General features: G+C 40.7%; 2 protein-coding genes across 2 annotated transcripts in view; one reads left to right on the top strand and one right to left on the bottom strand.

The window, feature by feature from the left end:
- Nucleotides 1-20,811, top strand: part of LOC308668350 (lipase member M-like) — a 29,087-nt gene extending 8,276 nt beyond the window's left edge. The window contains exons 5-11 of the mRNA XM_081328208.1: nucleotides 1-81; nucleotides 874-983; nucleotides 5,589-5,725; nucleotides 16,388-16,537; nucleotides 16,638-16,709; nucleotides 18,665-18,730; nucleotides 19,621-20,811. The exon at nucleotides 1-81 is cut by the window's left edge and continues 118 nt beyond it. Of these exons, the coding sequence (XP_081184334.1) occupies nucleotides 1-81; nucleotides 874-983; nucleotides 5,589-5,725; nucleotides 16,388-16,537; nucleotides 16,638-16,709; nucleotides 18,665-18,730; nucleotides 19,621-19,854 (850 nt within the window). The 3' untranslated portion in view covers nucleotides 19,855-20,811. The remainder of the gene's footprint in view (nucleotides 82-873; nucleotides 984-5,588; nucleotides 5,726-16,387; nucleotides 16,538-16,637; nucleotides 16,710-18,664; nucleotides 18,731-19,620) is intronic.
- A 22,643-nt stretch (nucleotides 20,812-43,454) lies between these two features.
- LOC308668595 (lipase member M-like) lies at nucleotides 43,455-66,255 on the bottom strand (the record flags this gene model as incomplete). The annotated part of the gene is made up of 3 exons (XM_081328605.1): nucleotides 43,455-43,972; nucleotides 65,751-65,868; nucleotides 66,250-66,255. 3 exons carry the CDS (start codon nucleotides 66,253-66,255, stop codon nucleotides 43,812-43,814), a joined length of 285 nt encoding a protein of 94 aa, XP_081184731.1. The 3' UTR covers nucleotides 43,455-43,811.
- Nucleotides 66,256-72,089: the final 5,834 nt, after the last annotated feature.

Raw genomic sequence — 72,089 nt, 5'->3', positions numbered from 1 at the left:
GTTGGCAAATAACCGAGGAAGCAGATGGTGTAAAAGACACCAGCACTTTTCACATAAAGAAGAAGAATTCTGGAATTTCAGGTAAGTTAAAAACATTTGGTGCTGGGGAGGGGGGAGAGTGATGAAACTTCACTTAATATGGGCATGAAATATGACAGAAGTTCAAAAGATGGATCATACCATGTCTATGACTTGAAAGGAAAACCTAATACCTTGAACTATGAGTTTGATTGGACAAAAGCATCCATGATCATCAGCTGTCAAGGGCATCCACAGCAGAGATTTAAAAAAATCAAGATGGTAGCTATGACTGTGCAATCAAAGTCCTATCTCCTTTTAAACATGTCACAATGCACACACAAAAAGGGCAAGGCTTTGACTGTCATCAACACCAGTCACGGCCACTATCGTGATTTTCTTGAAAACCATCCTTCCATACATATTCTTCCCCCAACTGGATAGGTGATTGTTTTCTTTTACATTTCTATTAGATTACGATTTTCAAAATCTTCCCATCCTATAGTTTTATGACAAACAAGCAATTATAAACTCAATTAATGCAAAAATAATCTGGAAAGAGAGATAGTTTGAGTAGCTTACCATCTATTGCTATAGTGATATAAGTTTCATCATCCAGTTCTTTGTTTTGTATTATAATAGATTTAGTCAGCCATATAATTCTTTTATATTTAATATTCCTTTTTAGATTTTTTATATATACCTTTTAGGTTTTTTAAAAATTAACTTTACATATTTTATGTTTCTTAGATTTTAAAATTATCAATTGTTTGTATGTCACCTTTCCAACATTTGGCTATGACTGTAACAAAGATTTGATTGATTGATTGATTGATTGACTTTATTTTGTTTCAGTTTTCACGAAATGGCAATGGAAGACCTGCCAGCTATTATATATTTTATCCTAGCTAAAACTGGACAGAAACAACTTTTTTATGTTGGCTATTCCCAAGGATCCACTATAGGTAAATGCTTGGATTTTTGCAGGGGTGAAAAGGGAAGCAAGGGGATGGAAGAACAAGTGACATGATAAGCATCTTAATGTCATCAGGCAAACGATGCAATGAGATCATGATGCAGGTGACAACATTGTGGCTTGGTACCAGGACATATTATCTGAGTTCATTGTACTATGGTAATCGCTGGCAGGATGCAAACTGGCCAGAGCTATAGACTTCTAAGCATTAATTCTTACAGCATATCTATAATTATATTCTTCATTTTATTTTATTTTTAGATCTGTAGGAGAATGGTAAGAAGTAATGAAGAAGTAATTGAACAATTTGTTGGAGACAAAATAATGGAAAGTGTGAATGAAGTGAAACCAGTATATAAGACAGAAAAGCCTGTCATACACCATGACCTTCTATTGATTTATCTAGCTAGTTTTATCCAGCAAATGCTAGGGCTTGATAGGGAGCCTTGAGTAAGCCAAACATATATAATCTTTATTGACCCATATCCTTAGATAGGTTGTGCTATGCGACATTCCAAATTTATTTTATTTATTTATTTAATACTATTTCTATACCGCCCTTCTCCCGAAGGACTCAGGGCGGTGAACAGGGCAAGAATAAAAATACAAATTACAAAAATTAAAACAAGATTAAATAAATGCCCACATACTAAAATACATCTTTAAAATCTAATAAAATAACAATAGCAACCCCCCCCCCCAATCCCCTCATCAGGCCAGGCCAGCTTGTTCAAAAAAGTATGTTTTTAGCTCGCGGCGAAAGGAGCGAAGGTCGGGCGCCGTCCGGAGCTCAACCGGTAGCTGATTCCATAGCTCCGGGGCGCCCACAGAGAAGGATCTCCCCCTGGGGGCCACCAGTCGACATTCTCTGACCGGTGGCACCCTGAGGAGGCCCTCTCTGTGGGAACGCACAGGGTGGAGGGAAGTTGATGCCGGCAGCAGGTGTTCCCTCAGGTACTCCGGACCCCTGCCATGTAGGGCTTTGAATACCATTACTAGTACCTTGAATCTCACCCGGAAGGCAACTGGTAACCAATGCAGCTCACGGAGCAGAGGTGTAACGTGGGAGTATCGGGAGACTCCCAACACAACTCTCGCGGCTGCATTCTGTACCAGTTGGAGCTTCCGGGTGGTCCTCAAGGGCAGCCCCATGTAGAGAGCGTTGCAGTAGTCTAGTCGAGAGGTCACGAGCGCATGAGTGACCGTGCATAGATCATCCCGGCTTAGATAGGGCCGCAACTGGCGCACCAGGCGAACCTGGGCGAAAGCCCCCCTAGTCACAGCTCCTATATGATTTTCCAGGGTGAGCCGTGAATCTAGGAGGACTCCCAAGTTGCGAGCCCTATCTACGGGGGGCAATAGTTCACCCCCCATAGCGAGAGGTGGAATGTCCGAATAAACCCGGGATGAAGGTATGCAAAGCCACTCGGTCTTGTCGGGGTTGAGTTGAAGTCTGTTCCTCCCCATCCAGACCTGAACCGCCTCCAGGCAACGGGACATCACGTTGAGGGCATCACTGGGGTGGTTTGGGGTCGAAAGGAAAAGCTGGGTATCATCAGCATACTGATGATACCCAACTCCAAAACCACGAATGATCTCACCCAGCGGTTTCATATAGATGTTGAACAGGAGAGGCGAGAGGACCGACCCCTGAGGAACTCCACAAATGAGAGACCTCGCGGTCGACCTCTGCCCTCCTGCCAACACCGACTGCGAACGTCCCTGGAGATAGGAGGAGAACCACTGTAAAACCGTGCCTCCCACTCCCAATCCCCTGAGACGCCGCAGCAAGATACCATGGTCGATGGTATCGAAAGCCGCTGAGAGGTCTAATAGGACCAGAACAGAGGAATGCCCCCTGTCCCGAGCCCTCCAGAGATCATTCACCAGCGCGACCAATGCCGTCTCCGTGCTGTACCCGGGCCTGAAACCCGATTGGTACGGGTCTAGATAATCCGCTTCATCTAGGACCAGAGGGAGCTGATGTGCCAGCACACTCTCAACAACCTTCGCAAGAAAGCGAAGGTTGGAGACAGGACGAAAGTTGTTCAATACAGCTGGGTCCAAGGCAGGCTTCTTGAGGAGAGGCCTCACCACCGCCTCTTTCAAGACGGCGGGGAAGCTACCCTCACTCAAAGAAGCCGATATAACTGCCTGGAACCAGCTGCGTGTCCTCTCCCGGGCTGCATAGACCAGCCAGGAAGGGCACGGGTCCAATAAACATGTGGTGGTGCTCAGCCTCCCCCATGATCCTGTCCACTTCATGGAATGGGATTGCTATCACTAAAACAAAACAAAAACAAAAATCCTTTAATTTGCATTTAAAACAAGTGGGCTTTAATTCAATCCTTGGAATCTGTATAGAATCCTCCCCATTCAAAAAAAAAAATCTCCTATGACTGGGTAAAATTCCTATGTGTAATGTGGTAATAAGCCATTATTACTGAATCAATGAAGAAGAAAGTTATAAGGTGTGGTGGCCTAGAGGTAGAGCTTTTGCCTTATAATCAGGAGGCTGTGAGTTGGATCCTAGATAGGGGCAGATATTTTTCTCTCTGGGCGGAAAGAGAAAATATATGCTGTGAGCAGGAAGCAGGCATCAGGAAAGGCATCCTGCCAGTAAACACTCAGCTCCATTCAGTTGCTCCAACTCCACCCCTATGCAAAGAATTATAAATTTGTTAAAAGAAAAAAAAATGAATAGGAGGGACAAACCATGTGAAAAAGGGCAAAAATTAAATCTATTATCGAAGTACAACATATAAGAATAGAATAAATTACTCTTAAAAAAACTATTAATAAAATTATTAATAAAAACAAAGCTAGTGGAGGTGACAGTATTCCAGCTGAGCTATTCAAACTCTTAAAAGACGATGCAGTAAAAGTGCTATGCTCAATTTGCCAGCAAATTTGGAAAACTCAACAGTGGCCACAGGATTGGAAAAGATCAGTTTACATTCCAATTCCAAAGAAAGGCAGTGCCAAAGAATGTTCAAACTATCGCACCATTGCACTCATTTCACATTCTAGTAAAGTTATGCTTAAAATCCCACAAGCTAGACTCTAGCAGTATGGGGATTGAGAACTACCAGAAGTACAGGCAGGATTTTGAAGAGGCAGAGGAACTAGAGATCAAATTGCCAACATATGCTGGATCATGGAGAAAGCTAGGGAGTTCCAGAAAAACATCTACTTCTGCTTCATTGACTATGCTAAAGCCTTTGATTGTGTAGATCACAACAAACTGTGGCAAATTCTTAAAGAGATGGGAGTACCAGGCCATCTTATTTGTCTCTTGAGAAACCTATATACGGGTCAAGAAGCAACAGTGAGAACTGGACACAAAACCACCGATTGATTCAAAATTGGGAAAGGAGTCCAGCAAGGCTGTATACTGTCACCCAGCCTGTTTAACTTACATGCAGAGCACATCATGAGAAAGGCAGGGCTAGATGAATCAAAAGTTGGAATTAAGATTGCCGGGAGAAATATCAACAACCTAACATATGCAGATGATACCACTCTAATGGCAGAAAGTGAAGAGGAACTAAAGAGCCTCTTGTTGTGGGTGAAGAAGGAGATTGCAAAAGTTGGGTTGAAACTAAACATTAAGAAAACCAAGATCATGGCATCCGGCCCTCTCAATTCCTGGCAAATAGATGGGGAAGAAATGGAGGTAGTGACAGATTTTATTTTCCTGGGCCCCAAGATCACCGCAGATGGGGACTGCAGCCAAGAAATTAAAAGATGCTTGCTCTTGGGGAGGAAAGCCATGCCAAATCTAGACAGCACACTAAAAAGCAGAGATATCACCCTGTCCAGAAAAGTGCGTATAGTTAAGGCTATGGTCTTCCCAGTTGCAATGTATGGCTGTGAAAATTGGACCATAAGAAAGGCTGAATGCCAAAGAATTGAAGCCTTTGAACTATGGTGCTGCAGAAGACTCCCTTGGACTGCAAGGTGATCAAACCGGTCAGTCCTAGAGGAGATCAACCCTGACTGCTGTTCAGAAGGCCAGATCTTGAAGTTGAAACTCAAATACTTTGGCCACCTAATGAGAAGGAAGGACTCAGTGGAGAAGAGCCTAATGCTGGGAAAGGTTGAGGGCAAGAGAAGAAGAGGACAACAGAGAATAAGGTGGCTGGATGGAGTCACTGAAGCAGTAGGCATGAGCTTAAATGAACTCCAAAGGTGGTAGAGGACAGGAAGGCCTGGAGGAACGTTGTCCATGGGGTCGTTATGGGTTGGACATGACTTCGCAACTAACAACAACAACAACAACAACAATTAATAAAATATGATGGATATAAAAATCCTCATCCACAAGAACATAATAAGAAAACAATCAACATCTAATTAAGGATGTCTGAAGGTGGTAAATTGACAGGAAATCAGTCAGTGAAAATACATTTGAATTCTTTTACAAAATAGTTGTAGAAGTTCCTTCAGGATAATTCTTAATTCAGGGATTTATCACCTTCAAATTGTGTGGATACACTATCCACTTTTTGCTCTAGCGGATATAGTGTAATTATTATAAATAGCCTGTGATTAGTAATGGTTCTGAATAATCATTAATTTTCTTTATTCTTAGGATTCATTGCATTTTCAGCTATGCCAGCATTAGCTGAAAAATTAAAAATCTTTTTTGTACTTGGTCCAATATACTTGGTGAATAATGTCAAACCATGGTATAAGATGATAATCGACATGAATCAGGATATTATAAAGGTATGTGGTTGATGCTGTGGTTTTCAAAGAATGAATATGCTAATTACTTTATTGCTAAGATCTTCTTTAAAAGGCAAGAACAAATCTTATATCAAATGGAATTGCCTTCAGTAGGAGTTAATGGCGCTTACGTATGTTTCGGATTATTGCTAACAGGTTTATAATATTGTAAATATTTACAAATATGCTGGGAACTCTGTCAAGGGAAGCTGAAGTAGATACTTTTATGTTATTCTTCTCTTGGAAGCAGACAGCAAGTTAGGAAGGCCTTTATATTATTATTATTAATCATCGCACAGTCATCCAGATGTTCAGACTAGATATGGCATTTTTGTCTACCTATCGAGTCAAGGACCTGGGATAGGCAGATGTGGATGCTTGATGGTATTACAGATATTGTCGCAGGATGGAAGCAGTTCCTTGTAAGGCCGCCTTTTGCAATTGACTAATGGCAAATTTGTCAATGCCAATGGTGTTCAAGTGGTGCTCCAGTTGCTTTGGGATTGCACCCAAGGCGCCTATTGGTACTACCCTTGCTTGCCTTTGCCACAGTCTTTCTCTTTCTATTTGTAGATCTTTGTATTTTGTTATCTTCTCCAGTTCTTTCTCATCTATTCTGCTGTCTCCAGGCACTGCCACATCCACTATCCAGACTTTTTTGTCTTTCTTATCGACAGTTGTTAAGTCCGGGATGTTATGTTGCAGGTGCTTGTTTGTTTGAATTCTGAAGTCCCAGAGCAGTTTAACTTTATCATTTTCTATGACTTTCTCTATTTTATGATGCCACCAGTTCTTGCTTACAGGCAAATGATATTTCTTGCAGATCTTCCAATGCCCCATTGTTGCTACTTTGTCATGCTGCTGCTTGTAGTCAGTCTGTGCAATCTTCTTGCAGCAGCTTACCAGGTGGTCCACTGTTTCTTCAGCTTCTTTGCATAGGCGGCACTTACTGTCTGTTGCTGTCTTCTCAATTTTGATTTTGTGTGCACTTGTCCTTAAGACTTGGTCTTGTGCAGCCAGAATTAGTCCCCTGGTCTCTTTCTTCAACTTTCCTGCTCTTAGCCATTGCCAGGTCTTGTTATTATCTGCTTTCCTAGCTGTTTTTTCAATGTACTGGCCATGTAGTGCTTTGTCTTCCCATGCCTCTATTCTGTTGTTGTTGTTGTCGTCATCGTCATCATCATCATCATCAGTCATCACACAGTCAGCCAGATGTTTAGACTGGGTTTGGCATTTTTGTCTACCTATTGAGTCCTTACCAATGGCTGGTATTGCCCAGGTGTTGATTGCCTTGATGTTAATTCCTTGATTGAATTTGGACTTTAAGATCTTCTTCACTCTCTTGATATATTCATCTCTAATCTTTTTCTTGACTTCAGTGTGCTTGATGTCAGCTTAAAGGACACCCAAGTATTTATAGTAATCATCCTCATCCAGACTCTTAATGTTATTTTAGTGGGGTTATTTTTCCTTGTTTCATAGTGAGTGTGGCACATTTGTCTAATGCAAACTCCATTGCGATATCTTGGCTATATATACAGACAGTGTTGAGCAGAGATTCTACTTCAGATGGTGTTTTTCCATACAGCTTCAGATCATCCATGTAAAAGAGGTGGGATAGTCTGACAGATGTTTTTGATGTTTGATAGCCATGGCCTGAGTTATTCAGTATTGTTGACAGAGTAAACAGTGCAATGACAAATAGTAGTGGTGATAGCAAATCTTCTTGAAATATTTCTCTCTTGATATTAACCTCTCCCAGTCTCTCAGCATTGACCTGCAACTGTGTCTTCCATTGTGCCATCGATCTTTGCATAAATTTTCTGATGTTTCTACTGACTCCTATTATTTCTAGGTCCTTGATTATCGAGTCATGTGGCAGAGAATTGAATGCTTTTTTGTAGTCAATCCATGCTACATTTAGGTTTATCTTCCTTCTCTTGCAGTTTTCCAAAAGCATTTTGTCAATTAGGAGCTGATCTTTTGTTCTTCTGCTATTGGGGTGGTTTCCTTTCTGCTCAGGTGGAAAGAGATTGTTTTGTCTTTTAAAGTATTTTATTAATTTTCTACTATTACAGTTCGTTAGTGTTTAATGAGCAACATGTTGTCTGGGTTGATTTTTTGCTTAGTAATAAAAGTTAAGTTCTTACTCTTTGTCTCATTTTTCCAGCCATTGATAAAATAAGTTCCATGTTTGAAAGTATCCTATGTCTTCTTTTTTTTGATTCTCAATGAAAGTCTGTCCATTTCAGCATAGTCTTGATTATCGCTTCATCCAATGGTGTTATCTCATTTTTCCAGTGCTGAGCAAATACAATCCTTGCTGCTATTAATACATGTAATGTTAAATATACATTTTGTTTATCAAATTTTTCTGGAATTATACCTAATGAAAAGATTTCAGGTTTAAAATCTACATGTTTCCCTAACATCTTTTCTAACCAAGTATGTATTTTTGTCCAATTTTTTTTTGCTTTAACACATGTCCACCACAGGTGATAATATGTACCAGGATTGTGATTACACTTCCAACATTTACTAGATATATTTTTAAACATTTTTGCTAATCTAACAGGTGGGAGATGCCATCTATTGAACATTTTATATGGGTTTTCTTTATACGAATTTACCATTGTCAATTTATAGTTTCTTTCCCAAAGGTTTTGCTATTTCTCTAATTTTATTTTATATCCATTTTTTGCCAATATTATCATATTATCATTGTTTCTTCCATTTTCAGATTTGGTAAAAAATTATACAATTTTTAAATCAGTTTTTCATCAGACGTCAACAACATGTGATCAAACATTATCTGGTCTTTATAAAAATATCTTTATCATGCCTCAATTGCATTTGCAGTTGGGCCACCATAATAAGTCAATACCCTGATATTTAACTCTTGTTTAGATTTTAATTTCCCATCTGCATTCAGAATATCCTTATATGTTAGAATTTTCTCAAATTTAATTAAGTTTGGGTGAACTAATGCTTCCATCGTTGATAGCCATCCTGGGACTTTTGTATAGATTTTTGGTTTTATCTTTTTCCATACAAATAATAATGGGTTTCTTATGTCGTGGTTTTGGAAATATCTGTGGGTTTTATTCTTTTCATACCACAAAAATGAGTGCCATCCAAATTGTAAGTCATGTCCTTCTAAATATAATGTTCTTTTGTTTCCGAGGGTTATCCATTCTTTTAACCATGTTAGAGTGCATGCTTGGTAGTATAGGATTCAATCTTGTAGTCCAAATCCTCCATTTTGTTTAGCTTCTTGTAGCATTTTCAGTTTAATTTTGGCTTTTCTTCCTTACCAAATAAATTTTCAAATCATCAAGAAACCTTTTCTATATTTTTATAGGTACTGTTTGAAATAAAAAAGGAGTTTTGGTAAAATATTAATTTTCACAGTAGCTATTCTTCCTAAGACTGATAGTTGTGAGTTTTTCCATTTTTCCAAATCTATTTTTATTTGATTTAATAATTTTATATAATTATCTTCTTTTATCATTGCACATCTTGCTGTTAAGTATATTTCCAAATATTTAACTTTCTTAACTATTTTTAAGTCTATTTTTTCTGACAGTTGGGGTTTTTTGTTTATCTGTACGGTTTTTAACTATAACTTTGGTTTTTTTCTCTGTTTATTTTCAATCCTGCTATTTCTCCAAATTCTATCCTTTTCAGTAGTTTAGAAGTTGTCTCCAGTGGTTCTTCTAAAATGAATACCAGGACATCTGCAAATGCTTGTAGTTTATACAGTGGTGGGATTCAAATACCTAAACAACCGGTTCTATTATGTGATGCGGGCCTGGGCCTCCGATGCCTAGAATGGACTTCCAGAAATGGCATCAAAGTGTTTTATGTATTGATGTGAATCCTATGGGCAGTTATAAATAAGTAACTGTTGTGTACATTTAAACTGTTAACTGTCTGTCTATGGTTTTGCAAGCTTGTGTTTTGGGTGGGAAAATTGCTTTAATTTCATTGGCTGCCACCTATCAGGGTCCGTATAAATAGATGTCAAAGCGGTTGTTAGAGTCGCTTCTGTGTTAACTTAATAAATGTTCTATTGTTTTCACCTTCACCTCGTCAGTGCCTACGATCCCAGTACACAACAGTGGCGACGAGGATGGAATGTGCTGCTAAGGAAGAAGGAGCCAAGAGTCACTAGGGTTAAGACCAGGCATCAGTGCCCTGGTAGGAATGATGTTCCCCTCTCTGCCCGCCAGCAAGCCACACTGGAGGCATCCACATCCTAAGATACCTGTCCCTATGATCAACACAAAAGCCCTTAGCAGCACAAGGCATTGAGAGGTTAGTAACAGCAAGCCATGACAAAGGTTGGCAAGCTGTCAGAGTTTGACGTGTTGCACCCAGAGTGATGGAGCTTGTACGTTTCACAAGTCAAAAACTACCTATGAGCGAACCAAGTTCGGGAAGATGGCTTAAAGGCTGCAGTGCTGCTGTGCGTGTGTGGCCAGGTGACATTTGATATAGCTGAGAATTTAGTCACCCCAGCAACTCTAGAGTCAGTTGCCTACTCTGAGCTCAAGAGAAAACTCAAAGAGCACTTTGAACCAAAACTCTCTGTCATCACCTGGAGACATGCATTTGAACAGAGGCAAAAGCAACCGGATGAGACAGCTGTCAAATTTGTGGCCACACTGAGACAGGCGTCCAGGCTCTGTGACTTCCCAGACCTGGAAGATAGCCTCAGGGACCAACTGGTATGTGGCCTGAGAAACAGGGATCTACAGCAGAAGCTGTTCATGAAAGAGACTTTGTCATTCCAAGAGACTGCTGGGGGAGCCATCAAAGTCTTACTGCCCTCCAAGAATAACCCCAGCCAAGTAACCATCCACCATGAAGATTCCGAAAGAACTGATGACTTAGATGTGGACAATGAGATTGACCGGCTGCAGAAGCTACCAGAAAGAGGGTGGCAGCCACTTGAGAAGGCAGTTCCCTTCACCAGCTGTGCAGGCTGTGGAGGCAGACACCAGCACTCTGAGTGCAGATTCCATATGGCAGTGTGCCAAGCATGTGGCAAACAAGGCCACATTGCCATCATTTGTAAAGGTCGCCAGAGGGACTCTCTGCAAGAAAAATTCCCCAGGAAAGGTACTGGGGCCCCAGGGCAAAACAGAGTTGGATATTGCTCCAGTTAGAAGGAACATCTTTAGAACAGGAGCCCACTCCCCTCTTAAAGAAAAGCTTAGGCTTAAAGTCAAGCTTCAAGGAATTCCATGTTCAATGGAAGTGGTCAGCCCTGTCCACAGTTTCTCAAAGAACTTTTAACTACATTTGCAGTCACAGTGGCAAAAGAGTTAAACTCAAGCCATCAAATCTAGTGTTGACAGATTTTCAAAACTCCTGTGTAGTGGTTAAAGGGGAAGCTATGCTAAAAGTACAATTCAAAGAGTTTGAGGGTTCCCTCGATGTTGTGGTAGTTGAGGGGCAGCGCACAAGCCTTATCGGGTTAGACTGGTTTGATGCCCTGGGCATCCATCTGTCTGGCATAAACAGAATGCAAGTAGTGAACCTCACGACTGTATGCCAGGAATATGTTGATGTTTTCAGCCTGTATTTGGCAAATACGCGACCTCCCTGTAGTGATGCCAAGATATGGCTGACTATAGTTACCGGATTTGCATGCTGCTGAAGTGCTTTATTAATAGTGCACTTATAATCTGCACATATCTGCACCTCACCATTGTGCTTAAGTGGTGTGACTATAGGAGTCTCCCACAAACTGCTATCTACTGGTTGCAACACACCTTGCTGCAACAACTTATCTAACTCTGCATCAATCTTAGGCTTGATCCTGATTGGGGTTACAGTTGGATCAATATGGAGGGAAATTGGAGCTCCCTTGTAGGTTTTTATGGACCACAAGCCACTTCTTGGTCTGTTCACTACAAACAAACCCCTCAGATCCTCTCTCCATGGATGCTGAAGTGGTCCATCTTTATGGCAGCCTATAGTTACAGGCTAGTCCATAAAACAGGTAAGGAAATGGGCCACGCTGACACACTCAGCAGACTGCCTCTGCCTCACACTGAACCAGACCCCGTACCTGCTGCATGCATCCTGGCAATCCAGGACTTGCCAGAGTCTCCCCTTCATGCAGGGGATGTGTCTACTGAAACAGCCACTGACAAAACACTCAGTTGTGTTTTGAACTGGGTGCTGAGTGAGTGGCCAGAAGCCAGTCTGGGGACAGAATTTCACAGCTTCATCAGAAGGAAGGATGAGTTGTCAGCTTAAAAGGGCTGCATTCTTTGGGGAAATCGAGTCATAGTTCCACACTCTATGAGGACTAGAGTTTTAGAATCTCTGCATGAGCGACATCCTGGAATAGTCAGGATGAAGGCACTCACGAGAAGCTACCTGTGGTGGCCAGGGTTGGATAAGGATATTGAGGTCCAAGTAAAAGGATGCCATGTTTGCCAGCAATCCAGACCTGAAATGCCTCAAGCCCCAGTACATCGCTGGGAAACCATGTAAACCCCATGATCTAGGATTCACATAGACTATGCGGGACCATTCCAGGGACAGCAGTTCCTCATTGTTGTGGATAGTCACTCCAATGTATCTAAAATAATCCTTAAGTTATTTTTAATTTATCTTTTTGGAAAAAAATCCATTTTGATCTGGATGAATAAATTCAATCAAAAATCTTTTCAGTCTCTCTGCTATTACTGAAGCAGAGATTCTGTAATCCACATTTAATAGTGATATTGGTCTATAATTTTGTATCTGTGTCAAATCTGAGTCCTGTTTTGGTATTAAAGTAATATTTGCTTTGGTCCATGTGTTTGGTAATTTAGCCTAAGGGATGTGGTGGCTCAGTGGGTTAAGATGCTGAGCTTGTCGATCAGAAGGTCGGCAGTTTGGCAGATCAAATCCCGAGTGCTGCATAACAGAGTGAGCGCCTGTTACTCGTCCCAGCTTCTGCCAACCTAGCAGTTCGAAAGCATGTAAAAATGCAAGTAGAAAAATAGGGACCACTACGGTGGGAAGGTAACAGCGTTCTGTGCACCTTTGGCATGTAGTCATGCCGGCCACATGACCACAGAGACGTCCTTGGACAAACGCTGGTTCTTCAGCTTTGAAACGGAGATGAGCACTGGCCCCTAGAGTCGGAAACGACTAGCACACATGTGCGGGGGAACCTTTACCTTTACCTTTTAATACCTCATTGCAAAGTTCTTTCATTGGTGAGCTTAGTGTATCTTGTAAACATTTGTAGAACTCTGTGGGTAGCCCATCTGGTCCCAGGGTTTTATCTTCTTTTTTTGTTTTTTATCGCTTCCATCACTCCCATCATTGTAATTTTTTTCATTTAGTATCATTTTAAAGTTCTCTGTAATTTTTGGTAGATTACCATTTTCTATATATCGTACTATTTCCCGAGATATTTCTTCTGTATTATATAATTTTTGATAAAATTCTTTAACTATTTTTTATTGCATCGTTTTGAAATTGTAAACCACACTTCTCATTTTGCATTTTATTTATCAGTTTCTTCTCTTTCTTTTTTCAGTTTATAAGCGAGCCATCTTTCCAGCTTTTTGCATTTTTGAAAAAGTTTTATTTTGCCCTTTTAATTTGTTGGGCCACTTTCTCTGACTCTATCAAGTTTAGTTTATGTTTTACCTTATATACCTGAGTATAAGCCGACTCGAGTATAAGCCGAGACCCCCAATTTCACCCCCAAAAACTGGAAAAAGTTATTGACTCGAGTATAAGCCGATCCGCCGTTCTGCAAGCCTCTGCCGCCAGCAGAGGCTCGATCCGCCATTTTGCAAGCCTGAATACACAGGAATACCCTGTGTGGCCGCGGCTCTCGGGGAAGCCCTGGCTGTCCGCTTCCTCGCTCCACGCTGCCATTCGGGGCCCGCGCGTTCCCCGGGCAAATCGCGGCGCCCAGCAGGCGAGGAAACACGCCCGCTCCAGTCGCCCCCCCTTCCCTCAGGAGACGCGAAGCAAGTGACCGCCCGGAGCTTACCGAGGACTTGCGCGCGGCCGAGGCTTCGGTGCTTCCAGGATCGCGCGCACCTCTCCCAAGCCGCCGCCGTCCGGAGACCTGCCGAAGTTTGGGGAGGTTTGGGGAGGTGCGCGCGCACCTCCCCAAACCTCCCCAAACGTCGGCAGGTCTCCGGACCTCCGCGCCCTGCCTGCCTGCTTCTTTCCGCAGCGGAAAGAAGCAGGCAGGCAGGGCGCGGAGGAACGGAGACCTGCCGACGTTTGGGGAGGTTTGGGCGCCTCCCCAAACCTCCCCAAACGTCGGCAGGTCTCCATTCCTCCACGCAGACCTGCCGACGTTTGGGGAGGTTTGGGCGCCTCCCCAAACCTCCCCAAACGTCGGCAGGTCTCCGTTCCTCCTGCCGACGTTTGGGGAGGTTTGGGCGCCTCCCCAAACCTCCCCAAACGTCGGCAGGTCTCCGTTCCTCCGCGCAGACCTGCCGACGTTTGGGGAGGTTTGGGCGCCTCCCCAAACCTCCCCAAACGTCGGCAGGTCTCTGTTCCTCCTGTCGACGTTTGGGGAGGTTTGGGCGCCTCCCCAAACCTCGGCAGGTCTCCGTTCCTCCTGTCGACGTTTGGGGAGGTTTGGGCGCCTCCCCAAACCTCCCCAAACGTCGGCAGGTCTCCGTTCCTCCGCGCAGACCTGCCGACGTTTGGGGAGGTTTGGGCGCCTCCCCAAACCTCGGCAGGTCTCCGTTCCTCCTGCCGACCTTTGGGGAGGTTTGGGCGCCTCCCCAAACCTCGGCAGGTCTCCGTTCCTCCTGCCGACGTTTGGGGAGGTTTGGGCGCCTCCCCAAACCTCCCCAAACATCGGCAGGTCTCCGTTCCTCCGCGCAGACCTGCCGACGTTTGGGGAGGTTTGGGCGCCTCCCCAAACCTCCCCAAACGTCGGCAGGTCTCCGTTCCTCCTGCCGACGTTTGGGGAGGTTTGGGCGCCTCCCCAAACCTCGGCAGGTCTCCGTTCCTCCTGCCGACGTTTGGGGAGGATTGGGCGCCTCCCGAAACCTCCCCAAACGTCGGCAGGTCTCCGTTCCTCCGCGCAGACCTGCCGACGTTTGGGGAGGTTTGGGCGCCTCCCCAAACCTCCCCAAACGTCGGCAGGTCTCCGTTCCTCCTGCCGACGTTTGGGGAGGTTTGGGCGCCTCCTCAAACCTCCCCAAACGTCGGCAGGTCTCCGTTCCTCCGCGCAGACCTGCCGACGTTTGGGGAGGTTTGGGCGCCTCCCCAAACCTCCCCAAACGTCGGCAGGAGGAACGGAGACCTGCTGACGTTTGGGGAGGTTTGGGGAGGCGCCCAAACCTCCCCAAACGTCGGCAGGAGGAACGGAGACCTGCCGAACTTTGGGGAGGTTTGGGGAGGCGCCCAAACCTCCCCAAATGTCGGCAGGTCTCCGTTCCTCCGCGCCCTGCCTGCCTGCTTCTTTCCGCTCCGGAAAGAAGCAGGCAGGCAAGGCGCGGAGGTCCGGAGACCTGCCGACATTTGGGGAGGTTTGGGGAGGTGCGCGCGCACCTCCCCAAACCTCCCCAAACTTCGGCAGGTCTCCGGATGGCGGTGGCTTGGGAGAGGTGCGCGCGATCCCGGAAGCACCAAAGCCTCGGCCGCGCACAAGTCCTCGGTAAGTTTTTTTGTTGACTGGAGTATAAGCCGAAGTGGAATTTTTCAGCCCAAAAAGTGGGCTGAAAAATTCGGCTTATACTCAAGTATATACGGTATCTCCATTTGTCTTCTCACAGCTTTCTTTTGTGGATATATTTGTAATTTTAACTCGTTTCTTAAATTCTTCCCTTAATATTGTAGATTGTTGTTTTTTCTTTGTTCTTTTTAACTATATATGTTATAGCTAATCCTCTAAAATATGCTTTGGCTGTATCCCATACATTTTGAATTGATGTCTCTTTTTTATTTTCTTTAAAAAGAAGAATTTTATTTCCTTTAATGCTGTTTCTACAAATTGTTTCTCTTTTAACAGGGATTGATTCAAAGTCCATCTTGATTTCTTCTTTACTCCTCTCCATGTCAGCTTTATCAGATTGTGGTCTGCCCAGATATTAGCTTCTATCTCAATCTCATGTATGTTAGTTCTTAATTTAGGGGACATCCATATCACATCAATTCTGAACCAAGATTTGTGTCTATTTGAATAAAATGTATACTGGGTCTTTTTTGGGTTTATTTCTCTCCAAGTATCCTGTATACAGATTTCTTCTGTCATTCTAAAGAATGGCTTAGGCAGTATCTTTCTACATAAAGCTACTCCTCTTTTCTTTTGATTGGCTGATGTAGGAAAGAGATTGCTTTCAACTAGGTGGTGTTGGACTGCATCAGCTACCACACCAGCTAGCAATTTGAAAGTTGTTGCAATTTTGGGATCTGTAGGGAAGCAGCACCTTAACAGGCTACATGACAGTTTTGCTTTTTACTCTTGATGAACAAAGTGTCCTAAAGTATTTTACGAGTATGTACAATGGATTAGTTTTCTGAAGAGCAGAAGAATGAGATGCTAGACCATTTGAACTTTGAAGGACATAATTTTAGAATAACATTTTGAAAGCAAACTTGGAATATGCAAATTTGAAAGGACAGAACAAGTTCAAATACATTGAAAATTGATTTGAATTGTTTTATTTACAGGTTACATTAGGCAGAAAAGAAATTTGCTTGCTACCTAATAACATAACACGGATATTGATCACTAAGTTTTGTGACATGGCTTTATGGAGAAAAACATGTGCGAATATTGCATTGTCTGGTGGTGGAATTAGTGAAAACAATGTAAATATGGTATGTTTATTGCACATTTTAAACAAATTACTTTATTTCAAAGGGTGACATAAATGTACTAATTAAATGAAAATGACTTTTTTTAAAAAATATTCTTCAGAGTCGTCTGGATGTCATTGTATCACATTTACTTGGATGTACATCAACAAAAGTTCTCTTACATTGGAAACAGGTAAAAATTCTGAAATGTGAAACTGAAAATATGAATTTTACTCACTTGGAATAGGAAATGTCCTCTTTGATCTCTTTTTTCATAATAAATGTTTTTCCCCCAAATAAAATAAAAATATAAATTTATCATTAATTGCAAAACTAATTTTTACTCATTCTCTCCATTAGCCTTCCTGAATGTATTTATTTATACCATTATTTATAGAGCCTACACCCAAAAGGACTAGGGCAGTTGGCAGGACAAACAACAATTAAAAACTATCAGCTAATTTAATCTAATCCCTGGGACAGCCCAAGAGTTTGCAAGCATTTAAATGCTCCTTATCTAATTGAACAGGGTATTCTAAAGGGCAGGGCCCTGATTGAGAAAACATGTGGGCAAACCTCCAGTGTCCCCCACTAAGTAGGGATGCTTCTTCTCCAAGGGTTCACATGAATTTGGAGTTGGCAAATCAGCTGGCAAAGTAGCACCCACAACACAGGTATTACTCCACTAAATGTATTTACTTTACTGATTGAACAAGCTGCTATATTTTGAATCAGTTGAAACTTTTCAGTTATCTTCACAGGCAAAGTAAGTTCCATAGTCTGTCAGGTTACAAGCGTTAGTCCTCAAAATCAGGAAAGACACATGTTGATTCTTCCAAGCAGAGTTCTTTATTGTTCTACACTTATAGACAGAATCTTGCCATACCTGTTCTGTTCCAGCCTATGACCAGCCCTGTTTGAATGTCAGGGACAACCCCTTTTTATAGTCAACAGGCTGGAAAAAACCCAACCAAATTTATTTACAAAGAGTTAAAAAAAAGTTAAATGAAAAGTTCAAGAGTTAAACCAAAAGTTCAAACAAGAGTTAAACAAGAACAACAGACCAGGACTCTAGCAGAAGATCTTCAAACGGTTGCCTTCAGCAACCAGCACCTCCCACACCTTCCCCTTTTATCAGCAGTCCCAAGGCGTGGCTTCTCATTGCCTTCTCCTGAGTTGCCTCATTGCCTTCCTCTGTTCTGCTCTGCTAGATTGTCTCCTGCTCCTAGCATCCCTGAACAGAGCCAGCTGTGGATCATCTTCTTCCAATCCCTCGTGCTCACATGGCTGAGTCTGATGAAGAACAAGATGGGAGGGGCCAGGCTGAGAGTCCTGCAGTGCATCAGAACCTTCCTCTGACACCAAAGGCTCTCCCAACCCCTCCTCCTCCTCCTCTTTAAAATCATCCGACTCAGCTGCCGGAACAACAGGCTGACACTGAATCACAACAATTCCAAAGAACCCTGTTTACTATCTGCATCTAGCATATACTCTGAGAACTTTTTTTGAGAGTCTTCTTCACCCTTCTTCCCTCTCAGAAAATATCTGGACTGAGCTGCTGCTTATTCTTATGGAATGCACTCCCTATCTCCTTGGAATCCAGTTTACTGTCTGCCACCCCATCAAGGCAGTGAATCATTATTACCAGTACATCTGAATTCATCTATTGGCACACCAGACAAAGCTGGGCAACAGTCCTCTGTAGTTGCTCCACTTATTATTTGTGATAGAACTTTATCCAGATTTCCAGAAGGGAGGGAGTGCATTTCAGATGAGCAAAAGACAGAACAGATTGTAAGGGGGAAAGACAATCATTTATAGCTACAAAGCTAAAAATTGCTGCATTGTGACAAGTTTAAGAAAATCGTGCCCTTGAGAAATGAGATATTGGTAGTGTTGGTTTTTATTTATTTATTAGGGAACTTAAAATTCCAATCTATCCAAAAAAAAAAAACAGGTTAGGAAAGTTGTTTTGTTCCAGAATGACTTCCCCCCGCTTCTATTCTGTGTAGCTTTGTTCTAACCTATTCTAAAGGATTATGTAAATAGTTTTAATGGGAAGCTTTAGAAAATTGCATTTTTTAAAAAATAAAAATAAAAATAATTTACAAAAGTGGTTTCACATATTTTTCTGTTGTTTTTTTTCAGGTTTATGAAACTGGGCAGTTTAAACAATTTGATTATGGTTCTAAGAATATGGAAAAATACAATCAGGTAGACAATTTTTTTTTAAAAAATAAAAGCTATATTGCAGATAAATAAGAATGAAGATAAAGCAGTTACAAAGTTGTAATTTTTTTACATAGTACCATTATATTTAACAGATCATCCTGGATTCATCTGAATTTTATTTTGATTAAAGGCAGGAGTGTCCATCTTTGTATCAATGAAATGCTGTTCTATCAAGTATAAACAATATCTACTCAGACATAGCTCTCAGGAAATTAAAAAAAGAATGTCTATTCCTATAGTAGTTTTTGCAAATTTGACTGAGACTGGTGACAGTACTTCTAGTCAGTGGTGGGATTCAGCCAGTTCACACCACTTCGGCATATCCGGTAGCTAATGTTTTGTTACCCAGGCCCAAAATGGACTTCCAGAAGCGGCAACCATACAGAGAACAGTTTGCTCACATATTTGAATCCCACCACTGCTTCTAGTGTACAAGGTACTGAGTCCCTCTTAAATTACATGGAAAAGTTATTTTAGGACCAATTAGCAGGAATTAATTAAAAGAATTAGAGATAATGAGTGAAGCTTACTGTGCTAATAATATTAAAAAGGATTATTTTCAGATTTTTATGGGGTTATGGTTGAATAGGGTGGAGATAGAAAGGCATGTAAGTAGATTGCTCAAAAATAGATTTGTTATGATATGGAATATCATAACAGATAACCACGTAGCATGAGATGAATAACAAAAGTGCATTATATTAACAACCATCCCAAAAGATAAGTCAGTGTCCTTAGAGCTATTCTGAGGCTAGACTCTGGGAAGTAGCAAAGCTAAATGATTCAAAACACCAGGTTACATACAACAATATTACAATACTAGCAATATTTAGTTGTAATGAGATTTAATAAAATTTTTATCTTCTCTTTAGATGAGCCCTCCCTTTTATGATATAAGAAGCATGAATATCCCAACCATCGTGTGGGGTGGTGAAAAAGATAAAATTTCTACACTAAAGGATACTGAACTACTTCTCTCTCTTCTTAATAATCTGATCTCTTACAAAATAATTCCTCATTGGAAGCATTATGATTATCTTTTCGGGCTTGATGCACGTCAAAAATTGTATGATGAACTTGTTGACATACTTCAGAATTTCGAATAACCTGGGGATCATCTAATAAGTCAGCAGCAAACATGGCACTCCTAAACGTTTCTTTAACAGATGAAATGCATGCTTCACTAAAGCAGAATTGTCTAATTCTTTTACTTGATTACTTTTTAAAAAGATACCTTTTAGAAAAGTTAATGTAGATGCCTTGAAACAATGCAACCTGTGAATTCTAAACTTTGGGAAGACTCACAGGGTAAAGTGTAATAAGAGAAAGATGATGCCAAACTGTAAGAGCTGAATGAAGATTCTCACAATTCAACACTTTCCCTTCTTCTAGTTTCAATAGCAAAAAGCAGTGTTCGAGAGGACGTGTTAAAAAAACAACCTCAAAATGGTAGCTCTGAAAAGATGACCTAAGCTTTACATTCCATTGTACATGTGCTGTCCTTGCATGCATTTCTAAAGGGGGTGGGGTTTTGTCTAATTGCTGCAACCTCCATCTTTTTTAATGTAGTAATGCTATTAAATATTACAATTAACAATAAAAAGTAATACCATCTAGAAAAGAATGAAGAGAAAAAATAGAAGGTTCAGAAAGGAAAATGAAAAATAGAAAGGAAATAAAAAATAAGAATATAGTAAAGAAAAAGAAATATATATAAAGAAATGACTTTCCCCTTCACCACCAGCATGTCCATGATGAGTTAGTATATCTTGCAACTAATCTTTCTTGGTACATGGAGATTGTAATGTATTGGCCTTGTATGTATAATTCACTTGCTTATGTTAACTGTTGCTTAATGGTTGACCTACTTTCTGTATGTTGTTATGGTTACTGGGCTGAGCTAGAATTTGCTGTCTCTGGGCAGTTAAGTAGGTTTGGGATGGGAAACTGCTCCTTCAAATCTATTGGTCGCCGCCTAGAGGCCAACCGTATAAATAGCTGTGCAGCAGCTATTAGCTTGCTTCTGTTATGTTCTGACTGAGAATAAACTTGTTGCTGTTGAACACTTCGTCTCACAACAGGGGCTGCAGGGGTCTGTGGGGTGGCACGGTGACTCCTTCGCTGCTGCAACCGAGCATCGATGCGCAGGCAGAGATGGATCAGCCCATTCAGGTCTGAGGGAATATCCACACGGGCCAGCTCATCCAACATCTCCTCCGACAATCCATCCTGGAAGGCATCCACAAGCGCAGCCTCATTCCAGGCGGAATCCTGGCTAAGCAGCCAAAAATCGCTGATATAGCCCTGTAGGGGGCGTTGACCCTGCCTCAGAGCTTTCAGGCGTCGAGTAGCAGTCTGCGTCTTAATAGGGTCCTCATACATCATTTATTTATTTTTTATTTTATTTTATTTTAATTCCATTTATATCCCGCCCTTCTCCGAAGACTCAGGGCGGCTTACAAGCTTAGCAGTAGCCTTCATTCTATGTATATGCCTGCTTGTTAGGGCTTTCACACACACCCCAAGCGGCATTATTACAAAGTCAGCTTAATTGCCCCCAACAATCTGGGTCCTCATTTTACCTACCTCGGAAGGATGGAAGGCTGAGTCAACCTTGAGCCTGGTGGGACTCGAACCTGCACTAATTGCAGGCAGCTGGTGTTACTTAAGGAGGCATTAGCCCACTGCTCCACCAAGGCTCATCAGACGCATATGATCACAAAACCCCACAAAGTTGTCCAACAATAGGCTAGGTTGAGCCAGCAGAGGCGTGCCCCAACGAGCTGCATCACCCGAAAGAAGGCTTAACACAAACCCCACCTTATCCCGGTCAGTGGGGAAATCAGCTGCTCTCATGCTGATAAAGAGCTGGCATTGTCCCAGGAAAGCAGGAAACAGTTCTGGAGTGCCTGTAAATTTATCCGGCATCGCAACTTGGCATTTTCTCCTGGGTGGGGGTGATGGTGGGGGTGCAGCATGAACCTGAGCTTGCAGTTGAGCCACCTGAGCTGCCAGCAAAGTGAGTTGCTGGGTGAGCTGGGCATTCTCAGCACGTAGCTGCTCCATAATATTAGTAAGGGGTGGGAGGCTGAAAGCAAACTGTTCTGTACCAGCCTGCTACCAGCCCTGCAGAAAAGGCAACCCCTTTACAAACGGCAAGAGGCTGGAATTACGCCTGCCAAATTTATTACTACAAAAACAAACAAGACACGAACCAAGAAACAGGAGCTTTGAAACACTATCCGAGCGGTTGCTTTCAGCAAACCAGCCCTCCCCACACATTCCCCTTATATAGAGTTCAGGGCGTGGCTTCTCTCTGCCTCCTTCCGAGAAGCCCCATTGCCTTCCTCTGTTTACTCCTAATTGACTGCCTCCTGCGTCGGGCGTCCTTGAACAGGGCCAGCTGTGGGTCATCTTCATCCACACTGTCAGGCTCACACAGCTGGGTCTCCGTGGTGACCAAGTAGGAGGGGCCTGGCTGAGGGCTATCATCAGCAAGATCTTCAACCCCCTCAGCAAGGTCTTCAACACCCCCCTCCTCCTCTGAGTCGTCCGACCCAACTGCCGAACCCACAGGCTGACCCTGAATCACAACAGTTATAGCCTTTCCTGGGCCAATGTGCTCTTCTCACAATTAGCAACTTCCTTATCGCCTGTCATTTGAACTATTTGATGTGCTGTATATGGGGCTGCCTGTGAACAGTATCCAGAAACTTCGTTTGGTCTAAAATGCAGTGGTCTCATATTTTTATACAAATCAAGAGTTGCACATTTGTCACTTCTTTTGCCAGAGCCACAATGGCTACCACTTTCGTTCTGGGTGTAATTTAATTTTTTTTAACCTTTAAAGCCCTACATGGCTTAAAGGTAAAGGTAAAGGTTCCCCCGCACATACGTGCTAGTCGTTTCCGACTCTAGGGGCCGGTGCTCATTTCCGTTTCAAAGCCGAAGAGCCAGCGCTTGTCCAAGGACGTCTCCATGGTCATGTGGCCGGCATAACTAGATGCCAAAGGTGCACGGAACGCTGTTATGGCTTAGGTCCAGGTTATTTAAGGGGCAGCCTCTCCCCAGTTTCATCTACCTGGGCTACCAGAATGGGATGGCAAGGTCTGTTATGGGTCCTATCTATTAGCGAAGTACATCTAGTGGGACCCAGAAAAACGGCATTCTTTGTAGTCGCTCTCTCTCCCTTTAGAATATCATTCTTCCAGAGATAAGATTGGCCCTTACTTTGATGCTGTACTTTTCTGGGAGGTCTGAAGACATGGTTCTTTCAATGAGCCTGGGTTATTCTAGTCCCAATGTCAGCAAAAATACATTAAGAGTTATCAGAAATAATATCTGTCAAGCACAGAGAAAGAGACTGGTACAAAGAAATTGGTGTTTACAGTATTTGATGCGGGCATGCCTGTGCTCGCACACATACACACAAGTACATTCTTAAATGCTTGTTCCTGAAACAGCTGCAAACCTATAATTTCCCACTGAAATCACACAACATGAGTGTGAGTCTCTATCTTTTTCTTTCAGCTGTTTGTTGCAAGCACACCTCAGTTTTAACTTCACATTTTGATATTTAGTTTTTTTGCTTTTTTATTTTTTATTTTTAAAGGTTAATTGATTGTTTGAATGCTGATTTATTCCAACCGCTTGCTGAATGTTAAGCTGATTTTTTATGTTTTACTGCTTAATTACTGTATGCTGTTGCAAATCACTTTCGCTTTCTCAGTATGAAAGTCAATAGCAATTTCTTGAGCACTGAAAGTTATCTGATATGTTTTACATATCGCATTTTCATTACAGGGATTTTGCATTTTATTCATTTTTAAAAGCTCTGGTCTCATTTTTTAAAATCATTGATAGAAAATTTCCTTTTTCCCCCATGTATTTTTATCATGGGAAAGATCTCAATGTCCTCTGAGGCTATTTTGCTGTATTTTGCTCTCCTTGTCCTTGAAAGAAACTGTTTGTGTCTGACTCTAAAAGCTCAGTTACAGAACTGTCTCAGTTATATTTAAAATACAAACAACGCATCAACTTAAGGATAAGACCTTTGGGAAGTCTTTGAAAAAAATGTTTTTTAACTTACAAATTCAAATTGAAAACTTAGATTAAAAGTTTGGTAAAATAACAATGGTTTAAATCAGGGGTGTCAAACTGTCAGCCCGTGGGCCGGATGCGCTATGCTGAAACTGCAGTCAACCCATTGCCAGCAATGGAAAAAAAGTCATGATATGTCATGACACGTCACGTGACGTTGTGAGTTTGACACCCCTGGTTTAAATCAACCTATGTTCTTCAGGTACGAGTAACAGCAGCTAAAGCAGACTTAATATCAGATGGATTGGAATGTAATTTGTTGCTGGCAGATTTGAAGGACATAGAGTCTAAGTCTGAAAATTAGAGGCTGGTTGGATAAGGCTGAAAGGGCCATGGGGTCTAAAGACTCAAAGTAATGAATTGGATTTTTTAAAGAAGTTTGGTGGAGTTCAGGGATTAGACTTATTATGTCTAACTGGAAGACAAATGTTAAGAGATGTTTCAACTTGTAGGAGGTTTTTTTGGAACAACAAATGCTGTGGGGATATCATAACATGGCTTAGGCCCGGGATACTTGCAGGACCATCTGCTACCGGGAACGAATTCCCATCGCCCAGTACGCTCACACAGAGAAGGCCTCCTCAGGGTACCGTCGGCTAGACAATGTCGGCTGGCGACCCCCAGGGGGAGGGCCTTCTCTGTGGGAGCGCCAGTCCTATGGAATCAGCTCCCCCCTGAGCTTCGGATGGCCCAAAATCTCCAGTCCTTTCGCCGCGGCCTCAAAACACTCCTTTTCCACCTGGCTGACCTGGACTGACAGGCATTTTAATTATATTTACAATTTTTAATTTATTTTTAATTTTTAATTTTAATTTATTGCACAGATGATTTTAATTTTATTTTTATCTTAATCTCTGTACTTATTATATGTTATTGTTGTTAGCCGCCCTGAGTCCTTCGGGAGATAGGGCGGGATATAAATCCCATTAATAAATAAAATAAAATAAATAACAGAGACTTATGTAGATATACTAGATAGACGTCAGGTCAAACGTGTTGGGTAAACAGTGTTGAAGAAGTTCATAAACTATATGCCTGTTTTGCAAGGGGGGGGGAAGGGAAGGAACTATTATTCTTGAAATAGTTGTCTATGGAGATTTTCAGTCATCCAGGTCATGGTTGTCCCAAAGGTGCTTTTACAAGAGATAACTGGAGTTTCTTTGTTTTTCCTTGAAGATGTTTTGCCTCTCATCCTAGAAGCTCATGCAATGGTTATAGAGGTGAAGAACCTTCTTGGATGAGAAATGAAACATCTTCAAAGAATAAAAAGAAAGTCCAGTTGCCTCTTGAAAAAGCACCTTTGGGATATTCTTGAAATACATTTATCAATATTCAACTAGGGGAGGCAATATATATGTGTATTTTTCTTTTTATACACATTTATTTTCTTGTCTAGCTTTGCTTTGTCTTTGTATTTTACCCCATTTTGGAGCCTGTATTTTAATGTTTTGAATAAAAATATTTTTTTAAAAAAGGATATACAAATGCAGAGATAACAGCACAATTCTGCTTTCATTACTTGCCCTATTGCTACACATCCCTTCCAACGTTTGCACACGGAAGTCTCTGGTTTTATTCATGTAGAACAGTCTGTACAGAAATAAAAAGAAAACAATATTGTTGTAAGCAGTAAAATATTAGTGTATAGAGTACAACATAAGAGGAGTTATAATTAATCATGAAAATATATAGTCATGGATTACAAGGCATAACAAGATTAACAAAGTTTTTAATGCAAAGAATTTGAATTTTTAAAAATGCGCAATGGTGCCCAGCATTTGTATTGGCAGACCCATATTTTATCTGTCTTAATAAAATACCATTTTAAAGCAGACTAGAACAACCTTCTTATAGTTCTAATCCATGCTTAAACTCCCCAATTTAACTAGAATAAAAGGCTATGAAACTTTTTTCCTACAACAAATGGTTTGGCTCAGCCACATTGTGTACAGTAGAATAAATCATTTGAGGGGAAAAAACAGATATAATTTGAAATATCTTCAAAGGTAATGTGAGTTAAATGTTTATATATACAAAGAGAACTTTGATAATATCTGAGAGAATCTACTCAGGAAACTTTAATATGCATGGGGTTTTGTATAAATTAGCAACCAAAAAGAGTAATTAACTGAACAAACCTGCAATGTTTAACTTAATGATGGAAATTATGTAAAGGATATACATAGTTGTGTTTTCTCATAAACTCACTTAATTAAAAATAATAATTTCAAGAAACGGGCAAGTGGCTGAGAAGTTGTTTTCCCTCAGAGACTCCAATGCCAATATTAATCCTTGTACTTCTGCATCAATTCAAGCAGATCAGGGTAGAAGGGTTGTGGGGCATCCAGACCCCAGATTGGATCTAAATGCACTCAATCAGGAATATTTTTAGAAAAACTATCGTATTTTTCGGACCATAAGACGCACTTTCCCCCAAAAAAAGTGACAGGGAAAACGAGGGTGTGTCTTATGGTCTGAAGGTGATCCGTTTGGCCAGCCCCAACCTCCGCAAGTGGAAAGCAAGGGAGATTGCCAGGAGCACAAATCGGCACGTGCTGAGAAATGCCGATCTCGCGCTCCTGCAATCTCCCTCGCTTGGTTTCAGCTTCCCTTGCTACAAGAGAAAGCAGGCTGAAACAGAGCGAGGGAGATTGCCAGGAACACGATCTCGCACTGCTGCAATCTTCCTCGCTCTGTTTCAGCCTGCTTTCTCTTGTAGCAAGGGAAACTGAAACTGCGCAAGATCGCATTCCTGGCAATCTCCCTCGCTCCGTTTCAGCTTGCTTTCTGCAAGAGAAAGCCAGGCTGCAGGGCCGCCTCCGTGGGTACTGCTCTAATACAGAGAGGGAAGGACAAAGAGGGAGAGAAGGAAGGAAGGAAGGAAGGAAGGAAGGAAGGAAGGAAGGGACAATGGGAGAGGGAGGGAGAGAGAGAAAGAGAGAGAGAGAAAGAGAGAGAGAGAAAGAGGGAGAGAGAGAAGGAAAAAAATAGGGAAGGAGAGAAAGGGAGAGAGAGGAGAAAGATAGGGAGGGAGAGAAAGAGAGAGAGAGAGAGAGAAGGAGAAAGAAAGGGAGAGAAATAGAGGGAGAGAGAGAAAGAGGGAGAGGGAAAGAGAGAGGGAGAAAGAAAGGGAGAGAGAGGGAGAAATAGAGTAACTGTGAGAGGGATCTCGGAGTCTTAGTAGACAATCACTTCAATATGAGCCAGCAGTGTGCTGCAGCTGCCAAAAAAGCCAACACAGTGCTAGGCTGCATTAACAGAGGGATACAATCAAGATCAAGTGAAGTATTAATACCACTTTACAATGCTTTGGTAAGGCCACACCTGGAATACTGCATCCAGTTTTGGTCACCACAATGTAAAAAAGATGCCGAGACTCTAGAAAGGGTACAGAGAAGAGCAACCAAGATGATTAGGGGGCTGGAGGCTAAAACATATAGGGAACGGTTGCTGGAATTGGGTATGTGTAGTTTAATGAAGAGAAGGGTGAGGGGTGACATGATAGCAGTGTTCCAATATCTCAGGGGCTGCCACAAAGAAGAGGGAGTCAAGCTATTCTCCAAAGCACCTGAAAGCAGGACAAGAAGCAACGGATGGAAGCTAGTCAAGGAGAGAAGCAACCTAGAACTAAGGAGAAACTTCCTGACAGTTAGAACAATTAACCAGTGGAACAACCTGCCTCCAGAGGTGGTGAATGCTCCAACACTGGAGGTTTTTAAGAAGAGACTGGACAGCCATTTGCCTGAAATGGTATAGGGTTTCCTGCCTGAGCAGGGGGTTGGACTAGATGACCTCCAAGGTCCCTTCCAACTTTATATTATTATTATTATTATTATTATTATTATTATTATTATTATTATTATTATTATTATTATTATTATTATTATTAAAATTAAGACACCATCATCTGGCTACAAGACTACAGGGGTAGCAGAGGGATCATCAACCAAATTGATACTGTAAAGGTTATGCTGATTTTCATTGAGCCACAGGAAATGTCTGGTTCTCTTTGGGGATTTAGAAGGAGAGATCTGAGAGCTTTCCTGGTGAAACATGCCCCCCCTTTTTTTTCTTTGACTGTAGGTGTGATTGATTGATTGGTTATCAAGGGCTTATCCCAGTTTTAACAGTCTAGGTGAGGGGTCCTCAACCTCGGCAACTTTAAGACTTGTGGACTTCAACTCCCAGAATTCCTGGTTGGCTGAGGAATTCTGGGAGTTGAAGTCCACAAGTCTTAAAGTTGCCAAGGTTGAGGAACCCTGGTCTAGGCATTTTACAACAAATATACTACAAACAGAATAAATTAGATCATGGAAGTACAATTCTCAGACCAACTGTGAGAAATTTCCACAATAGCTCAACACTCAACACTCATCATGTTAGCATATTCAGCTTTCCAAACCTTTTGCCAGCAAAAGAGCCCTTTTCACCTTGGAGAGCAAGTTCCAAGAGAAGAAAGTCACAACAGAGAATGTCTGTTTCTGAGGCCCCTTCTGTCCTATTCACCAGCACCAGGTGATGGGAGTGGTACTCAAGACCTGACCTGATAATATCAGACAAACATGTTCTATCTTTCGCAGATGATTTAAGCCCAATTGAGGTCTAAGCAAATAGTTTACTTTCTATCAGTTCATTCTTTTTCTTAGGCTACTTCCCAATTAAACTCTTCAAGGAACTGGGATCTGCATTCAAAGGGAGAATTATATAATTCTACTCTAAAATACACTGTTGTGTCTGCTTTGTGGTAAAGTTGCAACTGGATCTACTGCTATAGGCCTAATGGATCCTCTGCTCGATATTACTGGATATCTGTTTATCCATAGGCTGGAACTTTGATGGAACTACCTCAATTTTTTCTTCCTGTACTGTAGCTAAACAGAAGTAGCCAGGAAGGCACTCAGGTGGATGAAAAAGACACCACCACCACCACATCTTTGTTTACGGATTGCCCTTGCTATGGGTTTGCTATGGGTTCCAGTTCCTTGGTGATATTACTGTTCTATGCCTCTACTGCTTGAATCCTCTATCATTCTTCTTGAGTTCAAGCAAGGCAGGATGAAACAGGAAAAGAAAAGTTTTCACTGGCTTTGACATATAGGAAGAAAGGGTAAATGTAGAATCTGAGGCAGCTTCTCCTATAGAAATTGTAGGATCAAAGTGAGAAGTTGGACTCTTCCTACCTGAACTTCCACCTTCTGAAGCTCTGTGAGACTTTGAAGAAAATTATGTTTTCTGAAAGATGGATCTCTGTCTCCCACAAAATGGAAGATACAAAAATATAATGGTTATATATATATAAACGTGTAGAACTTGCATTTCAAGTAATGTTGGTATTTTTAGTTTGGAAGTATTCATAGCTGTTAGATAAATTATAGGAAATCAACAATATTTAACTAGCAACTTAAAAAACTGTCAAATATATTTTTATACTTTTTCTTACCATGTTGTATACCTCCATGTTCTTATGCCCATAGTCATAATATTTAAATTCCAGAGAATGTATAATCTAAAAGAAAATGAAAACAGTATTCACAATTCAAAAATTAGTTTTGAAATCTTAATATTAAGAAATATTAACAATATATATATACAGATGTATGCACAATGTTTTTCACCTGGAATTTTATAGAAAGATTACAATGTTCTTTAAAATAATAAAAGCAGTAAACATAGTGAAAAATAGTAAAATAATTACTCTTTTATTTTATTAATTAAGATAAGTAAAACAGAAATTTTAAAACTTTAAAAATGTAAAGCTCATAAAAAGGAAGTAATCCCAATATATTCTATATGGTCTATTTTTGATATTTTTGTTTTGTTTTGCCACAGTAGTTCATCTATCTATCTATCTATCTATCTATCTATCTATCTATCTATCTATCTATCTATCTATCTATCTATCTATCTATCTATCTATCCATCCATCCATCCATCCATCCATCCATCCATCCATCCATCCATCCATCCATCCATCCATCCATCTATCTATCTATCTATCTATCTATCTATCTATCTATCTATCTATCTATCTATCTATCTATCTATCTATCTATCTATCTATCTATCTATCTATCTATCTATCTATCTATCTATCTATGAAGCTAGTGCCTCATTGTGGGTTACTATTATAATGTTTATTTTAGTTTCACTGTTATGGTTCATTCTTTTTAAAAGGCACCTGACAGCCTGAGATTTCAAAGAGGAGGTCAACAAACTGGGAAGGAATAGATTTTAATTTGCCATAGTCCCCTCTTAGTGGCTTCTCTACTTGGATAATAATGGGAGAGATGTGGTGAGTGAACAAGAGTTCCTTGATGCCAGTATAAAAATCATAATGAGCAAAAATAACTTGTGAAGTGCTAATGGTAAAATCACTTGCATAACAATGAGGTATTTGTTCTACAATATTGATTGTATTTCCCTGGAATTAGAACCCAAGAAATTGCATAGGTACCATTTTTGTTTTTGTTCTTAAAGTCAAATCTCAAACAGGGGCTGTACACCATAAGATACGGTATTTTATTTAAAAAATGCTAAAACTACATGACCAACCAACTAATAAACACCTTTGCTTATCATGTCTTTTGCACTCAAACCAACCATTTAATTAAATATAAAACACTGATATTTCCATTTTGATTTGCCTTGAAAATAAATAACAAACTTAAATTGTACTCTACCTGACTCCAATGATTCAGGTTTTTTACAGAAGAGTAATCAGGAAAGAATCCAGTATATACATCCGCCCAACTCTGAAAAAGAAGAAAAAATTACATATTTATAATTTTTACAATACAAAAGTATTTTTTATTGTTACATTGTTGTAAAATAGAAGCAAATGAGCTAAAACAGTTCTTCCCCCATCTCATACCTCAGTTTTCCAAAATAAGTTTGCACACAACCACAAACAATAGGAAAGCCCTATTGGAGAATAGGTGAGTGAGTTCCTATTATGCCCCTTTAAATAAGCCTCCCAAATTTTTGCAATAATTGTCCCATCACCAAAACTCTGATTTTATGATGCTCACTTGAGGGCCTAGATACTGGTTTGGCTCTTCATTTTAACTCAATGTACTCTTAGTAATTTTTATACCTAACAAACTGTGGATGCATAGATATGAATGAGACTGGTAAACTATTTGCTGATTAATTACGCTATTAGATTAATTACACTAAACTTAATATACTCATCAGAGATGACAGATCAGGTAGAGGAGATACCTGACTTCCATTCTTAAAATTTTTGAGGGTTTTAAGTGGGTACGAAAACTATTGAAGTGGTTATCAAGTTTTGCAATAAAGGGTCCACTAGAAACAGAAATAACATCCTATAATTGGGTTGTCTTAGAAGATCATGGCAGATTAGGTAAATGTTGATATTTATAGAAGAATACATCAATCAGAATAGAGCTGAAAGGGACCCCTTGAGTTCTTCTACAGTAGTCCAACCCTCCCTGCTCAAGCAGGAGATCCTATACTATTTCAGACAAGTGACAGTCTAGTCCCTTTTTAAAAATCTCCAGTGATGGAGCACCCACAACTTCTAGAGGCAAGCTGTTCTACTGGTTGATTGTCCTCATTGTTAGGGAGTTTCTCCTTAATTCCAGGTTGTTCCTCTCTTTGATTAGTTTCCATCCATTGCTTCTGGTCTTGCCTTCTGGTGCTTTGGAGAATAAGTTGATCCCCTCTTCTTTGTGGCAGCTCCTCAAATACTGGAATGCTGCTATCATGCCCCCCCCAGGTCCTTCTTTTCTCTAGACTATCCAAACCCAAATCCTGCAAGCATTCTTCATATGTTTTCGTCTGCAGGCCTTTAATCATTATTTCTCAATCTTGACTTCTTGATTTGATATAAAGTTATCAAATGCTCTTAAAGTATGCCCTAGAGATTGGTTTTCTGATCTGGTCTACCTCATTTGGCTAACATCTACCTTGTTTGTGGAAAATATAAATAAAAATAGAGCTTACTTACCACATTTAGGTTTTTCTCATTATATCCGCCTGAAAGAAAAATGAACTGGAGGCAAAGCTGGTCAATCGGTGGATAGCTACATGCATAGATCATGATGGTTTTTATTCTCTCATTAAGAAGGGAAAATTCTTTAGTGCCCCATATTAGCTGTAAAACAAAAATGGCCCGTGAACAGAAAGAAACCTTGCAATTCCAAGGACATTCCTCATTTTCCAACATGAACTTTACCTTTTCCATGTTAAAATCATCATTGGAAGTTCTTTAGATTTTCCTCACCCAATCCTTTTTTCATACACCTCATTCACTTTGTATGATTTTGCAAATTGTACATATTTCATTCAGTACAATTCTGTACTTTGTTGCAACATAAATTCAGAATAACTACTTTACTTCTAAATTGGAAGAAACGTTTTGTGTTGTTTTTCTTCTTTTTAATTCTGGTTACTTTTTATTATTTTCATTCAGTTTAATTGTAAGCCACCCAGAGTCATGTACAAGTAGTCCTCCTTTAACAATCCTAATCTGGACCTGTAATTCCATAAATAGCTGAACTAGTCAGTAAGTGGGAAATCACATTCCTGTGGTTATCCATTCTGGCTGGAAAGAGACAAAACTATTCAGTTTCACACCATTCCCTTTGTTTATCTCCCAACTAGTTCCCTACTCTTTGTAATCTTCAAGTGCTTCCTTACACATTGAAAGCAATGTGATCATGTTGGCAGCTCAGGGCTGTGAGCCATGGGTGTGCTATGCCAGCACTTCACATTACTCTCTTAAAATCCCATCTCCCATCTGTCCTACCCTTTGGAATTCTTGGATGCATTTAAAGTGTTGGCGTACCTTGGCCACGATGCCCAGCTCTAGGCTGCCAGTATGCATTGCTTTCGATGCATACAAGAGCTTATTAAAACTTATTAAATAAAACCCTACAAATTAAAGCTACAAGGTGGAATAGACAAAATTAAATAAAGCATACAAGATAAGAACCGTACAACTCTAGTTGCACTATTTTGCTGTCAGCCATGTGTAAGTTTTATAAGATGTGAAAACAAGCTTTGCAATGGGAAGAGTCACTGGGGCTCTTTCTCTATTTACTAAAAGTTGCATATATAATTCTTTACTTCTTCCCAGAATTAGAATTAGAAGTGGCAGTAGGAGCAATTTTTGTATTTTCCAAATAAATTACACTAAAAGAATAAGTGTTTCTGGTCAGTATTCCCATACTTACAAGTCAAAGCTGTTCTGTAGATGGATTTTATGAAATTTCCCACCATTTCTGTTGGTGATATGATATTGACGGTGGCTCAGTGGGTTAGTATGCTGAGTTTGTCGGTCTAAAGGTCGGCAGTTTGGCGGGTCGAATCCCGAGTGCTGTGTAACAGAGTGAGCGCCTGTTACTCGTCCCAGCTTCTGCCAACCTAGCAGTTTGAAAGCACGTAAAAATGCAAGTAGAAAAATAGGGACCACTACGGTGGGAAGGTAACAGCGTTCCGTGCGCCTTTGGCGTCTAGTCATGCCGGCCACATGACCACGGAGACGTCTTCGGACAAGCGCTGGCTCTTCAGCTTTGAAATGGAGATGAGCACCGGCCCCTAGAGTCGGAAACGACTAGCACACATGTGCGGGGGAACCTTTACCTTTACCTTTAATGTTTTTTATTCATTTTGAGTACAAAGATTCTCTAGGTACCATGCTGCTTTAAAGTGTTCATTGTCGTGGTCTAAATGTACTCTAGGTAAGACCTTGCAATATTCTGACTGTAATTCTATATCAAAATTCCTTTGCTTTAGCACCAGTATTGCATAATTTTGTGCCATTGGCGAAAAACCATGTATAAAACCATAGACAACATGCCCTTGTTTTGACTTTCATAAGTCCTGCCTCACTCATTTGGCACTTGGAACAGCTTTTTTAAGGAATTTTGACTGACCCTTTCCAAGTTCTGGTAATTATCTCCAGGGTTTAACTGGGCTCAGTATAACAATTGAGATTACTGTATATTGGGCACTTGTGGAGAAGAAGAAAGGAAGAAAGAATTGCTGCTGAACTGAAATGGAGAGTGTTGCAAGATTTTACCAATGTAGTTATGTAATAAAATAGAATCAATGTAGTTATGTAATAAAACAGAATTTGCTCATCTGGTTGCGATTCTTATCTGGTTTATCTCACAAGAGTGAGATTAATCTTGAAGGCCTGAAAGAACAATCCTCCCCTTCCCTTCCCCACCTACAACTGCTTTACATAGTTAACATTAATAATCACTATGTTTATTAACAATAAGCCAGGCATACAGAATTTGGGATGTCAAAATCATGCACCACCTAAAACAAGTGAAAAAATAAATACCTACTCTTTTGAGTCCTTCTGGAATTCTTACAATTACAGCAAATAACCCACTCATATCTTTCAGGGTATAGCCAGGTGTGACGCCTATAAAAAGTTTCACTCTTTCAGAGAGATAGGGCAGGATCGCAGAAGCAACAAAACCTGCAAAAAGAAGAAAGGAAGTAGTTAAAAGTATACGAATGTAAGGGCCATGCTAAACTTTTCTCTATGTTTAATATATATTTTATAAAACTCTCTTTTTATGGCCCTGTACTCTATATGCGGGCCAAGAAGCAACAGTGAGAACTGGACACGGAACCACTGATTGGTTCAAAATTGGGAAAGGAGTCTGGCAAGGCTGTATACTGTTGCCTTGCCTATTTAACTTATATGCAGAGCACATCATGAGAAAGGCAGGGCTAGATGAATCAAAAGTTGGAATTAAGATTGCCGGAAGAAACATCAACAACCTAAGATATTTAATTTAATTTAATTTAATTTAATAACATTTATATACCGCCCTTCTCCCTGAGGACTCAGGGCGGTTCACAGGGCAGAATAAAATAGCGAATACAAACATTAAAATAAGATTAAACAAATTGCCCTAGTTAAAAACAATATAAATACAACACTAAAAACCCCCAGAAAAGTTAAAAAACGAAAAATAAAATAACCCCAACACTCCCCCTCAGGCTAGGCCGGCTTGTACAAACAGAAATGTCTTGAGATCGCGACGAAAGGAGCGAAGATCGGGCGCCATCCGGAGCTCAACCGGTAGCTGATTCCACAGCTCCGGAGCGCCCACAGAGAAGGATCTCCCCCTGGGGGCCACCAATCGGCATTCTCTGATCGGTGGCACCCTGAGGAGGCCCTCTCTGTGGGAACGCACAGGGCGCAGGGAGCTTGATGCCGGCAGCAGATGTTCCCTGAGGTACTCCGGCCCCATGCCATGGAGTGCTTTAAATACCGTTACCAGTACCTTGAATCTCACCCGGAAGACAACTGGCAACCAATGCAGCTCACGGAGCAGAGGCGTAACGTGGGAGTATCGGGAGGCTCCCAACACCACTCTCGCGGCTGCATTCTGTACCAGTTGGAGCTTCCGAGTAGTCCTCAAGGGCAGCCCCATGTAGAGAGCGTTGCAGTAGTCCAGACGAGAGGACACGAGCGCATGAGTGACCGTGCATAAATCGTCCCGGCTAAGATAGGGCCGCAACTGACGCACCAGGCGAACCTGTGCGAAGGCCCCCCTAGTCACGGCTCCTATATGGTCTTCCAAAGTGAGCCGTGAATCTAGGAGGACCCCCAAGTTGCGAGCCCTATCTACGGGGGGTAATAGTTCACCCCCCATAACTAGAGGTGGAATGTCCGAATAAACCCGGGACGAAGGTATGCAAAGCCACTCAGTCTTGTCGGGGTTGAGTTGGAGTCTGTTCCTCCCCATCCAGACCCGAACCGCCTCCAGGCAACGGGACATCACGTTGAGGGCATCACTGGGGTGGTTTGGGGTCGAAAAGAAAAGTTGGGTATCATCAGCGTACTGATGATACCCAACTCCAAAGCCACGAATGATCTCACCCAGCGGCTTCATGTAGATGTTGAACAGGAGAGGCGAGAGGACCGACCCCTGAGGAACTCCACAAATGAGAGACCTCGCGGTCGACCTCTGCCCCCCTGCCAACACCGACTGCGAACGTCCCAAGAGATAGGAGGAGAACCACTGTAAAACTGTGCCTCCCACTCCCAATCCCCTGAGACGCCGCAGCAAGATACCATGGTCGATGGTATCGAAAGCCGCCGAGAGGTCTAATAGGACTAGGACAGAGGAATGCCCCCTGTCCCGAGCCCTCCAGAGATCATTCACCAGCGCGACCAATGCCGTCTCCGTGCTGTACCCGGGCCTGAAACCCGATTGGTACGGGTCTAGATAATCCGCTTCATCCAGGACCAAAGGGAGCTGATGCGCCACCACACTCTCAACAACCTTCGCAAGAAAGCGAAGGTTGGAGACAGGACGAAAGTTGTTCAATACAGCCGGGTCCAGGACAGGCTTCTTGAGGAGAGGCCTCACCACCGCCTCCTTCAAGACGGCGGGGAAGATACCCTCACTCAAAGAGGCCGATATAACTGCCTGGAACCAGCTGCGTGTCCTCTCCCGGGCTGCATAAACCAGCCAGGAAGGGCACGGGTCCAGTAAACATGTGGTGGCGCTCAGCCTCCCCATGATCCTGTCCACTTCCTCCGGAGTTACAGAATCAAACTCCTCCCAGATGGTATCGACAAGACCACCCGTGTCCTGATCGTCAGACTCTGCCCAGTCAGAGTCCAAACCGGTCCGAATCCGAGCGATTTTGTCCGACAGATGTTGGTTAAACTCCTCGGCACGTCCCTGCAAGGGATCCTCCCTCACCTCCTGATTTAGGAGGGAGCGAGTCACCCTAAACAGGGCGGCCGGGCGATTATCTGCGGACGCAATAAGGGTGGCGAAGTGGTTAGACCTCGCCTCCCTAATTGCAGCGAGATAAGACCTAATATAGGCTCTTAGTCGCAATCGGTCGGGTTCAGATCGGGTGGACCTCCAACCGCTCTCTAGGCCCCGTCTCCGACGCTTCATCTCCCGGAGCTCCGCAGAAAACCATGGAGCCCGACGGGATCTGCACCGGGTCAGGGGCCGCAAGGGTACAACTCGGTCAAGGGCCTCAGTGGCCGTCCTTTCCCAGGCCTCCACTAGGGTCTCGGCCGAGCTGTGAGTGAGGGAGGCAGGTGGGGACCCCAGCGCCGCCTGGAACCTTTGGGGATCCATTAAGCGTCTGGGGCGGTACCATTTGAGTGGTTCCAAACACCCACGGCGGGGGGTGGCAAAACGGAAGACCAGCCGCAGGAGATGATGATCGGTCCATGACAGGGGCATAATAATTGGAGAGCCCCCACCAAGATCATCTAACCACCGTCCAGACAAGAAAACAAGGTCAAGGGTGTGGCCTCCTTCATGAGTCGGTCCCGTAATTACTTGCGTCAGGTCCATGGCCGCCATGGAAGCCATGAACTCCCGAGCTAACTCAGATGATCCTCCCAGCGATGGTAGGTTGAAGTCCCCCAAAACTATAAGTTTCGGGAACTCAACCACCAGCCCCGAGAGGACATCAAGCAGCTCAGGCAGGGCTGCTGCTGCGTGACTAGGCGAAAGGTACACCAGCAGCAAGCCCAACTGCGCACCAGGGCCGCATCTCAAAAAGAGAGACTCACACCCGACTGTCTGGGGAACGGTGGCCTCCCGCGGACACAAGGTCTCCCTCACAACAACAGCCACTCCCCCACCCCTACCCTGAGCCCGAGGCCGGTGCAGCACCCGGAAACCTGGTGGGCAAAGATCAACCAGAGGAACACCGCCCTCTGGGCCCAACCAGGTCTCCGAGATGCAAGCCAGGTCAGCCTGCTCACCCTCGACCAAGTCTCGAACGAGAGGAGCCTTATTAACGACCGACCTGGCATTCAAATACACCAGCCGGAGCTCAGGAGGCTGCACATCCTCACTCCCGGGACCTCGGGGCGGAACCAGAGGGTCGGAGTGCCTCACCGCTTGTAAGCAGCGGAGAGGCCTTCCCTGAGACCGATACGGCCCTCTGTTCCTACACCTGCTGCCATTCCCTATCGTCGTGGGAATAGGCAATCCCACGACTGGCCCTGGAGCCCCAGAAGCAGCCAACCCCCGCTCCTCCCCATCGCGATCAGCCTCAGCACTAGCCTGAACAACGGTAGATGGACTGCCCCCCTCGTCCAAACAACCAAGAAAAGAACCCTCCCTCCTCCCTAACCCCCAAAAAAATTTTGACAAAAAACAAATCAAAGACCTCCTGTTGGGTCTACGTCGGAGGTCCGTAACCGTGCCCGGCCATCTCTCAGGATCCCAATAAATGGGACCTTCCTCGAGATTATACTCGGCCGGAAAGGCGGGCCGCCTCCAGGAGGGGGGAGCACCCCTGAGGGCGAGCAAGTCTGTAGAGGAGTACCTCAAACAAGGCATAAAGCAGTCCAGATATAGGCAGTCCATAATCAATTGATTTAAGGAGGAACCAAACAGAGAGCAAGTAGATGTCCCGAGCCTCCACCCAGCCACTGCCACTCAGCTGGGTGTCCCCCAAGATAGGCCAACCACCGCCCTCTCACGACAGTTGGAAAGCCTATACCAGGGGGGAATAGTCCGAAATATCCATCCTGGGTACAGCATGTCCCCTAGAGCTCTCACCTCTAGGGGCAGCAGATGTAAGTTCAGGCCACCCTCTCACTGTGGCCAGTACCCAGGGAACTCTGAATCCTTTGGGGCCGATATGTGAATGGCAATAGAGAACAGTCCAAGGCAGGGATAAAATAATATAGTACATCATCAAAGTCTGAACTACTAGGTGGCCAAATCCTCCGCTGCAGATGATACCACTCTAATGGCAGAAAGTGAAGAGGAACTAAAGAGCCTCTTGTTGTGAGTGAAGAAGGAGAGTGCAAAACTTGGGTTGAAACTAAACATTAAGAAAACCAAGATCATGGCATCCGGCCCTCTCAATTCCTGGCAAATAGATGGGGAAGAAATGGAGGTAGTGACAGATTTTATTTTCCTGGGCCCCAAGATCACCGCAGATGGGGACTGCAGCCAAGAAATTAAAAGATGCTTGCTCTTGGGGAGGAAAGCCATGCCAAATCTAGACAGCACACTAAAAAGCAGAGATATCACCCTGTCCAGAAAAGTGCGTATAGTTAAGGCTATGGTCTTCCCAGTTGCAATGTATGGCTGTGAAAATTGGACCATAAGAAAGGCTGAATGCCAAAGAATTGAAGCCTTTGAACTATGGTGCTGCAGAAGACTCCCTTGGACTGCAAGGTGATCAAACCGGTCAGTCCTAGAGGAGATCAACCCTGACTGCTCTTTAGAAGGCCAGATCCTGAAGCTAAAACTCAAATACTTTGGCCACCTAATGAGAAGGAAGGACTCACTGGAGAAGAGCCTAATGCTGGGAAAGATTGAGGGCACTAGAAGAAGGGGACAACAGAGAATGAGGTGGCTGGATGGAGTCACTGAAGCAGTAGGCGTGAGCTTAAATGGACTCCAGAAGATGGTAGAGGACAGGAAGGCCTGGAGGAACGTTGTCCATAGGGTCGCGATGGGTCGGACACGACTTCGCAACTAACAACAACAACAACAACAACAACTCTCTTTTTGGGGGGTAGAATTGGGGCAACTAGATGGAGCTGGGCATTTACTGGCCAGATGCCCTTCCTGATGCCTATGCAGAGTTCATAGCAGATATTTTCTCTTTGCACCCTAGGAGAGAAACATCTGCCACTACTTAGGATTGAACATTCAACTTTCCAAGTGGGAGACAAGAGTATTCACCACTAGACCACTAGGCTGTTTAATTGATAAGGTTAAACTTGTAATTTGGGGCTGTAATATTAATTTTGATTATTGCTAAATATGTGGGATTAAGGAATGAAGTTTAAGATGAATAGGATTTTTAATGAGAGGTTTATAAGAATGTAAAGATGGATGTGTAATTGAGATTAGGAAACCTTTTATTATGATAGTTGACTAGAATGGAGGAAATATGAGATTTTGGGAGGGTTAAGATTATATCAGTGAGGAAATGAAACAGATGTAAAAATTAGTAACAAAAGTGTGGATTTGGAAAACTGAAAGAATGAAGATGTTGAAATTGAGTATTTTGGCCCTTTTTAATATTTTGTTTAGCTTTATTTTCAAACTAGAGATTATTTTTATAATCTTGTTTGATAATGATAGATACATTAGGATTAATGATTAGATAATTATTTGTGAAAAAATGTAGAAATATTGTATAGCTAGTCCTCAACTTACAACTATTTGTTTAGTGACTGTTCAAAGTTACAACAGCCCTGAAAAAGTGTTTTATGATCATTTTTCATACTTACAACCATCGCAACATCCCCACAGTCAAGTGATCAAAATTTGGGCACTTGGCAACTGGCATGTATTTATGTGATATATTTAAATAAAATGTGGCACAGTTGTTGAAGTGCACTATTGCGGACAAACTCTGTCCACAGCCTGGAGTTTCATCTTGATGGGGCTGAAAGATTGTTTCAGCCTTCCATCCTGCAAAAAGGTCAGTAAAATAAGGACCCTGATTGTTGGGGCCAATATACAAATAATGCTTTTACATTGTAAACCACTCAGACAGTGCTATAAAGCACTGCCAAAAAAGGGCAAAACTCACTTAACAACTGCCCCACTTAGCAACAAATATATTGGGTTGAATTGTTGTTGTAAGTGGAGGATTACCAGTGAATACTGTTACATGTAGAGTTAAATATTGATTATGTTATGTTTAACTTAGAGTAAAAGATTGCCTCGTTGTATATTGGTATCTGTACTGAGGAAAGTCAGAGGTCTTTCTTTTTTAAAATATTATTTTGCTTATCCCTTTTGCACCCTTTTTTCTTTTGAATTTTAACCTTTCTATCTATTGATAACCTTTCCCTGTTTTTTTAAAATCATTTTGTATTTTCTTTTTTTGAAATGTAATAAAATGGTTTTTAAAAAATGGTAGGGTTGTATGATTGCTCCAATTTACCTTCAATATTGCCCCAAGTCTTATTCCTCCTTTTGAGAAATTCAATTATGACACTACCTTTTTTATGCAAACCAATAATGTTTTATTGGTTTTCAGAAGACCACCACTTGCTACCAAAAAAGTATTTTGGAAGTAGTTTACAACCTTATTCCCACTATGTCGAATGGTTCCCATAACTGAGAGACTCACAGCAGAAGAATAAAAATTAGCAGTGATCTAGGAAGGAGATCACATCTACTTCTGCTTCATTGACTATGCTAAAGCATTTGATTGTGTGGATCACAACAAACTGTGGCAAGTTCTTAAAGAGATGGAAGTACCAGACCATCTTATTTGTCTCTTGAGAAACCTATATGTGGGTCAAGAAGCAACAGTGAGAACTGGACACGGAACCACTGATTGGCTGTATACTGTATATTGTCGCCCTGCCTGTTTAACTTATATGCAGAGTACATCATGAGAAAGGCAGGGCTAGATGAATCAAAAGTTGGAATTAAGATTGCCAGGAGAAATATCAACCTAAGATATCCAGATGATACCACTCTAATGGCAGAAAGTGAAGAGGAACTAAAGAGCCTCTTGTTGCGGGTGAAGAAGGAGAGTGCAAAATTTGGGTTGAAACTTAACATTAAGAAAACCAAGATCATGGCATCTGGCCCTCTCAATTCCTGGCAAATAGGGGAAGAAATGGAGGTAGTGACAGATTTTATTTTCCTGGGCTCCAAGACCACCGCAGATGGGGACTGCAGCCAAGAAATTAAAAGATGCTTGCTCCTGGGGAGGAAAGCCATGGCAAATCTCGACAGCACACTAAAAAGCAGAGACATCACCCTGCCAACAAAAGTGCATATAGTCAAGGCTATGGTCTTCCCAGTTGCAATGTATGGCTGTGAAAGTTGGACCATAAGAAAGGCTGAGCACCTGAGCACCAGAGAATTGAAGCCTTTGAACTATGGTGCTGGAGAAGACTCCTGCAAGTCCCTTAGACCAGTGTTTTTCAACCTTTTTTGGGCAAAGGCACACTTGTTTCATGAAAAAAATCACGAGGCACTCCACCATTAGAAAATGTTAAAAAAAATTAACTCTGTGCCTATATTGACTATATATAAAGTAATTCTCTTGAATAGGAATCAAATAAACACAAAGAAAGTATTTTATAATTACTTTTCAATTTTTCCCACGGCACACCAGGCAACATCTCGCGGCACACTAGTGTGCCGCGGAACAGTGGTTGAAAAACACTGCCTTAGACTGCAAGGCGATCAAACTAGTCAGTCCTAGAGCAGATCAACCCTGACTGCTCTTTAGAAGGCCAGATCCTGAAGCTAAAACTCAAATACTTTGGCCACCTAATGAGAAGGAAGGACTCACTGGAGAAGAGCCTAATGCTGGGAAAGATTGAGGGCAATAGAAGAAGGGGCGACAGAGAATGAGGTGGCTGGATGGAGTCACTGAAGCAGTAGGCGTGAGCCTAAATGGACTCCAGAAGATGGTAGAGGACAGGAAGGCCTGGAGGAATGTTGTCCATGGGGTCGCGATGGTTTGGATATGACTTCGCAACTAACAACAATAACAACAACAAAGGAGAACATGGGAAAAGAGAAGACCATAAGAAGATTTAGAATTGGAAAAATGATATTGTGGGGGGTGGGGGGGAGACAGATAAATGCTCTGTCACTTTCATTCTGATGGATGAAGATTTTCCAGCAAACTTATAATACTGTAAATTGTAAATCTCCAAATGAGATATTCCTATTTAGGTATCTTAGGGGAGCTAACTAAAAACCGGCTGCTGTGTTACATTTGCCACAATTAGCTTCAGCAAAAGTTCAGAAAGTGGAAGCAGCCATTTGAACTTGCTTGTCCTCAGTAGAAGCAAAGTTGCTGCATTCAGGCAAAATGGGGCACCTCCTTGAAATCGAGGCCCACTCTGATGGCTGAAGTGGCATTTGTAAATTTTTGACAGACATCCTCAAATCTGTTAAAGACTCTTAACCAGAATACATTTTGAAAACTCTGCAGCAGAGACGTAGAATGCTGGGGGTAAGATGATATGGACAAAAGCCAACAAAAATACAGTCATTTTCTTGGAATTGCTCAACCCAGTTGAAAAAAGGGTTGCTGGGTCCTATGGTTAGCAGACAGAGAAAAACAGTTTTATTATAAAATGATGCCAAGACTATATTCTTAACTATTGTTGCTCCTTGTGAATGGCCAACATAATATAAAGAGTCTTGTTTTGTTTCCTGTCAGATGAAGTTTATTGTTGCTGGTATATCATAAATTCCTATTTCATGAAAACTGTAACACAAAAACACATACAAATTAATCAACCTGTAATAATACCAAGGTTACTAACTTTGGATAATAGGATTGAAGTACTTAATTAAGGGCTACTGAGCAAAGTTTCAGCAATCCTTTAAAACCCAACTAACATGAAAATGCTCTAGTTTTCTCCATTTTAAAAATAATAATAATTCAAACTGGGAAACTCAGAAAAATGTCTGTTTGCTGATACAGATAATGATTTACAGTGAGGCATTTTATAAATTGGAAATTACAATAAAATGTATCCTTCATATTTTAATTATCAAAGAATCTTAGTTTAACATAATTTGATATTCAAAAGCTTCAGTAACACATGATAAATGCTAATCTCTTAATCATATCAAAATTGAAATATCTTTTTTCTCCTTATGTTGTGTATTCAAAATGCATATTTTCGCCAAGAAAACCAAAAGGTATTTAATGAAGAAAACTTGAATGTCATTAAACATTTTGTTTAAAAGCCTTTTAAAAACCTTTTCGAACTGAAAACCTGATGCCTCACCAGTTCATATATTTCAATACTGTTATTATTATGACAGCTTCTAGCCTATTTTCTATTTTTATTTTTTTTCTTTGTGATATTGGTTTTTGAATAAATGTTTATTGTATGCATTTTAACTTGATTCATATTATAGAAAAATATTTATTCATTAATTTACATAAACCCTACAACATCATTTCCTAACAAATTGCTAGACTTTCACCAAACATTTTTACTATCAATTCTCCTTCGAATTTATCTGAATTCCCAGAATTCTTGCTGGTCAATTGAAAATTCCTTGTGTCTTCTAGACCAAGTGGTCCCTCTAGTGTTTATTATCCAGACATCATAGCCAGCATCTGCTAGAAAAAATCCCAGGCTGTTGCTAGGAAGATTTGCAATCCAACATCTCCCTTCTGCCACAAAACCATGTACCAATAAAACAATTGGTCTAGGCCCTGCATCCAAGAATACATGATTTATTGCATGTTACCTATAAGTATAATGCTCCTCCAGCAATAATGTATTACTTTAGTAATTACATTTTGTCTTGTTAAGATCCCTTTACAGCATCACACTTACATTAGGAGTGTGTAAAGGTCAGGATCCAAACGGCAAAATATAAGTTTTACTTGTGCACTCTTTGTCAAGGGTACTTTATACCAAATGCTTCTCTTCCCAGGATTATGGGCCATCTGCAAGGGCAGCCAGATGATACCAAGAAAAGATGTTAGCTGCTGTAAGATTTTCTGAACAGGTGCTATGTGCCTAGCCACACACTCCATCAATCACACTTTGCCCTGCAGAACCTTAAGTGTGCTACTAAATCTACCACTAAATTGCTTTAACAATATCTGAAAACTGTCCCAAATGAAAGAACTCCGGTCAATGAATAGCAATAAAGTTGCATAACAATTGAGCACATTTAAATATATAAGAACACAAGAGGTTCCTGGTCCATGTACTGTTGTGTTAGTTGCTGCTGGTGCTGCTGGGAGAGCAATCCTCAGCCAGGGCTCACATTTGATTTTTCTACCAATGTGAAGTAGGACCAGGAAGATGCTCAAGTCATGGACCAGCACTTCTGCTCAGCACTAAGTGCCAGGATTAAAGTTAATGTGTAGCCACAAAGTAGCAATTCTGATTGTTGGTAGGGTATAACCTAAACTGTTTTTGTCCCATATAGACTCCCACAGCCTCCAGGAACCAATTTAAAATTTCATTAACTCTAACCCTGGGACAATAATTTACAGCTGTGCATTATCAGCAGAGTGAAACTCTTATCCCATACTGACAATCACTCCCAGTTTCAAAATGGGATTAAATAACACAAGTAAAGCAAGTAAAAATTAATTTATTTATGAATAAACATGAAGTAATGCTTACTACGGGATGCGGTGGCTCAGTGGGTTAGTATGCTGAGCTTGTCGATCAGAAGGTCGGCAGTTTGGCGGGTCGAATCCTGAGTGCCGCGTAACAGAGTGATCGCCTGTTACTCATCCCAGCTTCTGCCAACCTAGCAGTTCGAAAGCACGTAAAAATACAAGTAGAAAAATAGGGACCACTACGGTGGGAAGGTAACAGCATTCCATGCGCCTTTGGCGTCTAGTCATGCTGGCCACATGACCGCAGAGGCGTCCTCGGACAAGCGCTGGCTCTTTGGCTTTGAAAAGGAGATGAGCACCGGCCCCTAGAGTCGGAAACGACTAGCACGCATGTGCGGGGGAACCTTTACCTTTTACCTTTAATGCTTACTACACCCAATCCTTGATGCTAGTTTAGGAAGATACCATGGTTGATTGTGTTCAATGTCACCAAGGAGTCTAAGAGGACCAGGACAGATGCACTACTCCTGTCTCTCTTCATTAGAGTCATCAATGCAGCTTTTGTGCTATGGCCCAGATTAAAAATAATGAAGATTATTCACTTCCACCAGGATCATGTGTAACAGGCTCTCTATCACTTTCTTAACTATGGTTCCTAAAATTGGAGATTATTCTAAAGTTGGTGATTAAGTAAAAGTTCTCAAGTAAGATGGGTTAAGGCAGGGCTGTCAAACTGCTGGCCTACGGGCCGGATGCATCATAGCGAAACTGTGCCCACCCCATTGCCGGCAATGGCAAAAAAGTCACGATACGTCATGACACGTCATGTGACATTGCGAGTTTGACACCCCTGGGTTAAGGAATGGCTCCTGTAAAAGAGAGACCATCAAACGTTTTTCAAGTCTAGTGGCAAAACTCTCTCCCTTAGAGAAACTTTAACTATCTCCTGAATCCAGCCACACATGCTCCATCTGGAATCTGCAGGAGACACAAAGTATATGGACCCAGCCCACAGAGGCAGAGTTGACGTTACAGGGAAACCCATAAAGTTCAAAGGAATCCCAAACTGAACCACCCACCATAATATAACACTAATAGCAGCACAATTATTTGTAGAAAGGTAATCTAATATAGTGGGTTATTTGTAGAAAGGTAATCTAATATCAATTATTTGTAGAAAGGTAATCTAATATAAGGAATTAGATCTGATAGACAGAGTGCCTGAAGAACTATGGACACAGGTTCGCAACATTGTACAACAGGTAGCAACCAAAACCATCCCAAAGAAAAAGAAATGCAAGAAAGCAAAATGGCTGTCTGAGGAAGCTTTGCAAATAGCTGAGGAAAGGAGGGAAGCGAAAGGCAAGGGAGAAAAAGAAAGATACGCCCAATTAAATGCAGAATTCCAAAGAATAGCTAGAAGAGATAAGAATGCCTTCTTAAATGAACAATGCAAAGAAATAGAAGAAAACAATAGAATAGGGAGGACCAGAGACCTATTCAAGAAAATTGGATAGATGAAGGGAACGTTTAATGCAAAAATGGGCATGATAAAGGACCAAAATGGCAGGGACCTAACAGAGGCAGAAGAGATTAAGAAGAGGTGGCAAAATTACACAGAAGAACTATACAAGAATGAGCTTAACGTCCCTGATAATCACAATGAGGTGGTCACTGACCTCGAGCCAGACATCCTAGAATGTGAAGTGAAGTGGGCCATAGAAAAGCTGAGCAACAACAAAGCTAGTGGAGGTGACAGTATTCCAGCTGAGCTATTCAAAATCTTAAAAGACAATGCAGTAAAAGTGCTACACTCAATTTGCCAGCAAATTTGGAAAACTCAACAGTGGCCACAGGATTGGAAAAGATCAGTTTACATTCCAATTCCAAAGAAAGGCAGTGCCAAAGAATGTTTAAACTATCGCACCATTGCACTCATTTCTTATGCTAGTAAAGTTATGCTTAAAATTCTACAAGCTAGACTCCAGCAGTATGTGGATCGAGAACTACCAGAAGTACAGGCAGGATTTTGAAGAGGCAGAGGAACTAGAGATCAAATTGCTAACATACGCTGGATCATGGAGAAAGCTAGGGAGTTCCAGAAAAACATCTACTTCTGCTTCATTGACTATGCTAAAGCCTTTGGTTGTGTGGATCACAACAAATTGTGGCAAGTTCTTAAAGAGATGGGAGTACCAGACCATCTTATCTGTCTCTTGAGAAACCTATATGCGGGCCAAGAAGCAACAGTGAGAACTGGACACGGAACCACTGATTGGTTCAAAATTGGGAAAGGAGTCTGGCAAGGCTGTATACTGTTGCCTTGCCTATTTAACTTATATGCAGAGCACATATGCAGGGCTAGATGAATCAAAAGTTGGAATTAAGATTGCCGGAAGAAACATCAACAACCTAAGATATGCAGATGATACCACTCTAATGGCAGAAAGTGAAGAGGAACTAAAGAGCCTCTTGTTGTGAGTGAAGAAGGAGAGTGCAAAACTTGGGTTGAAACTAAACATTAAGAAAACCAAGATCATGGCATCCGGCCCTCTCAATTCCTGGCAAATAGATGGGGAAGAAATGGAGGTAGTGACAGATTTTATTTTCCTGGGCTCCAAGATCACTGCAGATGGGGACTGTAGCCAAGAAATTAAAAGACGCTTGCTCCTTGGGAGGAAAGTCATGGCAAATCTAGAAAGCACACTAAAAAGCAGAGACGTCACCCTGTCAACAAAAGTGCGTATAGTCAAGGCTATGGTCTTCCCAGTTGCAATGTATGGCAGTGAAAGCTGGACCATAAGAAAGGCTGAGCGCCAAAGAATTGAAGCCTTTGAACTATGGTGCTGGAGAAGACTCCTGCGAGTTCCTTGGACTGCAAGGCGATCAAACCAGTCAGTGCTAGAGGAGATCAACCCTGACTGCTCTTTAGAAGGCCAGATCCTGAAGCTAAAACTCAAATACTTTGGCCACCTAATGAGAAGGAAGGACTCACTGGAGAAGAGCCTAATGCTGGGAAAGATTGAGGGCACTAGAAGAAGGGGACAACAGAGAATGAGGTGGCTGGATGGAGTCACTGAAGCAGTAGGCGTGAGCTTAAATGGACTCCAGAAGATGGTAGAGGACAGGAAGGCCTGGAGGAACGTTGTCCATAGGGTCGCGATGGGTCGGACACGACTTCGCAACTAACAACAACAACAACAACAACAACTCTCTTTTTGGGGGGTAGAATTGGGGCAACTAGATGGAGCTGGGCATTTACTGGCCAGATGCCCTTCCTGATGCCTATGCAGAGTTCATAGCAGATATTTTCTCTTTGCACCCTAGGAGAGAAACATCTGCCACTACTTAGGATTGAACATTCAACTTTCCAAGTGGGAGACAAGAGTATTCACCACTAGACCACTAGGCTGTTTAATTGATAAGGTTAAACTTGTAATTTGGGGCTGTAATATTAATTTTGATTATTGCTAAATATGTGGGATTAAGGAATGAAGTTTAAGATGAATAGGATTTTTAATGAGAGGTTTATAAGAATGTAAAGATGGATGTGTAATTGAGATTAGGAAACCTTTTATTATGATAGTTGACTAGAATGGAGGAAATATGAGATTTTGGGAGGGTTAAGATTATATCAGTGAGGAAATGAAACAGATGTAAAAATTAGTAACAAAAGTGTGGATTTGGAAAACTGAAAGAATGAAGATGTTGAAATTGAGTATTTTGGCCCTTTTTAATATTTTGTTTAGCTTTATTTTCAAACTAGAGATTATTTTTATAATCTTGTTTGATAATGATAGATACATTAGGATTAATGATTAGATAATTATTTGTGAAAAAATGTAGAAATATTGTATAGCTAGTCCTCAACTTACAACTATTTGTTTAGTGACTGTTCAAAGTTACAACAGCCCTGAAAAAGTGTTTTATGATCATTTTTCATACTTACAACCATCGCAACATCCCCACAGTCAAGTGATCAAAATTTGGGCACTTGGCAACTGGCATGTATTTATGTGATATATTTAAATAAAATGTGGCACAGTTGTTGAAGTGCACTATTGCGGACAAACTCTGTCCACAGCCTGGAGTTTCATCTTGATGGGGCTGAAAGATTGTTTCAGCCTTCCATCCTGCAAAAAGGTCAGTAAAATAAGGACCCTGATTGTTGGGGCCAATATACAAATAATGCTTTTACATTGTAAACCACTCAGACAGTGCTATAAAGCACTGCCAAAAAAGGGCAAAACTCACTTAACAACTGCCCCACTTAGCAACAAATATATTGGGTTGAATTGTTGTTGTAAGTGGAGGATTACCAGTGAATACTGTTACATGTAGAGTTAAATATTGATTATGTTATGTTTAACTTAGAGTAAAAGATTGCCTCGTTGTATATTGGTATCTGTACTGAGGAAAGTCAGAGGTCTTTCTTTTTTAAAATATTATTTTGCTTATCCCTTTTGCACCCTTTTTTCTTTTGAATTTTAACCTTTCTATCTATTGATAACCTTTCCCTGTTTTTTTAAAATCATTTTGTATTTTCTTTTTTTGAAATGTAATAAAATGGTTTTTAAAAAATGGTAGGGTTGTATGATTGCTCCAATTTACCTTCAATATTGCCCCAAGTCTTATTCCTCCTTTTGAGAAATTCAATTATGACACTACCTTTTTTATGCAAACCAATAATGTTTTATTGGTTTTCAGAAGACCACCACTTGCTACCAAAAAAGTATTTTGGAAGTAGTTTACAACCTTATTCCCACTATGTCGAATGGTTCCCATAACTGAGAGACTCACAGCAGAAGAATAAAAATTAGCAGTGATCTAGGAAGGAGATCACATCTACTTCTGCTTCATTGACTATGCTAAAGCATTTGATTGTGTGGATCACAACAAACTGTGGCAAGTTCTTAAAGAGATGGAAGTACCAGACCATCTTATTTGTCTCTTGAGAAACCTATATGTGGGTCAAGAAGCAACAGTGAGAACTGGACACGGAACCACTGATTGGCTGTATACTGTATATTGTCGCCCTGCCTGTTTAACTTATATGCAGAGTACATCATGAGAAAGGCAGGGCTAGATGAATCAAAAGTTGGAATTAAGATTGCCAGGAGAAATATCAACCTAAGATATCCAGATGATACCACTCTAATGGCAGAAAGTGAAGAGGAACTAAAGAGCCTCTTGTTGCGGGTGAAGAAGGAGAGTGCAAAATTTGGGTTGAAACTTAACATTAAGAAAACCAAGATCATGGCATCTGGCCCTCTCAATTCCTGGCAAATAGGGGAAGAAATGGAGGTAGTGACAGATTTTATTTTCCTGGGCTCCAAGACCACCGCAGATGGGGACTGCAGCCAAGAAATTAAAAGATGCTTGCTCCTGGGGAGGAAAGCCATGGCAAATCTCGACAGCACACTAAAAAGCAGAGACATCACCCTGCCAACAAAAGTGCATATAGTCAAGGCTATGGTCTTCCCAGTTGCAATGTATGGCTGTGAAAGTTGGACCATAAGAAAGGCTGAGCACCTGAGCACCAGAGAATTGAAGCCTTTGAACTATGGTGCTGGAGAAGACTCCTGCAAGTCCCTTAGACCAGTGTTTTTCAACCTTTTTTGGGCAAAGGCACACTTGTTTCATGAAAAAAATCACGAGGCACTCCACCATTAGAAAATGTTAAAAAAATTAACTCTGTGCCTATATTGACTATATATAAAGTAATTCTCTTGAATAGGAATCAAATAAACACAAAGAAAGTATTTTATAATTACTTTTCAATTTTTCCCACGGCACACCAGGCAACATCTCGCGGCACACTAGTGTGCCGCGGAACAGTGGTTGAAAAACACTGCCTTAGACTGCAAGGCGATCAAACTAGTCAGTCCTAGAGCAGATCAACCCTGACTGCTCTTTAGAAGGCCAGATCCTGAAGCTAAAACTCAAATACTTTGGCCACCTAATGAGAAGGAAGGACTCACTGGAGAAGAGCCTAATGCTGGGAAAGATTGAGGGCAATAGAAGAAGGGGCGACAGAGAATGAGGTGGCTGGATGGAGTCACTGAAGCAGTAGGCGTGAGCCTAAATGGACTCCAGAAGATGGTAGAGGACAGGAAGGCCTGGAGGAATGTTGTCCATGGGGTCGCGATGGTTTGGATATGACTTCGCAACTAACAACAATAACAACAACAAAGGAGAACATGGGAAAAGAGAAGACCATAAGAAGATTTAGAATTGGAAAAATGATATTGTGGGGGGTGGGGGGGAGACAGATAAATGCTCTGTCACTTTCATTCTGATGGATGAAGATTTTCCAGCAAACTTATAATACTGTAAATTGTAAATCTCCAAATGAGATATTCCTATTTAGGTATCTTAGGGGAGCTAACTAAAAACCGGCTGCTGTGTTACATTTGCCACAATTAGCTTCAGCAAAAGTTCAGAAAGTGGAAGCAGCCATTTGAACTTGCTTGTCCTCAGTAGAAGCAAAGTTGCTGCATTCAGGCAAAATGGGGCACCTCCTTGAAATCGAGGCCCACTCTGATGGCTGAAGTGGCATTTGTAAATTTTTGACAGACATCCTCAAATCTGTTAAAGACTCTTAACCAGAATACATTTTGAAAACTCTGCAGCAGAGACGTAGAATGCTGGGGGTAAGATGATATGGACAAAAGCCAACAAAAATACAGTCATTTTCTTGGAATTGCTCAACCCAGTTGAAAAAAGGGTTGCTGGGTCCTATGGTTAGCAGACAGAGAAAAACAGTTTTATTATAAAATGATGCCAAGACTATATTCTTAACTATTGTTGCTCCTTGTGAATGGCCAACATAATATAAAGAGTCTTGTTTTGTTTCCTGTCAGATGAAGTTTATTGTTGCTGGTATATCATAAATTCCTATTTCATGAAAACTGTAACACAAAAACACATACAAATTAATCAACCTGTAATAATACCAAGGTTACTAACTTTGGATAATAGGATTGAAGTACTTAATTAAGGGCTACTGAGCAAAGTTTCAGCAATCCTTTAAAACCCAACTAACATGAAAATGCTCTAGTTTTCTCCATTTTAAAAATAATAATAATTCAAACTGGGAAACTCAGAAAAATGTCTGTTTGCTGATACAGATAATGATTTACAGTGAGGCATTTTATAAATTGGAAATTACAATAAAATGTATCCTTCATATTTTAATTATCAAAGAATCTTAGTTTAACATAATTTGATATTCAAAAGCTTCAGTAACACATGATAAATGCTAATCTCTTAATCATATCAAAATTGAAATATCTTTTTTCTCCTTATGTTGTGTATTCAAAATGCATATTTTCGCCAAGAAAACCAAAAGGTATTTAATGAAGAAAACTTGAATGTCATTAAACATTTTGTTTAAAAGCCTTTTAAAAACCTTTTCGAACTGAAAACCTGATGCCTCACCAGTTCATATATTTCAATACTGTTATTATTATGACAGCTTCTAGCCTATTTTCTATTTTTATTTTTTTTCTTTGTGATATTGGTTTTTGAATAAATGTTTATTGTATGCATTTTAACTTGATTCATATTATAGAAAAATATTTATTCATTAATTTACATAAACCCTACAACATCATTTCCTAACAAATTGCTAGACTTTCACCAAACATTTTTACTATCAATTCTCCTTCGAATTTATCTGAATTCCCAGAATTCTTGCTGGTCAATTGAAAATTCCTTGTGTCTTCTAGACCAAGTGGTCCCTCTAGTGTTTATTATCCAGACATCATAGCCAGCATCTGCTAGAAAAAATCCCAGGCTGTTGCTAGGAAGATTTGCAATCCAACATCTCCCTTCTGCCACAAAACCATGTACCAATAAAACAATTGGTCTAGGCCCTGCATCCAAGAATACATGATTTATTGCATGTTACCTATAAGTATAATGCTCCTCCAGCAATAATGTATTACTTTAGTAATTACATTTTGTCTTGTTAAGATCCCTTTACAGCATCACACTTACATTAGGAGTGTGTAAAGGTCAGGATCCAAACGGCAAAATATAAGTTTTACTTGTGCACTCTTTGTCAAGGGTACTTTATACCAAATGCTTCTCTTCCCAGGATTATGGGCCATCTGCAAGGGCAGCCAGATGATACCAAGAAAAGATGTTAGCTGCTGTAAGATTTTCTGAACAGGTGCTATGTGCCTAGCCACACACTCCATCAATCACACTTTGCCCTGCAGAACCTTAAGTGTGCTACTAAATCTACCACTAAATTGCTTTAACAATATCTGAAAACTGTCCCAAATGAAAGAACTCCGGTCAATGAATAGCAATAAAGTTGCATAACAATTGAGCACATTTAAATATATAAGAACACAAGAGGTTCCTGGTCCATGTACTGTTGTGTTAGTTGCTGCTGGTGCTGCTGGGAGAGCAATCCTCAGCCAGGGCTCACATTTGATTTTTCTACCAATGTGAAGTAGGACCAGGAAGATGCTCAAGTCATGGACCAGCACTTCTGCTCAGCACTAAGTGCCAGGATTAAAGTTAATGTGTAGCCACAAAGTAGCAATTCTGATTGTTGGTAGGGTATAACCTAAACTGTTTTTGTCCCATATAGACTCCCACAGCCTCCAGGAACCAATTTAAAATTTCATTAACTCTAACCCTGGGACAATAATTTACAGCTGTGCATTATCAGCAGAGTGAAACTCTTATCCCATACTGACAATCACTCCCAGTTTCAAAATGGGATTAAATAACACAAGTAAAGCAAGTAAAAATTAATTTATTTATGAATAAACATGAAGTAATGCTTACTACGGGATGCGGTGGCTCAGTGGGTTAGTATGCTGAGCTTGTCGATCAGAAGGTCGGCAGTTTGGCGGGTCGAATCCTGAGTGCCGCGTAACAGAGTGATCGCCTGTTACTCATCCCAGCTTCTGCCAACCTAGCAGTTCGAAAGCACGTAAAAATACAAGTAGAAAAATAGGGACCACTACGGTGGGAAGGTAACAGCATTCCATGCGCCTTTGGCGTCTAGTCATGCTGGCCACATGACCGCAGAGGCGTCCTCGGACAAGCGCTGGCTCTTTGGCTTTGAAAAGGAGATGAGCACCGGCCCCTAGAGTCGGAAACGACTAGCACGCATGTGCGGGGGAACCTTTACCTTTTACCTTTAATGCTTACTACACCCAATCCTTGATGCTAGTTTAGGAAGATACCATGGTTGATTGTGTTCAATGTCACCAAGGAGTCTAAGAGGACCAGGACAGATGCACTACTCCTGTCTCTCTTCATTAGAGTCATCAATGCAGCTTTTGTGCTATGGCCCAGATTAAAAATAATGAAGATTATTCACTTCCACCAGGATCATGTGTAACAGGCTCTCTATCACTTTCTTAACTATGGTTCCTAAAATTGGAGATTATTCTAAAGTTGGTGATTAAGTAAAAGTTCTCAAGTAAGATGGGTTAAGGCAGGGCTGTCAAACTGCTGGCCTACGGGCCGGATGCATCATAGCGAAACTGTGCCCACCCCATTGCCGGCAATGGCAAAAAAGTCACGATACGTCATGACACGTCATGTGACATTGCGAGTTTGACACCCCTGGGTTAAGGAATGGCTCCTGTAAAAGAGAGACCATCAAACGTTTTTCAAGTCTAGTGGCAAAACTCTCTCCCTTAGAGAAACTTTAACTATCTCCTGAATCCAGCCACACATGCTCCATCTGGAATCTGCAGGAGACACAAAGTATATGGACCCAGCCCACAGAGGCAGAGTTGACGTTACAGGGAAACCCATAAAGTTCAAAGGAATCCCAAACTGAACCACCCACCATAATATAACACTAATAGCAGCACAATTATTTGTAGAAAGGTAATCTAATATAGTGGGTTATTTGTAGAAAGGTAATCTAATATCAATTATTTGTAGAAAGGTAATCTAATATAAGGAATTAGATCTGATAGACAGAGTGCCTGAAGAACTATGGACACAGGTTCGCAACATTGTACAACAGGTAGCAACCAAAACCATCCCAAAGAAAAAGAAATGCAAGAAAGCAAAATGGCTGTCTGAGGAAGCTTTGCAAATAGCTGAGGAAAGGAGGGAAGCGAAAGGCAAGGGAGAAAAAGAAAGATACGCCCAATTAAATGCAGAATTCCAAAGAATAGCTAGAAGAGATAAGAATGCCTTCTTAAATGAACAATGCAAAGAAATAGAAGAAAACAATAGAATAGGGAGGACCAGAGACCTATTCAAGAAAATTGGATAGATGAAGGGAACGTTTAATGCAAAAATGGGCATGATAAAGGACCAAAATGGCAGGGACCTAACAGAGGCAGAAGAGATTAAGAAGAGGTGGCAAAATTACACAGAAGAACTATACAAGAATGAGCTTAACGTCCCTGATAATCACAATGAGGTGGTCACTGACCTCGAGCCAGACATCCTAGAATGTGAAGTGAAGTGGGCCATAGAAAAGCTGAGCAACAACAAAGCTAGTGGAGGTGACAGTATTCCAGCTGAGCTATTCAAAATCTTAAAAGACAATGCAGTAAAAGTGCTACACTCAATTTGCCAGCAAATTTGGAAAACTCAACAGTGGCCACAGGATTGGAAAAGATCAGTTTACATTCCAATTCCAAAGAAAGGCAGTGCCAAAGAATGTTTAAACTATCGCACCATTGCACTCATTTCTTATGCTAGTAAAGTTATGCTTAAAATTCTACAAGCTAGACTCCAGCAGTATGTGGATCGAGAACTACCAGAAGTACAGGCAGGATTTTGAAGAGGCAGAGGAACTAGAGATCAAATTGCTAACATACGCTGGATCATGGAGAAAGCTAGGGAGTTCCAGAAAAACATCTACTTCTGCTTCATTGACTATGCTAAAGCCTTTGGTTGTGTGGATCACAACAAATTGTGGCAAGTTCTTAAAGAGATGGGAGTACCAGACCATCTTATCTGTCTCTTGAGAAACCTATATGCGGGCCAAGAAGCAACAGTGAGAACTGGACACGGAACCACTGATTGGTTCAAAATTGGGAAAGGAGTCTGGCAAGGCTGTATACTGTTGCCTTGCCTATTTAACTTATATGCAGAGCACATATGCAGGGCTAGATGAATCAAAAGTTGGAATTAAGATTGCCGGAAGAAACATCAACAACCTAAGATATGCAGATGATACCACTCTAATGGCAGAAAGTGAAGAGGAACTAAAGAGCCTCTTGTTGTGAGTGAAGAAGGAGAGTGCAAAACTTGGGTTGAAACTAAACATTAAGAAAACCAAGATCATGGCATCCGGCCCTCTCAATTCCTGGCAAATAGATGGGGAAGAAATGGAGGTAGTGACAGATTTTATTTTCCTGGGCTCCAAGATCACTGCAGATGGGGACTGTAGCCAAGAAATTAAAAGACGCTTGCTCCTTGGGAGGAAAGTCATGGCAAATCTAGAAAGCACACTAAAAAGCAGAGACGTCACCCTGTCAACAAAAGTGCGTATAGTCAAGGCTATGGTCTTCCCAGTTGCAATGTATGGCAGTGAAAGCTGGACCATAAGAAAGGCTGAGCGCCAAAGAATTGAAGCCTTTGAACTATGGTGCTGGAGAAGACTCCTGCGAGTTCCTTGGACTGCAAGGCGATCAAACCAGTCAGTGCTAGAGGAGATCAACCCTGACTGCTCTTTAGAAGGCCAGATCCTGAAGCTAAAACTCAAATACTTTGGCCACCTAATGAGAAGGAAGGACTCACTGGAGAAGAGCCTAATGCTGGGAAAGATTGAGGGCACTAGAAGAAGGGGACAACAGAGAATGAGGTGGCTGGATGGAGTCACTGAAGCAGTAGGCGTGAGCTTAAATGGACTCCAGAAGATGGTAGAGGACAGGAAGGCCTGGAGGAACGTTGTCCATAGGGTCGCGATGGGTCGGACACGACTTCGCAACTAACAACAACAACAACAACAACAACTCTCTTTTTGGGGGGTAGAATTGGGGCAACTAGATGGAGCTGGGCATTTACTGGCCAGATGCCCTTCCTGATGCCTATGCAGAGTTCATAGCAGATATTTTCTCTTTGCACCCTAGGAGAGAAACATCTGCCACTACTTAGGATTGAACATTCAACTTTCCAAGTGGGAGACAAGAGTATTCACCACTAGACCACTAGGCTGTTTAATTGATAAGGTTAAACTTGTAATTTGGGGCTGTAATATTAATTTTGATTATTGCTAAATATGTGGGATTAAGGAATGAAGTTTAAGATGAATAGGATTTTTAATGAGAGGTTTATAAGAATGTAAAGATGGATGTGTAATTGAGATTAGGAAACCTTTTATTATGATAGTTGACTAGAATGGAGGAAATATGAGATTTTGGGAGGGTTAAGATTATATCAGTGAGGAAATGAAACAGATGTAAAAATTAGTAACAAAAGTGTGGATTTGGAAAACTGAAAGAATGAAGATGTTGAAATTGAGTATTTTGGCCCTTTTTAATATTTTGTTTAGCTTTATTTTCAAACTAGAGATTATTTTTATAATCTTGTTTGATAATGATAGATACATTAGGATTAATGATTAGATAATTATTTGTGAAAAAATGTAGAAATATTGTATAGCTAGTCCTCAACTTACAACTATTTGTTTAGTGACTGTTCAAAGTTACAACAGCCCTGAAAAAGTGTTTTATGATCATTTTTCATACTTACAACCATCGCAACATCCCCACAGTCAAGTGATCAAAATTTGGGCACTTGGCAACTGGCATGTATTTATGTGATATATTTAAATAAAATGTGGCACAGTTGTTGAAGTGCACTATTGCGGACAAACTCTGTCCACAGCCTGGAGTTTCATCTTGATGGGGCTGAAAGATTGTTTCAGCCTTCCATCCTGCAAAAAGGTCAGTAAAATAAGGACCCTGATTGTTGGGGCCAATATACAAATAATGCTTTTACATTGTAAACCACTCAGACAGTGCTATAAAGCACTGCCAAAAAAGGGCAAAACTCACTTAACAACTGCCCCACTTAGCAACAAATATATTGGGTTGAATTGTTGTTGTAAGTGGAGGATTACCAGTGAATACTGTTACATGTAGAGTTAAATATTGATTATGTTATGTTTAACTTAGAGTAAAAGATTGCCTCGTTGTATATTGGTATCTGTACTGAGGAAAGTCAGAGGTCTTTCTTTTTTAAAATATTATTTTGCTTATCCCTTTTGCACCCTTTTTTCTTTTGAATTTTAACCTTTCTATCTATTGATAACCTTTCCCTGTTTTTTTAAAATCATTTTGTATTTTCTTTTTTTGAAATGTAATAAAATGGTTTTTAAAAAATGGTAGGGTTGTATGATTGCTCCAATTTACCTTCAATATTGCCCCAAGTCTTATTCCTCCTTTTGAGAAATTCAATTATGACACTACCTTTTTTATGCAAACCAATAATGTTTTATTGGTTTTCAGAAGACCACCACTTGCTACCAAAAAAGTATTTTGGAAGTAGTTTACAACCTTATTCCCACTATGTCGAATGGTTCCCATAACTGAGAGACTCACAGCAGAAGAATAAAAATTAGCAGTGATCTAGGAAGGAGATCACATCTACTTCTGCTTCATTGACTATGCTAAAGCATTTGATTGTGTGGATCACAACAAACTGTGGCAAGTTCTTAAAGAGATGGAAGTACCAGACCATCTTATTTGTCTCTTGAGAAACCTATATGTGGGTCAAGAAGCAACAGTGAGAACTGGACACGGAACCACTGATTGGCTGTATACTGTATATTGTCGCCCTGCCTGTTTAACTTATATGCAGAGTACATCATGAGAAAGGCAGGGCTAGATGAATCAAAAGTTGGAATTAAGATTGCCAGGAGAAATATCAACCTAAGATATCCAGATGATACCACTCTAATGGCAGAAAGTGAAGAGGAACTAAAGAGCCTCTTGTTGCGGGTGAAGAAGGAGAGTGCAAAATTTGGGTTGAAACTTAACATTAAGAAAACCAAGATCATGGCATCTGGCCCTCTCAATTCCTGGCAAATAGGGGAAGAAATGGAGGTAGTGACAGATTTTATTTTCCTGGGCTCCAAGACCACCGCAGATGGGGACTGCAGCCAAGAAATTAAAAGATGCTTGCTCCTGGGGAGGAAAGCCATGGCAAATCTCGACAGCACACTAAAAAGCAGAGACATCACCCTGCCAACAAAAGTGCATATAGTCAAGGCTATGGTCTTCCCAGTTGCAATGTATGGCTGTGAAAGTTGGACCATAAGAAAGGCTGAGCACCTGAGCACCAGAGAATTGAAGCCTTTGAACTATGGTGCTGGAGAAGACTCCTGCAAGTCCCTTAGACCAGTGTTTTTCAACCTTTTTTGGGCAAAGGCACACTTGTTTCATGAAAAAAATCACGAGGCACTCCACCATTAGAAAATGTTAAAAAAATTAACTCTGTGCCTATATTGACTATATATAAAGTAATTCTCTTGAATAGGAATCAAATAAACACAAAGAAAGTATTTTATAATTACTTTTCAATTTTTCCCACGGCACACCAGGCAACATCTCGCGGCACACTAGTGTGCCGCGGAACAGTGGTTGAAAAACACTGCCTTAGACTGCAAGGCGATCAAACTAGTCAGTCCTAGAGCAGATCAACCCTGACTGCTCTTTAGAAGGCCAGATCCTGAAGCTAAAACTCAAATACTTTGGCCACCTAATGAGAAGGAAGGACTCACTGGAGAAGAGCCTAATGCTGGGAAAGATTGAGGGCAATAGAAGAAGGGGCGACAGAGAATGAGGTGGCTGGATGGAGTCACTGAAGCAGTAGGCGTGAGCCTAAATGGACTCCAGAAGATGGTAGAGGACAGGAAGGCCTGGAGGAATGTTGTCCATGGGGTCGCGATGGTTTGGATATGACTTCGCAACTAACAACAATAACAACAACAAAGGAGAACATGGGAAAAGAGAAGACCATAAGAAGATTTAGAATTGGAAAAATGATATTGTGGGGGGTGGGGGGGAGACAGATAAATGCTCTGTCACTTTCATTCTGATGGATGAAGATTTTCCAGCAAACTTATAATACTGTAAATTGTAAATCTCCAAATGAGATATTCCTATTTAGGTATCTTAGGGGAGCTAACTAAAAACCGGCTGCTGTGTTACATTTGCCACAATTAGCTTCAGCAAAAGTTCAGAAAGTGGAAGCAGCCATTTGAACTTGCTTGTCCTCAGTAGAAGCAAAGTTGCTGCATTCAGGCAAAATGGGGCACCTCCTTGAAATCGAGGCCCACTCTGATGGCTGAAGTGGCATTTGTAAATTTTTGACAGACATCCTCAAATCTGTTAAAGACTCTTAACCAGAATACATTTTGAAAACTCTGCAGCAGAGACGTAGAATGCTGGGGGTAAGATGATATGGACAAAAGCCAACAAAAATACAGTCATTTTCTTGGAATTGCTCAACCCAGTTGAAAAAAGGGTTGCTGGGTCCTATGGTTAGCAGACAGAGAAAAACAGTTTTATTATAAAATGATGCCAAGACTATATTCTTAACTATTGTTGCTCCTTGTGAATGGCCAACATAATATAAAGAGTCTTGTTTTGTTTCCTGTCAGATGAAGTTTATTGTTGCTGGTATATCATAAATTCCTATTTCATGAAAACTGTAACACAAAAACACATACAAATTAATCAACCTGTAATAATACCAAGGTTACTAACTTTGGATAATAGGATTGAAGTACTTAATTAAGGGCTACTGAGCAAAGTTTCAGCAATCCTTTAAAACCCAACTAACATGAAAATGCTCTAGTTTTCTCCATTTTAAAAATAATAATAATTCAAACTGGGAAACTCAGAAAAATGTCTGTTTGCTGATACAGATAATGATTTACAGTGAGGCATTTTATAAATTGGAAATTACAATAAAATGTATCCTTCATATTTTAATTATCAAAGAATCTTAGTTTAACATAATTTGATATTCAAAAGCTTCAGTAACACATGATAAATGCTAATCTCTTAATCATATCAAAATTGAAATATCTTTTTTCTCCTTATGTTGTGTATTCAAAATGCATATTTTCGCCAAGAAAACCAAAAGGTATTTAATGAAGAAAACTTGAATGTCATTAAACATTTTGTTTAAAAGCCTTTTAAAAACCTTTTCGAACTGAAAACCTGATGCCTCACCAGTTCATATATTTCAATACTGTTATTATTATGACAGCTTCTAGCCTATTTTCTATTTTTATTTTTTTTCTTTGTGATATTGGTTTTTGAATAAATGTTTATTGTATGCATTTTAACTTGATTCATATTATAGAAAAATATTTATTCATTAATTTACATAAACCCTACAACATCATTTCCTAACAAATTGCTAGACTTTCACCAAACATTTTTACTATCAATTCTCCTTCGAATTTATCTGAATTCCCAGAATTCTTGCTGGTCAATTGAAAATTCCTTGTGTCTTCTAGACCAAGTGGTCCCTCTAGTGTTTATTATCCAGACATCATAGCCAGCATCTGCTAGAAAAAATCCCAGGCTGTTGCTAGGAAGATTTGCAATCCAACATCTCCCTTCTGCCACAAAACCATGTACCAATAAAACAATTGGTCTAGGCCCTGCATCCAAGAATACATGATTTATTGCATGTTACCTATAAGTATAATGCTCCTCCAGCAATAATGTATTACTTTAGTAATTACATTTTGTCTTGTTAAGATCCCTTTACAGCATCACACTTACATTAGGAGTGTGTAAAGGTCAGGATCCAAACGGCAAAATATAAGTTTTACTTGTGCACTCTTTGTCAAGGGTACTTTATACCAAATGCTTCTCTTCCCAGGATTATGGGCCATCTGCAAGGGCAGCCAGATGATACCAAGAAAAGATGTTAGCTGCTGTAAGATTTTCTGAACAGGTGCTATGTGCCTAGCCACACACTCCATCAATCACACTTTGCCCTGCAGAACCTTAAGTGTGCTACTAAATCTACCACTAAATTGCTTTAACAATATCTGAAAACTGTCCCAAATGAAAGAACTCCGGTCAATGAATAGCAATAAAGTTGCATAACAATTGAGCACATTTAAATATATAAGAACACAAGAGGTTCCTGGTCCATGTACTGTTGTGTTAGTTGCTGCTGGTGCTGCTGGGAGAGCAATCCTCAGCCAGGGCTCACATTTGATTTTTCTACCAATGTGAAGTAGGACCAGGAAGATGCTCAAGTCATGGACCAGCACTTCTGCTCAGCACTAAGTGCCAGGATTAAAGTTAATGTGTAGCCACAAAGTAGCAATTCTGATTGTTGGTAGGGTATAACCTAAACTGTTTTTGTCCCATATAGACTCCCACAGCCTCCAGGAACCAATTTAAAATTTCATTAACTCTAACCCTGGGACAATAATTTACAGCTGTGCATTATCAGCAGAGTGAAACTCTTATCCCATACTGACAATCACTCCCAGTTTCAAAATGGGATTAAATAACACAAGTAAAGCAAGTAAAAATTAATTTATTTATGAATAAACATGAAGTAATGCTTACTACGGGATGCGGTGGCTCAGTGGGTTAGTATGCTGAGCTTGTCGATCAGAAGGTCGGCAGTTTGGCGGGTCGAATCCTGAGTGCCGCGTAACAGAGTGATCGCCTGTTACTCATCCCAGCTTCTGCCAACCTAGCAGTTCGAAAGCACGTAAAAATACAAGTAGAAAAATAGGGACCACTACGGTGGGAAGGTAACAGCATTCCATGCGCCTTTGGCGTCTAGTCATGCTGGCCACATGACCGCAGAGGCGTCCTCGGACAAGCGCTGGCTCTTTGGCTTTGAAAAGGAGATGAGCACCGGCCCCTAGAGTCGGAAACGACTAGCACGCATGTGCGGGGGAACCTTTACCTTTTACCTTTAATGCTTACTACACCCAATCCTTGATGCTAGTTTAGGAAGATACCATGGTTGATTGTGTTCAATGTCACCAAGGAGTCTAAGAGGACCAGGACAGATGCACTACTCCTGTCTCTCTTCATTAGAGTCATCAATGCAGCTTTTGTGCTATGGCCCAGATTAAAAATAATGAAGATTATTCACTTCCACCAGGATCATGTGTAACAGGCTCTCTATCACTTTCTTAACTATGGTTCCTAAAATTGGAGATTATTCTAAAGTTGGTGATTAAGTAAAAGTTCTCAAGTAAGATGGGTTAAGGCAGGGCTGTCAAACTGCTGGCCTACGGGCCGGATGCATCATAGCGAAACTGTGCCCACCCCATTGCCGGCAATGGCAAAAAAGTCACGATACGTCATGACACGTCATGTGACATTGCGAGTTTGACACCCCTGGGTTAAGGAATGGCTCCTGTAAAAGAGAGACCATCAAACGTTTTTCAAGTCTAGTGGCAAAACTCTCTCCCTTAGAGAAACTTTAACTATCTCCTGAATCCAGCCACACATGCTCCATCTGGAATCTGCAGGAGACACAAAGTATATGGACCCAGCCCACAGAGGCAGAGTTGACGTTACAGGGAAACCCATAAAGTTCAAAGGAATCCCAAACTGAACCACCCACCATAATATAACACTAATAGCAGCACAATTATTTGTAGAAAGGTAATCTAATATAGTGGGTTATTTGTAGAAAGGTAATCTAATATCAATTATTTGTAGAAAGGTAATCTAATATAAGGAATTAGATCTGATAGACAGAGTGCCTGAAGAACTATGGACACAGGTTCGCAACATTGTACAACAGGTAGCAACCAAAACCATCCCAAAGAAAAAGAAATGCAAGAAAGCAAAATGGCTGTCTGAGGAAGCTTTGCAAATAGCTGAGGAAAGGAGGGAAGCGAAAGGCAAGGGAGAAAAAGAAAGATACGCCCAATTAAATGCAGAATTCCAAAGAATAGCTAGAAGAGATAAGAATGCCTTCTTAAATGAACAATGCAAAGAAATAGAAGAAAACAATAGAATAGGGAGGACCAGAGACCTATTCAAGAAAATTGGATAGATGAAGGGAACGTTTAATGCAAAAATGGGCATGATAAAGGACCAAAATGGCAGGGACCTAACAGAGGCAGAAGAGATTAAGAAGAGGTGGCAAAATTACACAGAAGAACTATACAAGAATGAGCTTAACGTCCCTGATAATCACAATGAGGTGGTCACTGACCTCGAGCCAGACATCCTAGAATGTGAAGTGAAGTGGGCCATAGAAAAGCTGAGCAACAACAAAGCTAGTGGAGGTGACAGTATTCCAGCTGAGCTATTCAAAATCTTAAAAGACAATGCAGTAAAAGTGCTACACTCAATTTGCCAGCAAATTTGGAAAACTCAACAGTGGCCACAGGATTGGAAAAGATCAGTTTACATTCCAATTCCAAAGAAAGGCAGTGCCAAAGAATGTTTAAACTATCGCACCATTGCACTCATTTCTTATGCTAGTAAAGTTATGCTTAAAATTCTACAAGCTAGACTCCAGCAGTATGTGGATCGAGAACTACCAGAAGTACAGGCAGGATTTTGAAGAGGCAGAGGAACTAGAGATCAAATTGCTAACATACGCTGGATCATGGAGAAAGCTAGGGAGTTCCAGAAAAACATCTACTTCTGCTTCATTGACTATGCTAAAGCCTTTGGTTGTGTGGATCACAACAAATTGTGGCAAGTTCTTAAAGAGATGGGAGTACCAGACCATCTTATCTGTCTCTTGAGAAACCTATATGCGGGCCAAGAAGCAACAGTGAGAACTGGACACGGAACCACTGATTGGTTCAAAATTGGGAAAGGAGTCTGGCAAGGCTGTATACTGTTGCCTTGCCTATTTAACTTATATGCAGAGCACATATGCAGGGCTAGATGAATCAAAAGTTGGAATTAAGATTGCCGGAAGAAACATCAACAACCTAAGATATGCAGATGATACCACTCTAATGGCAGAAAGTGAAGAGGAACTAAAGAGCCTCTTGTTGTGAGTGAAGAAGGAGAGTGCAAAACTTGGGTTGAAACTAAACATTAAGAAAACCAAGATCATGGCATCCGGCCCTCTCAATTCCTGGCAAATAGATGGGGAAGAAATGGAGGTAGTGACAGATTTTATTTTCCTGGGCTCCAAGATCACTGCAGATGGGGACTGTAGCCAAGAAATTAAAAGACGCTTGCTCCTTGGGAGGAAAGTCATGGCAAATCTAGAAAGCACACTAAAAAGCAGAGACGTCACCCTGTCAACAAAAGTGCGTATAGTCAAGGCTATGGTCTTCCCAGTTGCAATGTATGGCAGTGAAAGCTGGACCATAAGAAAGGCTGAGCGCCAAAGAATTGAAGCCTTTGAACTATGGTGCTGGAGAAGACTCCTGCGAGTTCCTTGGACTGCAAGGCGATCAAACCAGTCAGTGCTAGAGGAGATCAACCCTGACTGCTCTTTAGAAGGCCAGATCCTGAAGCTAAAACTCAAATACTTTGGCCACCTAATGAGAAGGAAGGACTCACTGGAGAAGAGCCTAATGCTGGGAAAGATTGAGGGCACTAGAAGAAGGGGACGACAGAGAATGAGGTGGCTGGATGGAGTCACTGAAGCAGTAGGCGTGAGCTTAAATGGACTCCAGAAGATGGTAGAGGACAGGAAGGCCTGGAGGAACATTGTCCATAGGGTCCCGATGGGTTGGACACGACTTCGCAACTAACAACAACAACAACAATCTAATATACATGCCAAGTATCTATGACTCAAAAAACAATCCAGCAGAAGCTGTTTTTCAGTCAAAGCTGAAGGATAGTAAGGATAGCAGAAGGATAGTAAAATTTTCATGGTCATATGAATGACAATATATGCAGTATGTAAGCAATTCAGAACTGAAAATATATTACGCACGTACCTTCATTACGTGGACAGTGTTTTCCATGAGGAATTCTGTTTAACTGAAGGTAATAACCATCATCAGTCAGAACTTCATACATTTCACTGGGATATCCCCAATACTGAATGATTTCAGGCTGCAAATGAAATAGTAAATTGTTGCTCAAGTTCTAAGTTATATACCTATACATGAAGCTATGTACAAGCGTATTTAAGTATTTACATTTAGACTTGATATTGTCTTGGACTCAATTTTTCAAGGTAGCCATTAAAACAAACCCATTGTTTGTTTAAAAAGTCTTGGGCTGATACATGTGCTGCAGTGGGAAAATATTTTTGTTCCTGTCCTGGTGGTGGTGGTGGAGGAGGAGAGGGGTAGGAGTCACCTACTTGCTTCATATAAAAACTTACAATTGTCAGGAATCCTTGAGGATTCAAATGTCTTCTTCTGAAAGATTCTTCTGAATTTGTTGTCTGTTGGATTAAGCAAGCCAGTACCAGAAACAGCCACATCTCACCTGCATGGAAAGTGTTTTAGAATTATAATTTTAGTGTCTGAAAACCTTCAGGAATCTTTTTAACTAGGCATTAGAATGCATTCACCTGGCTGTAATGTGTTAACAGCAAAAACAATTTGGCTGCATCCTAGATTTATGCTTTTCAGATGAACTATTCTAGAATACTCACTAGAGTAACAATAATAAAAGTAGATTAAAAAACACACACATACAGTCCAAACATAATTTAAAGGCATTTTAGAAAAGATCATGGATGGCATGCATATTTGCTTTACGATAAGAAGGTGGATAGGGCTTTCAAATCCCATATTCTTAGAAGTGCTTTATTGCGTGTCTGGAAAAAGTATTATTATAAGTTAAATTATAAAATACCGATTTGGGGAATTCCTGGACACGCGATAGAGGGCGTATCTATGGGAGTGAGTATGGATATGGTTTCTTATAAGGAACTACTTAGATTGCAAGGGAATGATTGGCAACTTAAATCATTAGAGGAGTTAAGACAAAAAAACATAAGTTACTCTTGGTTTCAATACACCCAATTGAAAGCTAGGTGGAAGTCAGATCAAAAGGTTGGCATCACAATTACAGATCAAAATTTAGTAAAACAAATTAGAGATTCAAATTGTGCACATATAAAGAGGATATATAATGCTTTAATTGAATTGGATTCGGAAACGGAACTGGTTAAAGACTGTATGATAAAGTGGGCACAAAATATTCAGGAACCAATTTCGTTGGACACCTGGGAGATAATTTGGGTCAGAAATGTTAAATTTACTCAGGCTCAAAACTTAAGAGAAAATTTTTATAAAATGTTTTATAGATGGCATCTGGATCCCAAGAAGTTGTCCAACATGTATCCTAATTTACAGTCTAAATGTTGGAGATGCGGTAGTTTAGAAGCTACCTATTTTCACATGTGGTGGACTTGTAGAAATATAAAAGCTTTTTGGATCAAAATTTGGTGGAATATTCAAAAGATTTTTAAGAGAAAGATAAAGTTTTCTCCGCAATTGTTTTTATTGGGTATTGTTGTAGATTGTGATGTTAAAGAAACTAACTTGATGTTGAACATGATAACAGCAGCACGGTTACTGGTGGGACAATATTGGAAGAAGGATAGTTTGCCCACTATAGAAGAATGGGTGTTTAAAGTTTCGAATCTTGCAGAAATGTCTAAGATTTCTGCTTATTTGAAAGATCATTCACAGGAAAGATATATTTCAGTTTGGAGGAGATGGATAAATTATATTCAGAACAAATATGGGACTAAAAAGTTCCATTTAGCTTATGAGTAGATTTTAGTGGGATATTGTTATTGGTACTTTGTTTGTAGTTATGTTAAAGGGGAGTTAAAGCACATTATGAATTTGGTTAATTGTATATTATGCATAATTTTTATTTAGAATATGATTATTGTAACTATAATCCTGTATTTAGCTCTGGGAAGTGGGGGGGGGGGAAGTGGGCGGGTTTGGGGTGGGAGGGATTTGGGGATATATTGTAAAATTTTGTTTTTGTAAAACTCTTTAATAAAAAAAAGATCATTAAAATAAATGGAAAAGAAGCCAAAGACAATACCTTGGTTTTGATACCTTCAATACACTTTCCATTGTATTGGAAAAGAGGAGAGAGAGATTTTGGCTGTTCTAATATTTGAAAGTGTTGTTGGAATACTTGGAAGTATTAGTTATCATTCTGAGGCCAGGCCCTATAAATGACTTATATTCCATGATCCCCAGCCAGTATTATTAATTAGTCCTGTCCTTGTAACAAGAATAACGTAAGTTCAGTTGTGATCTAATGCTTACCTCTTAATTTATTACTCAGGAGATCTTGAGTACTGAGCAGATGCTGCAGGAGGTTTAACCAAATGTACTTAAGCACAAGTAAGGCAGTGAATCTATGCTATTATAAATGATGATGTAGGAACAAATTTCCTTAGACCTTCTGAATGACCTCAAGCAAATGTGCACCAAGTTTAATTTCTTAAATGTTGAGTTTTGCCTGAGCCAGCATTAAATTAATATTCATAGTAGACGTGTTCTGAGATCACAGAGATTTCCTAGAGAGAGTCTTGGATTAAGAGACTGCTCAGCTGGATGAACTATGAAGAGAATCAGGGTAGCCACACCCTAGAATCTCTCAGGATATATCTACTAGATTAGAAGGTTATGGCTATAGTTTGGCAAAAATTTCTGGTGTAAGCAAATAAAGGATTAAACTTAACTGGATTTCACTGTATTGTCTCTGGGCTTGAACTAGACAGTTATATTTCAGTTAAATCCTATTGATATCAGTTGATTTATTTAAATATAGTTAAATTTGGGTTCAGCCTGTTTCTCATAGTAAACCAATTGTGAGCAATGGTTTTTCACTAGTTTTGTCCGTATACAATACGGTATGTAGGGAAAAAGTCCAACTATCATGAACACTTAGAAAAATTATATTATCTGATGTCTGTTCGGTATTAGCATTAAAAAAACATGGTCCAGGAACACAACTTCATACACAGTTGTCTGAGGCTGCTCATTATGCATTATTATGCCTGAGACTGCTCATTGTTTATGGGGAAAAAAGTGGATATGAAACAGCTCTGACAAGAAATTGTTGATGATGCCTCTTTATGGGACTGAAACCTTGGTGAAACCTTTGAAGACTCCTTTTAAATGCCCAAAAATGATGAATCAGCAAGCCTGCCTTGCACAGGAGTAATTTAATGATCATTAAATGATTGAGAATTTGTAATGATTGTGAAGGATCCAAATTTAGATTGTCTGCCCAGTGATAAGTCTTATCCTCTTCTATTTCCTCTTTTAAAGCCATTTTAAGAAGATTCTCATAAGCGACAAACTTAAGTGAAGTTTATGAGCGCATTGTTCCCAAATATATTTGAATTTTTCAAGGTTATTGTACTGTATGCCTCTCCTTTAATTATAATCTTTAGTTATTTCTGATTCCCCCTAGTCTCCAGCCTTCAAAGTATCATTTTACCATAGGAAGAATTCTTATAATTAATTTCAAAATCTTATTTCAAATATATCTGACTCTTTAGCCCTTTCATAACTTTCCAGAATCAACATTTATATATTTATACATTTATATTGTTTTTTCACTATAGGCATTTTGCATTTTATTCATTTTTAAAAGCTCTGGTCTTTTTTTTTTAAATCTTTGATGGAAATTTTACTCCCCCCCCCCGCTTATTTTTATTGTGGGAAAGATTATCTCAATGTTCTTTGAGGTTATTTTGCTATGTTTTGCTCTCCTTGTCCTAGAGAGAAACTGTTTGTGTCTGACTGTAAAACCTCAGTTACAGAAGAGTCTTGATATATTTAAAATACAAACAAGGCATCAGAGCTTAAGGATAAAGCCCTTTGGGAACCCTTTGAAAAAATACTTTTTAACTCAAGTCAGAACTGAAAAAGCTTCTTGAATGAGAAGTGAAACGTTTTCAAGAAAAACAAGAAAGTCCAATTGCCTTTTGAAAAGCACCTTTGGGCTTTTTAACTTACAACTTTATTTGAAAATTTAGATAAAAGGTTTGGTAAAATAACAGTAGTTTAATTCATGCTATTCAGGTACAAGTAACAACAGCTGACGTAGAATTAATATCAAATGGACTGGAATGTAATTTGTTGCTGGCAGATTTGAAAGAGAAAGAGTCTAGTCTGAAAATAGGCTTAAAGGCTTAAAGGGCCATGGATTGTAAAGGCTCAAAGTTGACAGAACTGATAAGTAATGAATTGGATTTTCTTTAAAAAGAAGTTTGATAGACTTATTGGGGAATAAACCTATTATATCTAACTGGAAAACAAATATTAAGAGAGCTGTAGGAGGTTTTTTTGAACAACAAATGCTGTGGGGATATCCACAACAGATACTTATGATTTTGGGGAATGGATCCAATTGTTGAGAAAGATTCCTGTTAAAATTTTGAGGAAAAGCCTTATTATTAAGAATCAGTCAAGGATATTTGATTCAGGATGGACCAGAGACAATGATTGTGGTGTTTTATGGTAGATTAGAACAGGGCTTTTCAACCTTTTCACCCATTGTACCACTTTTAGGATATGGCAAAATCCAAGTACCACCAGTCACCTAGCAAGGTGTCAAAAACTTGATGACAAAAAAAAGAAAAAGAAAAAAGTGATGAAGTACAGGTAGCCCTCGATTTACAACAGTTCACTTAGTGACTCTTTCAAGTTACAATGGCACTGAAAAAAGTGCCCCCCAAGCCACAGCCAAGCAAGACACCTGCCTGCCTGCCCAGCGGCAGTCTTCCTCCTGTCCGAGGTTTTCATTGTTGTGAGCATTTCTGTTGAGGATTGGAAGCAGGGGTGGGGTGGGGTGTGTTTGGTTTTTATTCCCCCCATCTGCTGGGTAGTTGCAGCAGGTTTGGGTCACTTCACAAGACCCTGGGACACTGTGACTGTCATAAATATGAATCAGTTGCCAAGCATCTGAATGTAAATCACAAGACCCTGAAGATGCTGCAACATTCCAGCTGATCGGCACTTCTTCTGGGCTCAGAAGTGCCAAAATCAGCGCCAAACTCCAGCTGGAGCCTGGTGCTGATCCTGGCGCTTCCGCTGAGCCCTGACAGCCCCGAAGAAGTGCCGATCAGCTGTCCTGGCACTTCTGTTGAGCCCTGACAGCCCTGCAGCTCCAGCCATCTCTCGCTCAGGATTGTGTGGTGCTACCACCGGTTCAGCTCATTCCCCTCCCCCGCTACCACTTTTCTAGGATGGTCGTGTACCACCTGCTAGGTGCCAATGTACCACAGGTGGTACCCATACCACTGGTTGAAAAGCCCTGGATTAGAAGCCATTGTGCGCTTTGTATGAGTGAAATGCAACAATAGATTGTTAACACAGGTCTTTGAAGTTTAGCTCTGCTTTTGTTAACTCCATTAACTAGGCTTTTTTGTATAGTATGTAGGTGTCAGGTCAAATGGGTTAGGTAAACAGAGTTATAGAAGTTCAGAAACTGTGTGCCTGTTTTGCAGGTGGGGAGGGGAGAAACTATTATTCTTCAAATATATTTATCAGTATTAAACCGGGGGGAAATTTATGTGTTTGTTTATTTGTTTTCATTTTATGCACATTTATTTTCTTTCTTTTTGTCTTGTCTAGCTTTGTTTTGTTTTTGTATTTTTTTCTTTTTTGTAATTTCTATTTTAATGTTTTCAATAAAAATAAAAAATTCAAAAAGAATGTACAATTGCAGGCATAACAACACAATTCTGCTTCCATTACTTGGCCCATTGCCACACATCCCCTCCAATGTTTGCACCAGGATGTCTCTGGTTTTATTCATGCAGAACAGTCAATACAGAAATAAAAAGAAAGCAATACTGTTGAAAACAGTAAAATGTTAGTCTATAAAGTATAATATTAAAGGAGTTAAAACCAATCATAAACATATATAGTAATGGAATAGAAGGCATAACAATATTAACAAAGTTTTTAATGCAAAGAATTTGAATTTTAAAAATGCCTAATAATGCCCAGTATTTATATTGGCAGACCCACATTTTATCTATCTTAATGATTTACCATAAAACAGATGAAAACAACCTTCTTCTATTTCTAATCCATGCTGCCCAATTTAACTAGAATAATAAAATAAAATAAATCTAAGCTATGAAACTGTTTTCCTACAACAAATGGTTTGGCTCAGCCACAGTACAGTAGAATAAATCATCTGAGAAAAAAAACCAGATATAATCTGAAATATCTTCAAAGGTAATGTGGGATAAATATCTATACATGCAAAGAGAACTTTGATAATATCTGAGGGAATCTACTCAGGAAAATTTAATATGCATGGATTTC

Source organism: Vipera berus, assembly GCF_964194415.1.
Source record: "Vipera berus genome assembly, chromosome: 5".
Lineage (NCBI taxonomy): Eukaryota > Metazoa > Chordata > Lepidosauria > Squamata > Viperidae > Vipera > Vipera berus.
The sequence above is the reverse complement of the archived record's forward strand: the minus strand, read 5'-3'. Positions and strand labels throughout refer to the sequence as shown.